This window comes from Triticum urartu, chromosome 7, assembly GCF_003073215.2.
Source record: "Triticum urartu cultivar G1812 chromosome 7, Tu2.1, whole genome shotgun sequence".
In the NCBI taxonomy this organism is placed as follows: domain Eukaryota; kingdom Viridiplantae; phylum Streptophyta; class Magnoliopsida; order Poales; family Poaceae; genus Triticum; species Triticum urartu.
The window spans coordinates 478,141,065-478,213,153 of NC_053028.1; positions in this window are offsets into that span (position 1 = coordinate 478,141,065).

Here is a 72,089-nt window from a genome sequence, read left to right on the forward strand (position 1 = left end):
ATTACCAAGCTTCACAGGAACTTTCAACGCCACTCTGCCTGAAGAGGAGCGCTGGAAGATTCAAGCTCACGTTCCGGGAAGGACATTCGCGCCAATCACGAAACCCATAGATAGTGTTTTCAATGCACCAACCTGGAGTCTGGGAAGGAGCATGGCAGCTCATATCACCATAGGACGCATTGGAGAAGTTTATCAAGAAGACCTCAAGGACACTATCTACCAGATTTGCGGACGCCGAGATGAACAATGGGAGTTAGTCAGCACCAAGAAGGATAGGTCCATTGCATCATTCATCCAGGAGTTAAACCAGCACATTCGACGCCATGAGAACCAGATGTGCAATGATATGATAGAGCTGAAGAATGCGAAGGCAAGGATCATCGAGCTAGAAGGAGAACTGAAGTCTACACGCAAGGACTACATGGACGAGATCGTAGCTCTAGCAAGACACAATGGCGATCTTAAGCAGGAGATTGAAGAACTCAAGAGGAAGTTAGCATCCCAGGAAGAAGACGAGTACGTCACATGTCCAGACAACTACATCATCATCGACGACACCGATTCGGATCCAAGTGAACCCGACTTTGAAGACGAAGCTGGAGCAGATATCATGGAGTCTTCCGCCGGTTCAAATTTCTAGATGACCACCAGATAGTAGTGGTATTCCCCCATGTAAAAACAATATAGTCGAGCACTTTTGCGATAGCTTTAGATCGTTTGTAAACCCTTGTTTCATTGATTGAAGTGATTTTGTGTGCATTTGCCTCATGTGCATATGGGTAGTGTCATCCCTTTAGACCTCACTCTATTCTTAATTCTCGTCTTTTCTAAACCCTCAGATGCCTCCGAGACGTGACAATGGATTTCCATCGGAGCTCACTCAGTTGATCCAACAGCAGAATCAATTGATGCAAATGTTAGTCCAGAACCAGCAGAACAACAACAACAACCCACCACCACCACCACCTGTTGACCACTTAGCCCGTTTTCTTAGGCTGAATCCGCTGGTGTTTTCTAGTAGCACCGAGCCGATAGTAGCAGACGATTGGCTCCGCAAGATAGGAAGGGAGTTGACCACTGCAGGATGCACGGATGGTGAGAAAGTGAAGTTTGCCGCACATCAGCTAGACGGACCCGCGGCAGCATGGTGGGAGAATTTCACAGCCACTTACCTAGTTGACACTGTCACATGGGATCAGTTTCAGCAAGCTTTCCGCACTGCCCATGTTTCAGCAGGAGCTATGGCCATAAAGAAGCGTGAGTTTCACAACTTACGCCAAGGAGGAAGGACAGTTGGCCAGTACGTTGACGACTTCAGCAAGTTAGCACGTTATGCCCCAGATGACGTTGCTACGGATGCAGCTAAGCAGGAGAAGTTTCTGGAAGGGCTAAACGATGAACTAAGCATGCAGTTGATGGTAGCCACCTTCAACAACTACCAGGAGTTGGTAGATCGTGCCATCATGATTGAAGGGAAGCAACGGCAGATTGAGAACCGTAAGAGGAAGTATGGACAAGGGAAGTATAACTCTGGAGCCCAGCAGAAGCCCCGTTTTACCCCTAAACCGGGATTTCAGTTTCAGCATACCCATGGAGGAGGAAGCTCGCACAACCACAATGGCCACAAGAATGGTAATGGGAATGGAGGAAGCAACGGCCAGAACCGTACCACCCCATCGACCCCAACCAAGAGAGATCTGAGTCAAGTCACTTGTTTCAAGTGTTCCAAGACCGGACATTATGCCAATGAATGTCCCGAAGGCCAGAATGGAAATGGCAATGGAAGCTCTGGGAAGAAGCCGAACCCCTTCAATAGGGGACATGTGAACCACATTAATGTGGAGGAGGTTGAAGATCAACCCGATGCAGTAATCGGTAAGTTTTTGGTTAAGTCATTTACCGCACTTGTTCTTTTTGACACTGGTGCATCGCATTCATGCATATCAAGGGGATTTGTGGATAAATATAACCTGCCAACCCAAGCCCTTAGGTCACCCATGTTAGTAAGCTCACCAGGAGCGGAGTTTATGGCTAGACGATGGTGTGATCGGTTACCATTAAGGATTGGTAACTATGTTTTTCCCTCAGACCTAATAATATTGGAATCTCAAGGATTGGATGTGATATTAGGCATGGATTGGTTGTCGATGTATGGAGGAAACATCGACTGTGCTAGTAAGTCAATTTCGCTTACCACACCAGAAGGAAGAAGGATCAAGTATGTATCTCGGCATGTGCCAAACAGGACCCAAGTAAACTGCCTAACAGGAGTTGTCCAAGAAGAAGTACCAGTGGTAAAGGATTTTCCTGATGTATTTCCTGAGGAATTACCAGGCATGCCACCGGATAGAGACATTGAGTTATTGCCAGGTACAGGCCCAATATCGAAGCGACCGTACTGGATGCCAGCAAAGGATTTGGTAGAAATTAAGAATCAGATTAAGGAGTTATTGGATAAAGGTTACATTCGCCCAAGTTCTTCACCTTGGGGATCACCCGTACTTCTAGTGGAAAATAAGGATGGATCATTAAGGATGGTTGTAGATTATCGGGGGTTGAATGAAGTAACCATCAAGAATAAGTACCCACTGCCAATGATCAATGATCTGTTTGATCGTTTGCAAGGAGCTAAAGTGTTTTCCAAGATCGATTTGCGATCAGGGTACCACCAATTGAAGATTCGAGAGCAGGACATACCTAAGACAACATTCACCACGAGATATGGACTGCATGAGTATACCGTTATGTCATTTGGATTGACTAACACACCTGCCTGTTTTATGAACCTGATGAACAAAGTGTTTATGGAGTTTTTGGATAAGTTCATCGTAGTGTTCATTGATGACATTCTGGTTTATTCAAAGAATGAAGAGGAGCATAAGGAACATTTGCGTTTGGTTTTGGAGAAACTAAGGGAACATCAGTTATACGCCAAATTCAGCAAATGTGAGTTTTAGTTGAAGGAAGTTGGATTCCTCGGACACGTTATATCCGGAGAAGGTATAGCAGTTGACCCCATAAAGGTTGAGACCGTAACCGAATGGGAATCACCAACAACAGTTGGAGAGATCCGGAGTTTTCTTGTACTCGCAGGATACTACCGGAGATTCATTGAGAACTTTTCAAAGATTGCAAAGCCTATGACGGAGTTGTTGAAGAAGGATACTAAGTTCAAATGGACTGAGGAGTGTGAGGCTAGTTTCCAGGAGTTGAAGAAACGTTTGGTTACCTCACCAGTATTGATTTTGCCAGATCAGACCAAGGATTATGAGGTGTATTGCGACGCTTCACGTCGAGGACTTGGAGCAGTGCTTATGCAGGAAGAAAGAGTTGTTTCGTATGCTTCACGGCAATTGAAGCCTCATGAGTTGAATTATGCCACGCATGATTTGGAGTTAGCAGCCGTAGTGCACGCATTGAAGACGTGGAGACATTTCCTCATTGGAAATCATTGTGAGGTGTACACGGATCACAAGAGTTTGAAGTACATTTTCACGCAGAAGGAGTTGAACCTCAGACAAAGGAGATGGTTGGAGCTCATCAAGGATTATGACATGAGATTGCATTACCATCACGGAAAAGCTAATGTAGTAGCTGACGCATTGAGCCGTAAGAGCCATGTCAATACCCTAATGACGGGGAAAATACCCAAGGAGTTAGCAGAAAACCTTCGTGAGCTATGTTTGGAAATAGTTCTGAGAGGCTATATAGCAGCATTGGAGATTCAGTCAACATTGATGGATAAGATCAGAGAAGCTCAGAGATCTGACAAAGAGATTGCTGCTATAAAGGAGAAACTTAGCAAAGGAAAAGCTAAGGGAATTCGTGAGGATGAGCACGATACCTTATGGTTTGAGGACCGTGTTTATGTGCCCAATGACCCGGAGATCAGGAAGTTGATTTTGCAAGAGGCACATGATTCACCATATTTGATTCACCCAGGGAATACCAAGATGTATTTGGATTTGAAGGAAACATTCTGGTGGACCGGAATGAAGAAGGATATTGCAGCATATGTAGCAGTTTGTGACGTATGTCAGAGAGTAAAGGCAGAGCATCAAAAGCCAGCAGGATTGTTACAACCATTGCCGATACCCGAATGGAAGTGGGATAAGATAGGCATGGATTTTATCACAGGACTACCCAGGACAAAGGCAGGCTACGATTCGATATGGGTAGTAGTTGATCGTTTGACAAAGGTAGCACATTTTATTCCAGTTAAGACCACTTACACCAGTGCTAAGTTGGCAAAGATATACATGACTAGGATCATTTGTTTGCATGGAGTTCCGAGGAGTATCGTATCAGATAAAGGAACCCAATTTACCTCAAAGTTTTGGAATCAGTTGCATGAAACTTTAGGAACCAGACTAGAGTTCAGCACAGCCTTTCATCCGCAGACAGATGGACAGACCGAGAGAGTCAATCAGATTTTGGAAGATATGCTGAGAGCTTGTGCGCTAGATTATGGATCTAGTTGGGACAATAACTTGCCGTATGCGGAGTTTTCCTACAACAATAGTTACCAAACCAGTTTGAAGATGGCACCTTTCGAAGCTTTATACGGAAGGAGGTGCAAGACACCGTTGTCATGGGACGAAGTTGGAGACCGTCAATTCTTTGGACCAGATTTGATTAAGGAGTCTGAACGGAAATTTAAGTTGATTCGCGATAGGCTCAAGGTAGCCCAGTCCAGGCAGAAGAGCTACGCAGATTCTAAACGCAAGGAGACAGTTTACAAAACCGGAGACAGAGTTTATCTCCGAGTATCCCCACTTCGAGGAGTTAAGCGCTTTGGAGTTAAGGGAAAGTTAGCACCGCGTTTCCTTGGACCATATAAGATTTTGCAACGTATGGGTGAAGTCGCTTATAAGTTGGAATTACCAGAGGGACTGTCAGGAGTTCATGATGTATTCCATGTTTCTCAACTGAAGAAATGTCATGCCGAAATGGCGGAGGTACCGCTAAGAGATACCGTGCCACTCGAAGTGATTCAGTTGAAAGACGACTTAACGTATGAGGAGAAGCCAGTCAAGATTCTTGATTATGCCAGCAGAGTTACTCGCAGCAAGGTTATCAAGTTTTGCAAAGTTCAGTGGAACCACCACTCAGAGGATGAAGCCACCTGGGAGAGAGAAGAAGATTTGCTCAAGGACCACCCTCACCTATTTTCTAGCCAATCCGAATCTCGAGGGCGAGATTCATCTTAAGGGGGGTAGTTTGTAACATCCCAAATTTTGCAATTTGGAATGTTATACACTAGATCATCATGAATATCATATTTTCTTGCATTTTGGTTGATCCTAGAAATTTCATGCAACTCAAGGACCTTCGGAGAGAGTTGGAGATTTCGTTATTTTCATATTTGAGAGTTTTCTCGAATTTGAAAAAGAGGATCATTTGATTTATTTATTTCATCTTCAATAATTTTTCCGATATCAAAAATATAAGAGAGGGAATAATATGACTTTCCCAAAATTGAGGAAAAATGAAGATTTAATAAATAGATCAAATTTTTGTTTGCCGAAGTTCTTTTTGCATTTTATTTGGATAGGGAAAAATGCGCGTTTTCAAAAATTGCATTTTAGGTCCGGAGAAAAGTTCATTTTGTTTGGCTCATTTTTAGGAGTCGGGGAAAATTTACTTTAGAATTTTTGGAGTTCGTTTAGTTTTCTTTTTCTTTGTTTTTTCTGCACGCGGAATTATTTAAAAAAAAAACTTCCCGCAGGCCAGCCGGGCCAAGGCCCAGCCAGCCGGCCACCGCCCCAGCCCCAACGCGCGTGCGCCAGCAGCGCCAGGCGCAGGAGGCCGCCGCCTCGCCTCTAGCCGAGTCCGGCTAGGACTCTGGCCGGTAGCCCCCTCCCTTTTCCTTTGTTCCGTTTTCTTTTTTATCTAGGATTCCTTTTTCCTACTCTATTTCTTGTCCCCTACCCCAAGTAAATCCCCCTCCCCAATATAAATACCCCAACACCCCCCCTCTAAACCCATCAAATCAAGCCCCAAGCCCTCATCCGCACCCCACCCCGTGCCCTACAACGCCGCCGCCCCACCCCACACCCGCGTCGCCGCCGCACCTTGCCCACGCCGCCGCCCTACGCCGGAGCCCCTCGCCGGAGACCTCGCCGGAGGTTGCCCCGCGTCTCTTTTCCTCGGATCATTTTCTTCTAATCATTCCGATTCTTTTCTTCTCTTCTGATTCGTTTTCTAGATCGGTTTTTCGTTTCGGTTTCTTCTCCGAAACCCTAGATCAGATTCGTTTTCTTTTCCGATTTAGTTGCCTTTGGACCGTTCGCCGGACCGTTCATCCTAACAAACGTGATCACTGGATTCTTCTAGGTTAACGAACGTCCGTTCGTATAACCATTCTTCTTTTTCTTCTCGTCGAATTTATTCCGCGATCGCGATCTCAGATCCGATCTTCGTTCTAGTTTATCTTCTCGCTCGTTTATCGGATTCAGGTGATTCAAGCGCCTGGAGTTTTGTTTCGAAACCGCCGTTCCGTCTAATCAACTTAAACAAGTTTTTGCCCCGGTAAAATTTGACCTAGTTTCAACTTTCTAGAACCGAGTTGTTTTCTTCCGCCGTTTGTTTTCCGTTTCTTTGTTCGGTTCGTTCTTTCTTTGCAACCGGAGTTCTTAAATTGAACTTTCTGGTTCGATCTCTTGTTCGAGTTTTACCTGTGCATTAGATGAGTACTTATTGTGTGCTTGTTGTTTGTCTGCGATAGATTACCCAGATTGCGCCGCCTGTTACTTCAAAACCCTAGGACTCGCGGATCATCAGCAAGGCAAGTAACACTTTGATCATACCTTTTCTACAACCCATGTTTTATTGCATTAGATCAATCCTCTCACATTGCATGATTAGGATCTAATTAAATTGTGGGATGGGAAGTAGATGAGGTAGTACCTATTACCTGTATTATTATGAAACCTTTGGGAGTTACTTCTACGTTTGCTTATTATGCCATGCTATGCTAGTAGACGTGGATTGGGTGAGTGATATTCCATGACAGATGTGAGTTGATAATTTTAATGGTTTATCTAAGGTGGCAACTTAAACACACATCTGGGTGGATTGAGGCACTTTATGTCTATCAGGACTTGCCTATTTTTTTTGGACCGCCACCCAGGCTCAAAGGGATCATAAGATCTTTCATGCTAGAAACTTCCGTGTGCAGCCACATGCCATTATGGGCTCTGGCATAGTTTACTAAGTTGTGCGAACTCTTACGGGGTGGACTAGCAGATGTAGGGGTTGTAGGTGGTACGGTCTACCCCACATGTAAGGTGCTAGCGCTTCTGAAAGACTGTGTCTCGGTCATCCGTCTTCTCAAACACCATGTAGTGTGAGAAACCAAACGGAGGCGATCGAGTCTTGTGGGGAAAAGTGCGCAAACCTCTGCAGAGTGTAACAAACTAATCATGATTAGCCGTGTCCCCAGTTATGGACAACTTGAGTATCTAGTACTTGAATATCATGTGAATCTCAACATGTTACTTCTAATTAATGTTGTTGGGTTTTAATTGTTCACTTAATTGGGATTGAGAATGCTGTCAACCATTCTCAATGTTTCACAACCACCATGATAGTTAAATAAATTTATTCCTTTGCAGTAGGGAAAAACTGGCTTTACGCAAAACTGTAACCATAGAGCTTTCCACCAGCCATATATGCATATAGTATAGCTGTTTCATTCCATTATTCTCTATGTGTTACTTTGCCAGCATATTCCATGTGCTGACCCGTTTTCGGGCTGCAACTTTCATGTTGCAGACTTTTCAGACGACGAGTAAGGTGTTTTAGGTCGTGGTTCTATACTCAGTGATGCCGTTGGAGTTGATGGACCCATTTATCTTCCAAGTCTTCCACTGTTATCGACACTAGATGGCCTTAAGCCATGTTTATTGTAATAAGTTCTCTTTGAGACAACAATGTAATAAGTGTGTGATTGCCACTCTGCTATAAATCCTTCGATGTACTGTGTGGTGTCAGCATTACTGATCCAGGGATGACACCTGAGCACAGAGCGCTTGATCCATTCGGGTCGGGTCGCGACAACCTTGGGGTGCCTCAGGCATCCCCAAGATTAGGCTCTTGCCACTCCTTATTTGTTCATTCAAAGTGATCTTACCCAAAAATTGAAAACTTCAATCACAGGAACTTAACAAAACCCTCGTGAGATCCGTTAGTATAATAAAGCAAATCACCACTTCAAGTACTGTTGCAAACCCATTAATATTTTAATTTTGCATTGTATCTACTGTATTATGACTTCTCTATGTCCTATACCACCGATACAATCGGTAGTTTCATCAAAATAAGCAAAACAATGCATCAAAAATAGAATATATCTTAAACAGGACACTCTGTAGCAATGTGAACATCTAACATACTTATGTAACTCTAAAAATTCTGAAAAATTAGGACAAATAATTTTTTTTCATATAAGTACTATGTACAAATTTCAGAAACATTCAACCTTCCAGTAAAAAAAATGAAAAACCACGCACTACAGCCAAAGTTTCTGTTTTTGCACTACACAAACCAAACAATCAATCTAATCATCCTAAAGGAAAATTGGTACATTATCTTTATAATACAATGGATTTGTACAAGGGGATACTTATTTTTATTGAAAAATTTCTATAATCAAGGTTCATAAAGTTTCCAATGGCACGAACAAAGTTCAAGGTTAGCTTCTACTTTAACAATGCTCGTCTTTCTCACTGTCGCTTTATTTTTGAAAAAGTTTTTAAGTTACCCTCTATATTTTTTGTTTTTAAAGTTTTTAAATGCACACAGCAGAATAAAATGACTCTCTAAAACTTCAGGGTTGTCTCCCTGGCAGCGCTTTCTTTAAAGCCATTAAGCTAGGCATATAGTGCCCAAGTAACGGATCCACCCGTATCCCAAGGTATATCAAAGTCATTTTTAATTCACAATGATTTGTGATTTAGTACACTAAAAAAATACACTTCCGTGATGATATGTGTTTGTCACAATAGCTCACATTTTCTGTCGTGCATGTACATCCATGGCGATTTTATGACAGAATCAAGATAGCCATACCTGTGTTGTCGTAGAAGTGTTCCATGACATTACCAAAATTATCATCACGGAAGTGTCCACGTCCATGACGATAAATGCCGCGTCATGGAAGAGCTTTTGTCAAGGGTAAATGACACGTGGCATCCACCGTAACGGGTCGCGTTAAGCTATCGGGTCTAGTTTTGGATCCAATAACCCGCTAACAACCACGACCAATGCCGATTTTCCACATGTAAAATTCTCATTGGCCGACGGAACCACGTGTGAGCTCCCTGTTGGCACAGGTGTCACTCATCCAATGGGCGAGATGCACCTATGATATGTTGACACGTGAACCGGCCCGGAAGTGGCCCATAAAGATTAAATGGGCCAGCCCAACTAAATGCCCACAAGATTTTGCAGACCATAATGGGCCGTGCCAGCTAAAGGCCCACAAGATTTTGCAGACCATAATGGGCCGGCCCAGCTAAAGGCCCAACATTCTCAGTTAAGGACCGTACGACTAGTGTCAAATCAGCCTGTCAACGGCCCATCCTAAACTTGTCATAATCACGGCCCATGGTCACTTCTGGCAAATTGACAGTCCGCTAAGTATTTGGGCTGAATTACGACCTGGTGTGATCCAGCCTGTTAAAGGTCCTGCTTCATTTGGGCCCATTTATAGGCCATTGAAACTTTCGGCCCATAAACGACCATGAAGGATTTGGGTCATATTTGGCCATGTCTGACATTCGGCCTATTAGAGGCCCACTATAGATTTGGGCCACTTTCAGCATGTTGTGATTTTTGGCATGTTAACGTCAGACAAAATCCATGGGCCATATGTGGCCCAACGTCACATCGGGCCTATTAACGACCCATATAAAACTGACACTAATCAAGCCCGACCGAACTTCTGGCCTGTTAAAGGCCTATGTAGTAGGTCGGCACATTTACGGCCTGTCTGAATTTTGGCCTATGAACAATCCGCATTGTAAATGGGCCACCATTTCGGCCTGCTAATGACCAGTGGGTTATTTGGGACAATCAGGGCCCAATCTCACTTTTGGCCTATTAAAGGCCCAAGTTTTTTATGGGCTCAAGATATTTACACCTGTAAACGGCCTATTGTTACTGAGGGCCCAAATTATGTTTAGGCATGTTAAAGGCCCACTACGGGCAGAGGCTTCCCAGAAAAATATGAAAGCTTATGCTGGTTTAGGCCCAAATATTTTTAGTGGGCTACATACAAATTACGGCCCATAATCGTTTTTAGCCCAATTGGAATGGGCTCGACGAATGTTGGCATTGAAGGAAATATGCCCTAGAGGCAATAATAAAGTTTTTATTTATATTTCCTTATATCACGATGAATGTTTATTATTCATGCTAGAATTGTATTAACCGAAAACTTAGTACATGTGTGAATACATAGACAAACAGAGTGTCACTAGTATGCCTCTACTTGACTAGCTCGTTAATCAAAGATGGTTAAGTTTCCTAGCCATAGGCATGAGTTGTCATTTGATGAACGGGATCACATCATTAGAGAATGATGTGATTGACATGACCCATCCGTTAGCTTAGCACTATGACCGTTTAGTTTGTTGCTATTGCTTTGTTCATAACTTATACATGTTCCTATGACTATGATATTATGTAACTCCCGAATACCAGAGGAACACAACATAACTGGGTGATTATAAAGATGCTCTACAGGTGTCTCCGATGGTGCTTGTTGAGTTGGCATATATCGAGATTAGAATTTGTCACTTCGATTGTCGGAGAGGTATCTCTGGGCCTTCTCGGTAATGCGCATCACTATAAACCTTGCAAGCAATGTGACTAATGAGCTAGTTGCGGGATATTGCATTACAGAACGAGTAAAGAGACTTGCCCGTAACGAGATTGAACTAGGTATGATGATACCGACGATTGAATCTCGGGCAAGTAACATACCGATGACAAAGGGAACAACGTATGCTGTTGTGCGGTTTGACCGTTAAAGATGTTCGTAGAATATGTAGGAACCAATATGAGCATCCAGGTTCCATTATTTTTTATTGACCGGAGATGAGTCTTGGTCATGTCTACATAGTTCTTGAACCCGTAGGGTCCGCACGCTTAACGTTCGATGATGATTGGTATTATGAGTTTATGTAATTTGATGTACCGAAGGTTGTTCAGAGCCCGGATGTGATCACGGACATGACGAGGAGTCTTGAAATAGTCGAGACATGAAGATTGATATATTGGAAGGTTATGTTTGGACACCGGAAAGGTTTCGGATTAGTTCAGGCATTTTCCGGAGTACTAGGGGGTTACTAGAACCCCCCGGGGGCTTAATGGGCCTACATGGGCTTTAGAGGAAGAGAGGAGGAGGCGGTCAAGAGGTGGGGCGCGACCCCCCAAGCCCAATCTGAATTGGGAGGGGGGGCCGGCCCCCCTTTCCTTTCTCCCCCTCTTCCCTTTATTCCCCCTCCTAGTTGGACTAGGAAAGGGGCGAACCTACTCCTAGTAGGAGTAGGATTCCCCCTTGGGGCGTGCCATAGGAGGCCGGCCGCCCCCCTCCTCCACTCCTTTATATATGGGGGAGGGGCACCTCATAGACACACAAGTTGATCTCTTAGCAGTGCGTGGTGCCCCCCTCCACAGATTTCCACCTCGGTCATATTGTCGTAGTGCTTAGGCGAAGCCCTTCGTCGGTAACTTCATCATCACCATCAACACGCCGTCGTGCTGATGAAACTCTCCCTCGGCCTCAGCTGGATCTAGAGTTCGAAGGTGTCGTGCATTCGGTACTTGATCGGTTGGATCACGAAGACGTTCGACTACATCAATCGCGTTACTCAACGCTTCCGCTTTCGGTCTACGAGGGTACATAGACACACTCTCCCCTCTCGTTGCTATGCATCCCTAGATAGATCTTGCGTGATCGTAGGATTTTTTTTTGAAATACTGTGTTCCCCAACAGGCATGTTGGGCTCCTACGAAGCTTTTGGCCGAATACATTACTAAGATAAACCTACACTATACAAAAATAGGGTCATAATTACTGCAGCCTTTGGCAACATCATAAATGTTGTATCGCAACAAACTAAATTCCAACCATACAACAAAAAGCCTGTTGGCATAAAGTTTACAGTCTTTGCAGATAAAATCACCATCAGATGTATAGAAGCACATATCATTTGACCTGCGTGCTAATGTTTCAGGGTAGAATCTAATGGAGCAACATGATCTTCCCCTTTTTTCCGCCATTGCTCTTGAACAATGAAGCAAATGTCTGATAGTCTGGTTTCAAAACCATTCACATCTTGACGACATTTGTCAACCACTATTCTTGTTTCCGAAACGACATCCATTAGGGATTGGACTTGTGTCTGGAGCATAGATATATCACTCTGTCTAGCCGAAAGATTTTTTTTCAGTAGGCGATTTGGACGAGGTTACCTTGACTACCAACCCAGAATTACGCAGGAAGGTGCTTTTTGCACTATTAGTGAAGAGATACTGACGCACTCCAGCAAGAGGTGACATTGTGCCTGTAGCAGCCTCATCACCTTTAGGTGGTTGTGGCTGTTGAATCATTTGTTCCATAGCTTGCTGAAAGTTTGAACTTGTAGATTAGTGTACTAGATAAGTTACTAATGAGACAAAAACAAACAAAGTAGGTTTCACGTTTATACATAACTTATTTTGGTGAACTACTGTAATACATTAGCATGTATTGTAGTGCCAACTACATAATAAAACCACTTTCAGAATGTATGTCCATGTAGCATGCCTACTATATTGTCTATTTCCTCACACTCGTTGACATCTAAGGATAAAGAGACATGGTTTAAAGTAGGATGAACATATTATGACATCATTCATATCATGGGCAAACAAATATAAAACAAATAAGCTATTGTATCATTGTGTGCGCACATGAACATCACAACTAGATTACAGATCAAGACCAAAAGAATATCCTTCATCTCTTTTAAACCATGTAAGGTGAAATGATATGTTAAGACAACTGTGTATAAAAGTGAATAGAGTAACTGACATTGGCTACAAACCAAGCAGTTAAATGAACACATCACAGTACCAATCAGTTCAAAGGCAGGAGGAGTAAGGACTTACAACAACGGCTTGAACTGGTGTGCTCATGCCCTTCATCTTGCTGGTATGGCAATCCTTGAAGATTTTCACAGCATTCGGTTCAGGTTCTTTTTGGTCCGCTCGGGCTTTCCTCTGTATTTGGAACAAGCCAATATAGATACGGTAATATGGCACAGAAAAAAGAAGGAACTAGCAGCTATTTACAAGAGCCTCGCAATGTGCAATATAGCTACGAGATCCTGTTCTCTGTTGTAATTTGACTTTAGAATGGTTGATCTTGTTCTTCAAACAGTTAGCCTAGAAGAAGATACACTTGTAAGGCACATACATAAATACAAGTTCAATATGTGGTCTGATCAAATACATATACCCTACCTGATACTTTGGATCAAACCAGTGTTTAACAAGGGATGTCCAGTCTTCATCTGTAATATATTCCACTGGAGATGTTTGGGTGATTTCATTGTTAGCCTTGCCTCCAAAGTGAGATTTCTAAGTGGTACCAATACTGTCGCAGAGCAGACTGAAAAAATGAGTGCATACTTGTTTAGTTGCATCATCTTTCGGATCCAACTTGAACCTCATTTGTTGAAAAAAGAATGTGAGTCTTATTAGGAGGAAGCTAGAAAGTATGGACAGAGCAAGACACTATTTCAAATTGCGATGAATAATATTACTTACAGATAAATGGTTAAGGAAGGTGTTAAACTGGGTATTGTCTTTCTCATTCCTGTACTGGATCCACGTTGGGAGGATATGTGCATGACACCTAAGGGCAACGGCTTCCTCTAATACTAACTTGGCTGACTCTATAGCATCATTTGGCCTTTTTAAACCTGCCTCAAAATGGATCTCCATTCTTCCTCTAGATTTTGTTAATCTGTTAAGCATTATCCCTGATGTCTGTTTCCGCTTGCACCGTGGTTCTAGTTCAACAACGAATATGGAAAGTGTTAGTGCACATCAAACTGTGAGAGTACATATAAAGGAGCATGCAATTGCAACTTGACTCAACCAGGTACCGTCTTGGTGTTGATGCTCATGAGGTTCATCTGATCTTGCCAAGTCATGTTGGGTTAGCAGTGCTTCAGAAATAGTGTTTGGTGTGAAGGTAGCTTGGGAACTAGCCAGTTCCAGGGCAAACGAATGAGTAACTCATTGATATGCTGGTACAGTTGAAGCAGATGCTGCAGCTGGTGGACTTGGACCTTCTACTGCACTATAAGTACGTATCATGGTGTCTAGATGGTGATACTGTGTTTGTAGATTTAGCCGGTGGACTTGGACCTTCTACTGCACTATAAGTACCAGTAGAATCTCGAGGGAAAATCCTTTTTCGTTTCACCCGACGAGTAACACCATTCCCTACTATATTCTTTTCCTTGCTCTTTTTTGACTTTGCCATGTCAAGCCGTACCCACAACACAAAAGAATAAAATCGCTCTTCAGAACACATTGATGCATGATACAAACAAGCAATACTTTGATGTAAGACAACCATATGAGGATGGAATATGTAAGAAAAATAGGACGGCGTGACATATTCACAGCTACGATGTGTAAACTAAGCAGAAGGATTTTCAAGAAAATAGAAGTAATGCAAGCTAGACACCATGATACGTCCATTTTGCATCATTCTTTTATATTGATATTTATTGCATTATGGGCTGTTACTACACATTATATCACAATACTTATGCCTATTCTCTCTTATTTTACAAGGTTTACATGAAGAGGGAGAATGCCGACAGCTGGAATTCTCGGCTGGAAAAGGAGCAAATATTAGAGACCTATTCTGCACAACTCCAAAAGTCCTGAAACTTCACGGAGCACATTTTTAGACTAAATAAAAAATATTGGGCGAAGAAAGTACTAGAGGGGGGCCACCAGCCAGCCACAAGGGTGGAGGGCGCACCCTACCCCCTGGCAGGCCTCCGGTGCCCATATTTTGCTATATGGTGTCTTTCACCATGGAAAAAAAATCAAGAAGAAGCTTTCAGGATGAAGCACCACCGTCTCGAGGCGGAACCTGGGTAGAACCAATCTAGGGCTCCGGCGGATCTGTTCTGCTGGGGAAACATCCCTCTAGGAGGGGGAAATCGTCGCCATCATCATCACCATCGATCCTCTCATCGAGAGGGGGTCAATCTCCATCAACATCTTCACCAGCACCATCTCCTCTCAAAACCTAGTTCATCTCTTGTATTCGATCTTGGTCCCAAAACCTCAGATTGGTACCTATGGGTTGCTAGTAGTGTTGATTACTCCTTGTAGTTGATCCTAGTTGGTTTATACGGTGAAAGATTATATTTTCAGATCCTTAATGATAATTAATACTCCTAATATCTTTATTATGATTATGTTTTGTGAGTAGTTACGTTTGTTCCCGAGGACATAGGAGAAGTCTTGTTATAAGTAATTATGTGAATTTGGTATTCGTTCGATATTTTAATGAGATGTATGCTGTTTTTCCTCTAGTGGTGTTATGTGAACATCGACTACATGACACTTCACCATTATTAGGGCCTAGGGGAAGGCATTGGGAAGTAATAAGTAGATGATGGGTTACTAGAGTGACAGAAGCTTAAACCCTAGTTTATGTGTTGCTTCGTAAGGCGCTGATTTGGATCCATATGTTTCATGCTATGGTTAGGTTTACCTTAATACTTCTTTCGTAGTTGCGGATGATTGCGAGAGGGGTTAATCATAAGTGGGATTCTTGTCGAAGGAAGGGCATCACCCAAGCACGTGTCCACCCACATATCCAATTATCAAAGTAACGAACGCGAGTCATATGAGCATGATGAAAACTAGCTTGACAACAATTCCCATGTGTCCTCGGGAGCGCTTTGCTTTATGTAAGAGTTCATCTAGGCTTGTCCTTTGCTACAAAAAGGATTGGGCCACCTTGCTTCACCTTAGTTACTTTATTTACTTGTTACCTGTTACAAATTATCTTATCACAAAACTATCTGTTACCGATAATTTCAGTGCTTGCAGAGAATACCTTGCTGAAAACTGTTTGTCATTTTCTTCTCCTCCTCATTGGGTTGGACACTCTTACTTATCGAAAGGACTAAGATAGATCCCCTATACTTGTGGGTCATCAAGAATCTTTTCTGGAGCCATTGCCGGGGAGCGAAGCGCCTTTGGTAAGTGGAATTTGGTAAGGAAACATTTATATAGTGTGCTGAAATTTACTGTCACTTGTTACTATGGAAAATAATCCTTTTAGGGGTTTGTTCGGGGTATCTTCACCTAGACCGGAACCACAATTAGCTACCCCACAACCTACTACACCTACTGAAAATATTTGTTATGAAATTCCTTCGGGTACGATAGAGAAACTTCTAGCTAATCCTTATGCAGGAGATGGAACATTACATCCCAATATGCACCTAATCTATGTGGATGAAGTTTGTGGATTATTTAAGCTTGCAGGTATGCTCGAGGATGTTGTCAAGAAGAAGGTATCCCCTTTATCTTTGAAGGGAAAGGCATTGACATGGTATAGGCTATTGGATGATATTGGATCATGGAACTACAACCAATTGAAATTGGAGTTTCATCAGAAGTTTTATCCTATGCATCTGGTTCATCGTGATCGGAATTATTTATATAATTTTTTGGCCTCGTGAAGTAGAAAGTATCGCTCAAGCTTGGGGGAGGCTTAAGTCAATGCTATATTCATGCCCTAATCATGATCTCTCAAGGCAAATTATTATTTAAAACTTTTATGCTCGACTTTCTCATAATGATCGATCCATCACTACTGGAATCAGGATCTTTGCCGTCAGCTAGCTGATGGCAAAGAAGGTCTTTGCTATCAGCATACAGAAAGCTGATGGCAAAGAAAGAGCGGACGGCAAAGAGCGTGTTTGCCGTCAGTTAGCTCTTTGTCGTCAGCTAGCAAACGACATGGAAGCTTTGCTGTCAGCTAGCGGACGGCAAAGAGGAAGGGTGGCCCACTAGTGAGAACCACCTAACGACCACTTTCTTTGCCGTCCGCGAGTAGACGACAAAGAAAGTGGCAACCTATCGGCTGTTTCCCCCCGGCCCCACCCCACTAGCTACGCTCTTTGCCGTCTGCTAGCAGACGGCAAAGAAATTAAACCTAACTAAAAAACGGTCGGTCCGTGCCCCACCCCTCTCTCTCTCCCTCACCTCATCGGCGCCACCCCCGACCCCCCACCGACCCGCGCCCCCGACACCCCGCCGCCCCAATGCCCGCGCCACCCCGACGCCCTCGCCGCCCACGCCACCCCGACACCCCCACCGCCCTCGTCGCCCGGACACCCTCGCCGCCCCGACCCCCCGCCGCCCCAAGGCCCTCGCCGCCCGCGCCACCTGGACGCCCTAGCCGGCCACGCTACCTCGACGACCTCGCCACCCGCGCCACCTTGATGCACCCGCTGCCCCGACGCCCTTGCCGGCCCGGTGCCCCGCTGCCTCGACAACCAGGCGCCCCACCATCCCGCCGCCCTAGCCGCCCGACACCCCGCCGCCCCGGTGCCCCGCCGACCCACTAAAGGGAGCTCCCCCCTATTTTTTTATTTTTTTTCTACTGCTACTAATTAGGTTAGTTAGTACAGTTAGTTAGCTTAGGTTGATTTTCTAGGTTAGTTAGGTTAGTGTCATTCCTCTCATGTCTTCTTTTGTCAGATTTTGTAGACTGAATTTTGTGGCAAAATGTTAATCGGGTTAGAATTATCAAATGGGCTATCCTTTTGGTGAATCTTGAGTTGCTTACTGCTACTTGTTTGATCAAAAGCATAATCCTATTTGCCAAGAAAGCATTGTGTGACGGCTTAACCATTTGTTATGAAACTCTTTAAATATTATTATTTGAACTCGGGAATCTATGTAACGTTTCTGGTTGATTTTTCTTTCCTAATTGGAGATTGTTGTCTATGTGTCCCGATGATGACTTGTGATGTTAAAAAGTAGTGGCCTGATTCATACATTGATGAGATCTATATTATCACTCTGAGTGATCTGTCCGACAACATATCCAACTTTTTTTATGTTTGTGTTTTTTGGTGATATTTCTGTTATCTGGACACAAATGTTCATAAATTGTTTATTTGCTTTGATCTTTGTTGTTAATTTTTGGTTTAAAATCTTTCTCTATGAAGAGAGTACAAGAAGATATTTGTTGTTATCTAGGCACTTTTGCTTTGATCTTTAGACTAGGTTAGTTAGGTTAGTTTCTAGGTTAGTTAGGTTAATTAGTTTGTAGGTTAGTTTGTAGGTTAGTTTTGTTAACCAGTTCTAGTTTTAGTTTTACTAATTAATACTCCTAGAAAAGAACTATGTAAATGATTAGGATTAGGATGCATATGCATCCCTTTTCTTTTGTTTCTTGAAAATCAGAAAAGAAAAAGAAAATGTAGGTTTACTCAGCACAACGAACAAGGAAATCGGACTATAATGCGTTATCACTCTCACTTAGCCATATAATTCTATAATTTTAAATTTTGGCGAAGCCCCTAGTGTTCGGAAGGCCGAACTCGGGGCGCGATACACGCCTTAAGCCGGGCTGGGCCGACTCCTCTCTCTAAGCGGCATAAGTCCTTAAGGACTCGAAAACCTCTCAAACAGCGACCAGTCTCTCGCCTTATCATGACAGTCAGTTTTAGCTTTCTCTACTGAGGTGCTTAGCCCAGCAGAACTAGGGCACAATCGCAGTAGTTCACCCAGTGCTTCCTTAGCCGATATAGCGGAACGTAAGGTACCAAAACATGGGAGCTGGGCAAACCCAACTATTGACCCAAGACATGATTTGGAGCTGATGCATAAAATGCTATAAGTTTGGGGTGCCGCACTGTTGAAAGTGTCCGGACTTCTCATGCCGTATTGTGGGGTATGCTTAAGCCCCTAGCGTATTGGCCGTACCAGAGTGTACGGGTGCTGGATGTCATGAATGAACATATATATAAAAAAAAGAAGAATGCAATAAAAGCCTTAATGCAATGCATTGTTTATTAAAAGACGTGCGTTAGAGCAGAATGATACAGATAGTGCGATAAGCAAAAAGTAGGACTATGTCCCCTCCAAGGGAAAGCTGAGGAATAATATTAAAGCAAGTATTTCACTCGTTATCATAATCCACCTGGGAGTTCCATGGTGTGATGTAGCTTTCTGCCTCCTTGGTTGCTGCATCATGTGTTCGGCAGTCATGCTGCCGGACAGGGTTTCCAGAGATTAAGGTCCTGAAAGAGAAAAATAACAATGCAAGAAGCCCCTAGTGCGGTTTAAGCCGCGTCTTGGAGCGTGCCGTAATCGTGCCCCTCCCTACCTGTGCCCATGGTATTTTTAATGCGTAATTATGTACGCGTGGCATGAGTTTCGCCGTTTGGCTTGGGCTGGGGTGGGGGCCGCATTGCTATGCAAGCTCGGAATGTGCCAGGCGGTCCTGTTGCCGATTACTCTGGGCGCGCTTGAAGGTGTTCGGGTCTTTAAATGCCGAACTAGTGGATTGCCTTAAGAGGCTGCTTTGCGCTTCCGCTGCGAGGGCCGCTGTGTGCTCCTCCATTCGGAGAGAGCGCTCTGTGTTTCCATTAACTGTAATGACCCCCTAAGGTCCTGGCATCTTGAGCTTGAGGTATGCATAATGCGGTACCGCATTGAATCTCGCAAATGCGGTTCGCCCGAGCAGTGCATGATAACCACTGCGGAACGGGACTATATCGAAGAATAACTCTTCGCTTCGGAAGTTATCCGGGGATCCGAAGGCCACTTCCAGTGTGACTGAGCCTGTGCAATGGGCCTCTACACCTGGTATGACGCCTTTAAAGGTCGTTTTTGTGGGTTTGATCTTTGAGGGGTCGATACCCAATTTGTGCACCGTGTCCTGGTAAAGCAGGTTCAGGCTGCTGCCGCCATCCATAAGGACTCGAGTGAGGTGAAATCCGTCAATAATTGGGTCTAAGACCAGTGCGGCGAATCCGCCATGACGGATACTAGTGGGGTGGTCCCTGCGATCGAAGGTGATCGGACAGGAGGACCATGGGTTGAACTTTGGGGCGACTGGCTCCAACGCATATACGTCCCTGAGCGCACGCTTCCGCTCCCTCTTGGGGATGTGGGTTGCGTATATCATGTTCACCGACCGCACTTGTGGGGGGAACCTCTTCTGTCCTCCGGTATTCGGCTGCCGGGGCTCCTCCTCGTCATCGCTATGTGGCCCCTTATCTTTGTTTTCGGCATTTAACTTGCCGGCTTGCTTGAATACCCAACAATCCCTATTGGTGTGGTTGGCTGGCTTGCCGTGGGTGCCGTGTATTTGACACGAGCGATCGAGTATGCTGACCGGGTTTAGAGCCTTTGAATCCGGCATTGACTGTCGTATCCTCGGTATTGTCGCTGTTAATGCGGCGCTTATGTCTGTTGCGACGTGACCTGCCATTACCGTCCTTGGTATCCGAAGTACCACGGTTCTTTGATATGTTATTACTGCGAGCTAGCCAGCTGTCTTCTCCCGCACAAAAGCGGGTCATGAGTGTCATGAGGGCTGCCATAGATTTCGGCTTTTCCTGACCAAGGTGCCGGGCTACCCACTCGTCGCGGATGTTGTGCTTGAAAGCTGCTAGAGCCTATGCATCCGGACAGTCGACGATTTGATTTTTCTTTGTTAGGAACCATGTCCAGAATTGCCTGGCCGATTCCTCTGGCTGCTGAATTATGTGGCTCAAGTCATCGGCATCTGGTGGTCGCACATAAGTTCCCTGAAAGTTGTCGAGGAATGCGGCTTCCAGATCTTCCCAACAACCAATGGACTCTGCTGGCAAGGTGTTGAGCCAATGCCGAGCTGGTCCTTTGAGTTTGAGTAGGAGGTATTTAATGGTGTGTAGATCATCACTGCGTGCCATGTGGATATGTAGGAGGAAATCCTCGATCCATACAGCAGGATCTGTTGTGCCGTCGTATGATTCTATATTTACGGGTTTGAAACCCTCTGGGATTTGATGATCCATTACTTCGTCTGTGAAGCATAAGGGGTGTGCGACGCCTCTGTGCTGGGCTATATCGCGACGCAGCTCAAATGAGTATTGCCCGTTGTGCTCGGCCCGGCCGGATTTACTTTTGTTGTATCCGGCGTGACGATTATCGTCTCACATGGTGGCGCGCCCTCGTGATCCGTAGGTCGATCTTGCATGTTTTGCTTTGTCCTCCAATATGTCTCGCAGGTCTGGCGTATTTCCCCATGCCTTTTTATTTTAATGGTGTCGGGGTGCAGGCTGAGCTTTTGGCTGGAATGCCTCTGTCGCGACCACGGGGTGGCCGATCAGCCGCATCATACGCTTCTTCCTCCAGTCGGGGTAGCAACCTGCATTTTGGGTAACTCTCGGAGGGGCGTTCGAGTTTATATTCCTCGGCCGCCAGGACTTCAGTCCGTCTGTCAGCTAGCAGATCTTGATCAGCTTGAAGCTGCTGCTGCTTTTTCTTAAGGCTACTTGCCGTGGCTATAAGCTGGCGCTTGAAGCGCTCTTTCTCAATGGGGTCCTCAGGCACGACAAATTCATCGTCGCCGAGACTTGCCTCATCTTCGGAGGGAGGTATGTAATTATCATCCTCTTCCTCTCTATCTGCCACTCTCTCATGAGGGCTGGCTTCTCCATCCTCCTGTGCTGAATCTTGCTGGAGGGGGTTGTCTTCGGCACTGTCCGGGGTGTTATTATCTCCTGTGCCGGAATCACCATTTTTGCTTTGGTGGGACTTAGAGCGGCGCCACTGACGCCGGCGCTTAGGTTGCTTCTTGGAGGGGTCATCCTCCGTTGTTCCGTCGCCATTGCCTTCTTTGGGTGTGTCCAGCATATATATGTCATACGACGAGGTGGCTTTCCAGTGCCCTATAGGCGCTGGTTCCTGTTCATCTCCTGCATCATCGTCCATACCGTCGATGTCTTCGGAGTCGAAGTCGAGAATGTCAGTCAAGTCATCAATAGTGGCTATGAAGTGGGTGGTGGGTGGGCGCCGAATTTCTTTGTCGTCTGCATCCCAATCCTGTCGGTCATGATCCGGCTAGGACTCTCCTAACAAAGAGAGAGAGAGCCTAGTGAATTCAGTATGTCGCCGAAGGGCGAGTGCTGAAAGATATCCGCGGCCGTAAACTCCATGATCGGCGCCCAATCGGATTCACTAGGAACGGGCGCAGGCGGTTCGGAGTCCGTGGCCAGAGAAGGATCCGACAGTCTGACAACACGGCTCTCGTGCAGGGTAAGGTCGATGTTCGGCTCGATCGCCGTTGAGGGTAAGGCCTCCATGGCGGGGTCCATCCACCCGTCCATGGACAGCGCAACTGGCTCCGAATTGAGGGTCGGAGCGGCTGCCGGTGCGATCTCCTGAACACTGTCTGATGGTAGAGCTAAATCGTACTCATCATGACCGCGTGACGCACAAGGCAGAGGCTCGAATCCGTCGAAGATCAAGTCTCCGCGGATGTCGGCCATGTGGTTTAAGCTTCCAAACCTGACCTGGTGGCCAGGGGCGTAACTTTCGATCTGCTCCAGATGGCCAAGCGAATTGGCCTGTAGTGCAAAGCCGCCAAATACAAAAATCTGTCCGGGGAGAAAAGTCTCACCCTGGACTGCATCGCTAACGATGATCGAAGGAGCCATCAAGCCTGATGATGACGACACAGAGGAGCTCTCAATGGAAGCACCAATGTCGGTGTCAAAACCGGCGGATCTCGGGTAGGGGGTCCCGAACTGTGTGTCTAAGGTGGATGGTAACATGAGGCAGGGGACACGATGTTTTACCCAGGTTCGGGCCCTCTTGATGGAGGTAAAACCCTATGTCCTGCTTGATTTATTCTTGATGATATGGCTATTACAAGAGTTGATCTACCACGAGATCAGAGAGGCTAAACCCTAGAAGCTAGCCTATGGTATGATTGTTGTTGTTCTACGGACTAAAACCCTCTGGTTTATATAGACACCGGAGAGGGTTAGGGTTACACAAGGTCGGTTACAAAGGAGGAAATATCCATATCCATATCTGTATTGCCTAGCTTGCCTTCCACGCCAAGTAGAGTCCCATCCGGACACGAGACGAAATCTTCAATTTAGTATCTTCATAGTACAATAGTCCGGCCGAAGGATAGAGTCCAGCTGTCCGGAGACCCCCTAATCCCGGACTCCCTCAGCCTTTGTCCCAGGAGACCCGGGTCCCACAGTCTTCGTCCCAAGAGACTCCGGTTCCAGAGTCTTCGTCCCACATGACTCCGGAGACTAGTGGCCATGCTGATGGCGAGGAGACCTAGTCTAACGATAGTTTTAGCGAGGGTGAGCTGGTTGAGCAGGGCAAGAAGGTCTACCATCATGGTGGTACGAAGCTCCCGGCCGTGCCGGCGACCCACGATCAGAGGTGGTTCATTCAGCCTAACGGGGAGAAGTAAGTGCATTTACTCTTTTTTAACCTGTGTCCTTCATGTTTCTTCAAATTAATATCTAACGTGTTGGCCTTGTCATACTACAGGGGTTGGATATACGCCGCTGGTGTCCGCAGGCCCAACTAGGTCCTTGGTATGCTTTGCCAGCACCACTTCCTGGGGTGGGTCATGTTGCCCGGTGAGGGTCGGGTTCCACAGCTAGCAACAAGCTGGGAGCTGTACGTGGCTGCCCCGGCCCCGCCGGAGGAGAGGGTCGGCGGTGTCTTGTGCGAAACGGTGGCCGACATTGTGAGGCGGCGGTTTTGGGTAATTTCTCCTTTACAGAATTAATAATCAACATTACGTAGTGATTGTACTAATCAGTTTTGTCTTGTTTGATTGCAGACCTTCTACAGGTGTTCTGAGGAAGACGAGGCAGAGGCGGCTAGGGTTCTCGAAGCTGAGTGCAAGCGCCTACTTCAGAACTTACGACACGAGGCTAGGGTGCAGGCTGTTTGAGACTACTACGCCTCGACTAACATTAGGAGGGCCAAGATAATGTGCCGCGACAAGTATCTGAGTAAGGAGAAGTACATGAAGGTAATTACCTATTCTTAAGGCCTTGTACTTAGTTTCCTTGATTTCATTCGTAGGTGTAGCGCTGAAATTTCTCTTTGCCAAACTTAGGTGCCCCCGAGATGGTGTGCGCATATGATGGACTGTTGGGAGGCATTGGTGGATGAGTGGTGCTCTACCCAATGGCTATCCAAACACAACAATGCCAGGGATAAGTGTGCCCAAATGCAAGGTGTGTCAAACCATCAAGGGAGCTCCAACCTGTTTGAGTACGGGGATCACTGGGTATATGTGGTTTGCTTCACGATTCATGCAATTTCATTCTTTATGCTAGCTTGAGCCCTTAACTAATATGTTGTTCCTCTCTTTTAGGCGCATCACCAGAAGAAGGAGGTGCCACCGCTATACGACCTCTATGCCATGGCCCATAGTGCCCCGTACAAAAAGGCCAAGGCATTCTCTGAGTCTGACCTCAATCATCCAGAGAGCTTCACCAACATCTCCTCCCACAACAAGCTCATGAGGTACAGAGACTTTGGGAAGGCATTGAAAGGGGATGACTTCAACCCGAGCCAGAGTGCTTTTGATGTAGCGACCCGACCTCAGACGGTCAAGTCTCTATGCCTAAGTGTCATTCCTGGATCGGTATGTGGACACACACAGTACTCGAGGATTTATAACAGAGGTAAATCACATGTATAAAATAACGTAAATACTATTACCTCAATCCAAATAGCGGAAGTAACAACAAGGTTGTGGATTCCCATCAACACCAACGACAAAGTTGAGTGTAGAAATCGTAACCCTAACGTATCACTTACTCGTCGTAAGAATCCTACAACATGAGACATTGCATCCACAAAGGGTCAATACATTGAATGTACTGGCAAATTCACACCAGAGGATAATGATAAATAATGGCTATCGCTACATGCATATTTGGCTGGTGGAAAAGCTCTATGGTTATAATGTTTTTGCGAAAAGCCAATTTTTCCCTACTGCAAAGTAATATAATTTATTTAACTACAAAGTTGGTTGAAAAATATTGAGAAGGTTCCTCCAACTCAATCCCAAATTAACATCAATAACCGAACAAATTATTTAAGTAACGTGATGAGATCAATATGATAATCCAAGTACCAGATACTCAAGATTTGTCCATAACCGGGGACATGGCTAACCATGATTAGTTTATACACTCTCCAGAGGTTTGCGCACTTTTCCCCACAAGACTCGATCTCCTCCGTTGGATTTCTCGCACTACATGATGTTTGAGAAACGGATGACCGAGACACAGTCTTTCAGAAGCATTAACTCTCTACTCCGGATAGACTATACCACCTACAGCCCACTACCTGCTAGTCTATCTCTTCAAGAGCTTCACGCAACTTAATCAACTATGCTAGAGCCCATAATAGCTTGTGGCTGCACACGGAAGTTTCTAGCATGAATAATCTTATGATCCCTTTGAGCCTGGGTGGCATTCCATAGGGTGATCACACGGGTCCTCCGGGATCCCCTTGGGCAAACGCTGGGTTCTCCAGGTGCCCGGGCAAACCACTGGGTGCTCTAGGGTGCCCTAACCAATCCACCCAGATGTGTATTAAAGTAGCCACCTTAAGTTAACCATTAAATAATAACTCTCACATCTGTCATGAATTCTCTCAAACCAATCCACGTCTACGAGCATAGCATAGAAATATGAGCATAACGTAAAAGTAACTCCCAAGGTTTGAATGTAGGGCAATAGGTTCCTACCTCATCAACTACTTCCCAATACCCACATGTTATCAATCCTACTCATGCAATGTTTGAGGGTGAAACTAATGCATAAAAACTGGGTATGAAAGGGATATGATCAAAGTGTGAACTTGCCTCGTACTGTTGATGAAGATGATTCACACTCATAACTCTTGATAGTTCTACTCATCACACTCCGGTCAATCTATCGTAGGCAGGCAATAGTAACCACACATAAGCAATCACTCAAAAAGTCGGAGAGGACGAAGAACAATCCGGAAAACATCAAAACCAAGCAAATAACTCTTGCAACATAAAACAATTTCTAACAGTACCAAAATTATGTGAATTTGGCCTTATCAGAAAGTTTAGGTCAAGAGCTTCGATTTGCAAAAAGAATCAACTCAAACGGAGTTACGAATCTCAAGTTATGATCAAAAGAAGTTTGAATCTAAATCTGTTTGAAACCAAATTTTATATTTTCAAAAACATGTTTAAGTTGTTTTACTGGATAGAGGAGATCATAGTGAAGATGTGGGCGTTTGTTTCGTCGGATTTGGATAAACGGGTAAAAAGATGTGATAGATTGAAGACCAGGGATTAAACTGTGAAGAAACTAATTACATACGGGTCCCTGGCGAAAATTAAAAAGAAAAAGAAAAAGACTAAATAATGAACGTTCGCTACAGAAACCTATGAGGTGAAAAACGTTCGCTACTGAGGCCTAACCAATGAACGCTCGTGAATTAGAGGTTAACAGTTCAAAAAAACAAATGGATCTAATCGGGGCCATCTAAAATGAATCGGACGGCCGAGGGCGCTTCGGGGTGTACCGTGGTGGTGGAGATCACCGGCGACGAAGAAGAAGACGGCAGCGGCATCGGGGTCGTCGGGGTGGCTGCTCCGGCGGTCCTCCGGCGTGTCTGCGCGGTCAGGGAGAAGCGGCGCGCGAGGCTGAAGCCGATGGTGGTGGCGGCGCTCGTCTTCGGCGTCGGAATGACGCGGGGCTTGGCGTCGGAGCTCGTCGGATCTCGCGAACTCCGGCGAGTTCGCCTGAAGCGTGGGGATGGTCTCGGGCCTTCCGGTTAGAGGCAGAACGAGGCCGGGGCCTGGCTATGTATAGGAGGGGGCGAGGGCGATGCGTGGGTGAGGGTGCAAGGCAGGGGCGGAGTTCGAGTTGGACACGGCGACGGCCGGCGACGCGTGGGGAAGACAGACTCCTGGCGCGAGGTCGAGGACGGACCCGACAGGTGGCTGAGCGAGGCGGTGGCCGATCGCAGGTGCGAGCGGGCGAGCAGATCGGAGCGGCTTCGGGTGCGGCTGGGCTTCGGCTGGGCACTAGGCCGTGGCCTGGCCTGGGAGCTGGGCCGACCCAGTTCGGCGGGAGAAAGTCTTTTTTTACAGACAACGAAAAAAATAATCTAAACCAAGTAAAATAAAAATAAACTATAGGCATATAATATATCAAAATTTTCAGAAAAACATTTTCTACAACATGAACATTTTAGTAAAGTCAAATAAAATCCACACAAATTTAAATAATTCAAATAGTGCTACTATTCTAATAAATCCAATGAAAAACATTTTAAAAATACCAAAATGATTTCAAATTTACTTCTCTCCAATTTTCTACTGTAGGGAATCATGTTACCCTATTTTCCATATATTTTTATTTTTGGAGAAAAATAATTTGAATAAAACCCAAATAACTCCAAATTGAAAATAATTTCAAACGGACTTTAAATTTGATCATTTTAAACTTCCAACTCATATTTCATATATTTTGAAGAAGTCATTTTATCTTCTCTCATGAAAATCATTGAGTTGCTTAAAGTTTCTGAATTTGAAAATAATTCCAAATGAAATTGAAATATTTTCAAATACCCTTATCATTTATTTAAATGGAAGAAGTCATGTCATCTTCTGTCTAGGGTTTTGTATTTTTAAAGAATTTGAATCACGGAGATCAAAATGAAAATGGAAGTTTGGGAAAGTCCTTTTATTCCCTCTCATTTAACTTTCAAAAGGTTTCGAATTTCACTCAATTTCAATCAATCAAGCAAGCAATCAATCAAATCTATCTATTTATATAACATTCCCAAATTTAGAATTTTGGGATGTTACATTTGATTCAGAGCTCGTGATGCTATCTGGTGAAGGGAGGAAACATGGCTCGACAGGCATTGGGGATGGACTGATATAGTGTCCTAGAACTCTCCAGGAGTTCAAGAAGCGCCAGACAAGATCTCTTTCTGAGATGAGTCCTCGTCCACGGCCAATAGAGCTCGCCATCGAGGCTAGGGCCCAGGAGCTTCTGGCAGAGGCAAACAGGCAGGCGGCGTAGAGGGAGAAGGAGTTGGAGGATAGGACGGCTAGGATGATGGAGGAGGAGAGGAACCGGAACGACTTGGGTCACCGGGCCCTATACGAGCTCCTTGTGGTAAGTTTCTCCTACATATTAGCCAAATCATGCATGTAATGTTTGTTTCATTACTAACTAATATGACTGACTTGTGAAAACAAAATGTACAGTCCGTGTGCGAGAAAAACGGTCAGACCCCTCCGCCGATGCCCCAGATTGGTATAGCGGACACAGTGAGTTTCATTAGTTACTAGTATTCACATTTCAGTTGCATCATGGTAATGAGACATTGCAAATGATCTTTGGTGCAGCATGCCTCCCGAAAAGCATCGACCGATCCTTCTCCGTCTCGCAACCGCGCAACCCCGAACGGCCCTTATCCGTCTGGCACTAGCGCACACCCGACCAGTCCTTCACCTCCGTGATGATGGTAAGTTTTCCCAAGTGACATAATAACCTTACTTAGCTCCAAACTCACATACTTTACCTAGGATAGCTATAAGATGACCTATACTTAGCATTTTTTTCCTACTACATGACTTAATATTCTTAGTTAGCTAAAAACATGCATAACTACCTAGGATAGCTCAATAATGATCTATACTTAGCTTAGCTAGTTCATTTATGACATAATTAGCTTGTTTGGGTAAAAAATGGCATAATAACCTAGGTTTAGCCCCAAAATGACACAGACTTAGCCTATTTTCCTCAAAAATGACATAATAACCTTACTTAGCTCCAAACTGACATACTTTACCTAGGATAGCTATAAGATGACCTATACTTAGCATTTTTTCCTACTAAATGACTTAATATGCTTAGTTAGCTAAAAACAGGCATAACTACCTAGGATAGCTCAATAATGATCTATACTTAGCTTAGCTAGTTCATTTATGACATAATTAGCTCACTTGGGTAAAAATGGCATAATAACCTAGGTCTAGCCCCAAAATGACACACACTTAGCTTATTTTCCTCGGAAATGACATAATAACCTTACTTAGCTCCAAGCTGACATACTTTACCTAGGATAGCTATAAAATGACCTATACTTAGCATTTTTTTCCTTCAAAATGACAAAAATATGCTTAGTTAGCTAAAAACAGGCATAACTACCTAGGATAGCTCAATAATGATCTATACTTAGCTTAGCTAGTTCATTTTGTAACATAATTAGCTCACTTGGGTAAAAATGGAACAATAACCTAGGTTTAGCTTCGAAATGACATAAACTTAGCTTATTTTCCTCGAAAATGACATAATAACCTTACTTAGCTCCAAACCGACGTACTTTACCTAGGACAGCTATAAGATGACCTATACTTAGCATTTTTTCCCTCCAAAATGACAAAATATGCTTAGTTAGCTAAAAACAGGCATAACTACCTATGATAGCTCAATAATGATCTATACTTAGCTTAGCTAGTTCATTTATGACATAATTAGCTCACTTGGGTAAAAAATGGCATAAGAACCTAGGTTTAGCTCCAAAATGACACGGACTTAGCTTATTTTCCTCGAAAATGACATAATAACCTTACTTAGCTCCAAGCTGACATACTTTACATAGGATAGCTATAAAATGACCTATACTTAGCATTTTTTCCTCCAAAATGACAAAATATGCTTAGCTAGCTAAAAACATGCATAACTACCTAGGATAGCTCAATAATGATCTATACTTAGCTTAGCTAGTTCATTTATAACATAATTAGCTCACTTGGGTAAAAATGGGACAATAACCTAGGTTTAGCTCCGAAATGACATAGACTTAGCTCATTTTCCTCGAAAATGACATAATAACCTTAGTTAGCTCCAAATTGACATACTTTACCTAGGATATCTATAAGATGACCTATACTTAGCATTTTTCCTCCAAAATGACAAAATATGCTTAGTTAGCTAAAAACAGGCATAACTACCTAGGATAGCTCAATAATGATCTATACTTAGCTTAGCTAGTTCATTTATGACATAATTAGCTCACTTGGGTAAAAAATGGCATAATAACCTAGGTTTAGCTCGAAAATGACATATACTTAGATTATTTTCCTCGAAAATGACATAATAACCTTACTTAGCTCCAAACGGACATACTTTACCTAGGATAGCTATAAGATGACCTATACTTAGCATTTTTCCTACTAAATGACTTAATATGTTTAGTTAGCTAAAAACATGCATAACTACCTAGGATAGCTCAATAATGATCTATACTTAGCTTAGCTAGTTCATTTACGACATACTTAGCTCACTTGGGTAAAAATGGCATAATAATCTAGCTTGAGCTCCAAAATGACATAGACTTAGCTTATTTTCCTTCAAAATGACAAAATAACCTTACTAACTCCAAAATGACCTATTTACCTAGCTTAGGTCTACAATGACCTACACTTAGGATTTTTTACCTAGCTTAGCTAAAAATGGCATTTTACCTACCTTAGTTAGAAGAAGAAGATAAAGACGAGGAGAGGAGAAAAAGAAAGAGAAGAAAAAATCTTCTTCTTCTTCTTCTTCTTTTTCTTCTTCTTCTTCTTCTTCTAGCTAGTCTTCTTCTTCTTCAAACTTTCTTATTTCCCAATTTCAGATTTGCTTTAGATGAGGAGCTTGCGTTCATGGAGTCCACTCTTGTCCTTGTGCTTCTTTTATGTTTTTGGAAACTTGTTGCAAAATTGTTGTTGGATATGTATGCATGGATGAAACCATTTTGTGTTGGATATGTTGTTGGATAACTTTTTGTTGGAAACTTGTTATATATATGTTGTTGGAAACTTGTTATATACATGTTGTTGGAAACTTGTTATATACATGCTGTTGGAAACTTGTTATATATATTTGTGAAATTCTATGAAATTCAATGAATTTAACAAAAAAACAGAAAAAAATAGGGGTTGTACAGGCTCTTTGCAGTGTGTTGGCAGACGACAAAGAGCTTTGCCATCCGCCAGCGGACGGCAAACCTACCACGTGGCAGCTACCTATGCAACCTGGGGGCACTGTGGCTGGCCTATTTGGTTAGTTTGCCGTCTGCTGGCACACGGCAGACAACAAATACCTTTGATTCTTTGTCGTCTGTTGGCAGACGACAAAGACCTTTGATTCTTTGCCATCCGCTGGCAGACAACAAAGATGAAAAGGTCTTTGTCGTTAGCTGGCAGATGGCAAAGCACGCCGTTAACCCCCTAACGGAACTAAGCTGGCATGTGCGCCGTCCATGCCCTTTGCCGTCTGCCAGTGGACGGGAAAGGCCTCGACATCTTTGCCGTCAGCCAGTAGACGGCAAAGAGGCCTTTTCCGTGGTTCGTTCAGCTAGACTATTTGCCATCTGCTGGCTGACGGCAAAGGTCTTTGCCATCCGCCAGTCATGTCTTTGCCGTCTGCCATGGTAGACGGCAAAGATCCTGATTCCTATAGTGTATGCTCGATACTTGTTGTATTGGTTCCTATATGAAGAAGGATATTGCATCAAATGGGACTTATTGGAAAGAATTAAATTCAACTCTGAAGATTGGGATCTCAACGAAGGTAAGGAGTCAAGTATAAACCTTAAGTTCGATTGTGTTAAATCGTTTATGGACACCGATGCATTTTGTGATTTTAGCACTAAATATGGAGTTGACTCTGAAATAGTGGCTTCTTTTTGTGAATCTTTTGCTACTCATGTTGATCTCCCTAAGGAGAAGTGGTTTAAACATCATCCTCCCATTGAAGTGAAAGTAGTTTAACCTATTAAAGTTGAAGAAGAAACTATTATTTATAGTGTTGATCCTATTGTTCCTACTGCTTATATTGAGAAACCACCTTTCCCTATTAGAATAAAGGATCATGCTAAAGCTTCAACTGTGGTTCAGAAAAGTAATAATAAAACACATACACCCTTTGAACAAATTAAAGTTGAACCTAGTATTGCTATGGTCGAAGATCTCTTGATTGATAATATTGATGGGCACGTTATTTATTTCTATGATGAAGCTACTAGAATTGCTAAACCCGATATGAAAGGTAAACATAGACCTGTTGTTGGCATGCCTGTTGTTTCTGTTAAAATAGGAGATCATTGTTGTCATGGCTTATGTTATGTGGGTGGTAGTGTGAGTGCAATTCCTTATACCTTATATAATAAATTATGAACGATATTGCAACTGCTGAGATAGAAGATATTGATGTTACTATTAAGCTTGCTAATAGAGATACTATATCACCAACTGGGATTGTTAGAGATGTTGAAGTCTTGTGTGGGAAAATTAAATATCCTATTGATTTTGTTGTTCTTGCTTCCCCACAAGATAATTTTTGTCCCATTATATTTGGTAGACCCTTCTTGAATACTGTTAATGCTAAGATAGACTGCGAGAAAGATATTGTTACTGTTGGTTTAGAGGACATGTCTCATGATTTTAATTTCTCTAAATTTCATAGTCAACTCCATGATAAAGAATTTCCTAGTAAGGATGAAATTATTAGTCTTGCTTCTATTGCCGTGCCTCCTGCTGATCCTTTAGAACAATATTTGCTAGACCATGAAAATGATATGTTTATGAAAGAAAGAAGGGAAATAGATGAAGTATTATTTAATCAAGGACCTATTTGGAAACACAATTTGCCCGTTGAAATCCTTGGAGATCCTCCTCCACCCAAGGGTGATCCCGTATTTGAGCTTAAACCATTACCTAATACTCTGAAATATGCCTATCTTGATGAAAAGAAGATATATACTGTTATTATTAGTGCTAACCTTTTAGAGCACGAAGAAAAGAGATTATTGAAAACTCTGAAGAAGCACCGTGCCGCTATTGGACATACTCTTGACGATCTTAAGGGCATTAGTCCCACTCTATGTCAGCACAAAATTAAATTGGATAAAGATGCTAAACCGGTTGTTGATCATCAACGACGATTAAAATCCTAAGATGAAAGAAGTGGTAAGAAATGAAATACTAAAGCTTATGGAGGTAGGTATAATTTATCCTATTGCTGATAGTCAATGGGTAAGTCCTATTCATTGTGTCCCTAAGAAGGGAGGTATTACTATTGTTCCCAATGATAAGAATGAATTGATTCCACAAAGAATTGTTACATGTTATAGAATGGTAATTGATTTCCGCAAATTAAATAAAGCTACTAGAAAAGATCATTACCCTCTACCTTTTATTGATCAAATGCTAGAAATATTATCCAAGCATACACATTTTTGCTTTCTAGATGGTTATTCTAGTTTCTCTCAAATATACGTGTCAAAATATGATCAAGAGAAAACCAATTTTACTTGCCCTTTCAGTACCTTTGCTCATAGACGTATGCCTTTTGGTTTATGTAATGCACCCGCTACCTTTCAAAGATGTATGACTGCTATATTCTCTGACTTTTGTGAAAAGATTGTTGATGTTTTCATGGATGATTTCTCTGTTTACAAAACTTCTTTTGATGATTGCTTAAGCAACCTTGATTGAGTTTTATAGAGATGTGAAGAAATGTGTTGAATTGGGAGAAGTGCCACTTTATGGTTAATGAAGGTATTTCTTGGGGCATAAAATTTCTGAAAGAGGTATTGAAGTTGATAAAGCTAAATTAGATGCTATTGAAAAGATGCCGTGTCCTAAAGATATCAAAAGTATAAGAAGTTTCCTTGGTCATGCTGGTTTCTATAGGAGGTTTATTAAATACTTCTCTAAATTTTCTAGGCCTCTCACTAATCTCTTACAAAAAGATGTTCCTTTTGTTTTTGATGATGATTGTGTAGAAGAATTTGAAATACTTAAGAAAGCCTTGATTTTTGCACCTATTGTTCAGCCACCTGATTGGAATTTACCCTTTGAAATTATGTGTGATGCTAGTGATTATGGTGTTGGTGATGTTCTAGGACAAATAGTTGATAAGAAACTAAATGTTATTCAATATGCTAGTAAAAATCTAGACAGTGCCCAAAGAAATTATGCTACCACTGAAAAAGAACTTTTAGTAGTGGTATTTGCTTGTGATAAGTTCAGACCTTCTATTGTTGATTCCAAAGTAATTTTTCACACTGATCATGTCGCTATTAAATATCTTATGGAAAATAAAGATGCTAAACCTAGACTTATTAGATGGGTTCTCTTGCTACAAGAATTTGATTTGCATATTATTGATAGAAAGGGAGCTGAGAACCCCGTTGCAGATAACTTGTCTAGATTAGAGAATGTTCTTGATGACCCACTGCCTATTGATGATAGCTTTCGTGATGAACAATTGAATGTCATAAATGCTTCTCATAATACTCCATGGTATGCAGATTATGTTAATTATATTGTTGCTAAATTTATACCACGTAGTTTCACATACCAGCAAAAGAAAAAGTTTTTCTATGATTTAAGACATTACTTTTGGGATGACCCACACCTTTATAAAGAAGGAGTAGATGGTGTTATTAGACGTTCTATACTTGAGCATGAACAGGAACAGATCCTACGCAAGTGCCACTCCGAGTCTTACAGAGGACACCATGCTGGAGATAGAACTGCACATAAGGTATTGCAATCTGGTTTCTATTAGCCCACTCTCTTTAAGGATGCTCATAAGTTTGTCTTGTCTTGTGATCAATGTCAAAGAATTGGTAATATTAGTAGACGTCAGGAAATGCCAATGAACTATTCACTTGTTATTGAACCATTTGATGTTTGGGGCTTTGATTATATGGACCTTTTCCTTCCTCTAATGGGTATACACATATTTTAGTTGCTGTTTATTATGTTACTAAGTGGGTAGAAGCTATTCCAACTAGTAGTGCTGATCATAACACTTCCATTAAGATGCTTAAAGAAGTTATTTTTCCGAGGTTTGGAGTCCCTAGATATTTAATGACTGATGGTGGTTCACTTTTTCTTCATGGTGCTTTCCGTAAAATGCTTGCTAAGTATGATGTTAATCATAGAACTGCATCTCCATATCATCCTCAGTCTAGTGGTCAAGTAGAATTGAGCAGATTAAATTAATTTGCAAAAGACTGTTAATAGATCTAGAAAGAATTGGTCTAAGAAATTTGATGATGCATTGTGGGCTTATAGAACTGCTTATAAAAATGCACTGGGTATGTCTCCATATAAAATGGTTTATGGAAAAGCATGTCACTTACCTCTTGAACTAGAACATAAGGCATATTGGGCTATTAAGGAGCTCAACTATGATTTGAAACTTGCCGGTGAGAAGAGGTTATTTGACATTAGCTCACTTGATGAATGGAGAACCCAAGCCTATGAGAATGCCAAGTTGTTTAAATAAAAAGTTAAAATATGGCATGATAAAAGGATACGAAAGTGTGAGTTTAATGTAGGTGATCATGTTTTGCTATACAACTCTCGTTTAAGATTTTTTGCAGGAAAACTTCTCTCTAAATGGGAAGATCCTTACATCATCGAGGAGGTCTACCGTTCCGGTGCCATAAAAATTAATAATGCTGAAGGCACAAATCTGAAGGTGGTAAACGGTCAAAGAATCAAACATTGTATCTCAGGTACTCCCATAAATGTGGAGACCAATATAATTGATACCGTAACACTGGAGGAGTACATAAGGGACACTTTCCAGAACGTTTCAGACTCCGAAAAGGAATAGGTATGTGGTACCGTAAGTAAACTGACTCCAAAAAGTTTCTAATGACAAATTTTCTCCATTTTGGAACATTCAAAAAATTAGGAAAATTAAAAGTAGTCTGAAAGAGACACGAGGCCACCACCAGGGTGGAGGGCGCGCCCCCGACCTTATGGCCACCTCGTGTGCCTTCCGGACTCCTTTTTCTTGTAGAATACATCTTTTGGTCGGTAAAAATTCATTATATAATCTCCCGAAGGTTTTGACCACCATACCACGCAAATATCTCCTGTTTTTGTTTCGAGCTGTTTTTCTGACAGATCTAGATCATCATGACGTCTCCAAGCGCCCCCAAGGACACGTTTTTTGAGAGGTCATCAACCCTTACCTCACAGAGGTGCTGCAACACCCTCAAACCATTGAGATGCATGAGGGGGTGCTGCACATCCGCGATGTTGAGGGGCCTAAGAATATCGGAAGCGTGGAGACAAGAATCGAAGCAATGGAGCAGCAAGTTTTCACGTGCCAAGGGATGGTGGAGTGTGGACTCAATGCCAATCACATGATGCTCGCGGAGTTCACCAACAATCACAAGCTGGATGCCAGGAATATTGGGGAGGTCATCTTCATGCTTCACGAGAAAATCGAGCACCTCCAAGCCCAGATCTATGACCTGCAAAACCAAAACTGTGAGTATGAATACAGATTTAAGAGGATGAGTTTGGCTGCAGATTTGAGGATCCCATAGACTCGTTCATCTTTCTATGATGGTGAGCCTATGCCTTGGAAGATGGATGACAAGCCTACTTCATCAACAACTCCATCATTGCCACCTTCGAAGAATGAGATCTAATTACATGGGTATGGGCACTCCCCTTGGCAACTGCCAAGCTTGGGGGTGTGCCCCGGTATCGTATCACCATCACATCTTTATCGTTTTTCTTAGTTCAATCCTTTTGGTTATATCTTGATTTAGTAGAATAAAGTTTTAGTATGATCTAGCTTTGAGTTTTTGCTTTATGTTCCCTCTATGTAATCGAGTCCATGAGACATATAATAAAGAGTAGTTTTAAGTTGAGGTCTTTGCTTTCTTGCTATGATCTTGAGGGAATTAAATAAAATAAAGAATAAAAATATCATATATTGATCTTATGGAGAGTAATGAATTCACATATAAAGAGTATGATGAATAAAAATTATTGAGAGTTGACAAACATAGTTTTGGTCATTGTTGCAATTAATAGGAAGTAATAAAGAAAGAGAGGCCTCACATATAAATATACTATCTTGGACATCTTTTGTAATTGTAGGCACTCATTAAAATATGACATGCTTAAATGTTGATGTTGTACAAGGAAGACAACATAATGGGTTATGTTCTCTTATATCCGTATAGAAGTTATATTGTTTTGGATGATCCAACATGTTGAGCTTGCCTTTCCCTCTCATGCTAGCCAAATTACTTGCACCAAGAAGAGATACTACTTGTGCTTCCAAACATCCCTAAACCCAGTTTTGCCATGAGAGTCCACCATACCCATCTATGGATTGAGTAAGATCCTTCAAGTAAGTTGTCATCGGTGCAAGCAATAAAAGTTTCTCTCTAAATATGTACGATCTATTAGTGTGAAGAAAATAAGTTTTATACGAACTTGTGATATGGAGGAAATAAAAGCGACGGACTGCATAATAAAGGCTTTATCACAAGCGGCAATATAAAGTGACGTTCTTTTGCATTAAGATTTTGTGCATCCAACCATAAAAGCGCATGACAACCTCTGTTTCCCTCTGCGAAGGGCATATCTTTTACTTTTATCTTCTACCCTCAGATAAGAGTCATGGTGATCATCACCTTTCACTTTTTATACTTTTTCCTTTGGCAAGCTCTATGTGTTGGAGAGATCCGGACATATATATCCACTCGGATGTAGGTTTTCATAAAGTATTATTGTTGACGTTACCCTTGAGGTAAGAAGTTGGGAGGCGAAACTATAAGCCCCTATCTTTCCCTGTGTCCGATTGAAACTTTGAACCAATAAGTATCGCGTGAGTGTTAGCAACTGTGAAAGATTATATGATAGTTGAGTATGTGGACTTGGTGAAAAGCTCTTTAATTGACTCAAGATAGTCATACCTGTGCTGTCATAGAAGTGTTCCATGACATTACCAAAATTTATCATCACGAAAGTGTCCACTTCCATGACGATAAATGGCGTGTCATGGAAGTGCTTTCGTAAAGGGTGACCGACACATGGCATCCACCGTAACAGGTCACCGTTAAGCTATTGGGTCCGGTTTTGGATCCGATAACCCGCTAACAGCCCGGACCAATGAGGATTTTCCACATGTAAAATTCTCATTGGCCGGAGGAAACACGTGTTGGCTCACCGTTGGGACAGATGTTATCCATTCATTGGACATGAGGCGCCTATGATACGTCGACATGTGGCACAACCCAACAAAGGCCCATTTCGGTGAAGAGTCCGGCCCGTTTGACTTGGTCAAAAGGTAATGGGCCGGCCCACGGAAAGCCTGCTAACGGCCTATTCGTATATAGCCCATTTACAGCCCACTAACTCACGGCCTGTTACAGCTTATCAGAATTAAGCCCAGTAGCTTCATCTGGGCCATCCAATATGATTCCAGCCCATTGTAACTTCCGTTCCATGTATGGCCCATGATGTCTTTCAGCCCATACGAGGCCATTTGTAACTCTTGGCCCATTAACGGCCCGTGGTGAATCTGGCCCACAATGAATAGTGTACCGCTTTATACCCATTAACGGCCCATTATTCCATTGGGCCATTTCTAACCCGTGTTATCTTTCGGCCTTCTCAGGGCCCATTTATTCTTGGGCTCATTTCCAGCATTCGGTTACTTACGGCCCGTTACTGACATTTTCTGCTTGTGGGCCAAATTCAGCCCGTGGTTACAATCGGTGCATTTGCGGCCCGTTAATCTGTTGGGCCGTTTTCATAGCGTCAAAAATACGGCCGATTAACGACGGACCATTATTGTTGGCTGAAAGTGCAACTATCCCTGGCTGGTTTTGGTAATCCCTAACAACATATAGCCCATTGAACTAATGCTATTTCAAGATGATCATTTCAGAAAGTTCAATGATTGGCATGGCATGGCACTACTGTAGGATGCTGCTAACGCGACACTACGATTAGAGACCCTTCGAGAAACTGTGTGCGATGCAATAATCGCAAACGATGGTGTATGAAAACCGTCAAAAAAGGTGCAAATCGTTTGCGATGGAGGATGCATCAAACACGGTTCAGAGTTTAGTTGCATGTGCGATGAAGGGCATATGGTTGATCTGTAAGAACTGTTTGCGATGAGACATAACAACAGAAACAGGCAGCCAAATCAAGGTGTGTGCGATATACGACATACAATTCACTCCGATGAACCATTTGCGATGATTGAGGTGAACACAAACGATTCGGTGTAACAAGATGTGTGTGATACCCGACAAACATGTCGGTAATCAGAATTGTGTGGGATCATTATAGACAGCCCATACGGTCTTCTTTTTGTGAATTGTGTTCTCGTCAGGGCACACAGTTCAACAAACCAACCTGTGGGCGATAATGTATAAGATCTCTATCGAATACATATTACTAACCATCTGCGATGAGATTGATAGGATAAACAAAGATATATACAGTCTGCTAAATTTAGTCCTTCTTGTTGTTGTTGTTGTTGTTGGATGGCCCCGCGACATCATCTTGGCGAGGACGCTTCTTGCCGCTGACTGTTGGCTTTTAATCACCGCCGCCATCGTCGTCGTCGTTGCTGTCATCGTGGTCCTCCTCCTTGTTCGACCATTCCTCCTCATCATTATCATTGTCGTCCTCTTCTTCGTCCTTCGACGGCTCCTCGTCCGTCTGGTTGTCGTCTGACGACTCCGGAGGCAGCGCCCCTTCCATGAACCAGATATAATCGAGGTCTGGGCTCGATGCCAGACTCATGGAAGATGAGCGGGATGATTCTGATGTTGACCTATCATCGGGCGCCAGACTGCTGGTCGAACCATCGTCCTCGCTGTCGCTCGACATGGCTGTAGAGTGTGTGCCAGTGTGTAGCACGGCCTGCCGGGGACGATGAAGATGGTGGACACTTAAGCGGGGTATGCAGAGAAGAGGAACTGCCAATTGAAGCGGGGTTTTTTTGCACAGTGGGGGGGGAATTGAAGCGGGGGTTGACGTATTATCTAACTACTGATATAATCAACCGCAATTATACCCAGTCGCTCCAATTTCCCAGGGTTGCGCAGGAGTCCTATGGGCTATTTGGCTAGTTTCCTTTTTCAGGACAAAAACAAGGACCTAGATGTGCATTACTTAGAGCACATCTAGATGTGCTTTAGCAATATTGTCAAACAAAACACCTAATCATCATTGCAAACAACGCATAGAACATGGCTAATGCGACAACCACAACTACACATGCTAGTTCCTTCTTGTCTCTTGCTTTCATCTGCTTCCTATGATTGATTCTTTCTTGCTTCATCATACTGATTGTACATTCCAGATCAGCCAGTTTCTTCTTCAGCTTTATGTTATCTTCTGCGAGCTTGGTGATGACACTCCGAGCCCTGCCATGCCAATCTTCACCCAACCAGTTAACAAAGGCACAAGCCTCATATCCCTGATAATCCCCAAGTGCAAGGAATCGTCGTAGCAATTTCCAAAGGTGGAAGTGTTAAGTATGGAGTGTCGAACCCACAAGGAGCTAAAGGTAAGATCAATATTCTCTCAAGCCCTATGTGCCACTGATACGACTCTACGTACACCGAACGTTTGCTTCCAACTAGCAATGAGAAATAAAACTATGTTGTGGGTATGAAGAGGATAGCTTTGTATGATATCGGAGAGCTAAAATATAAAAGTAGGTGCTGTTATCATGAAGTTAGAATATATTACTAAATATTATAAGTAGCAAGTGTGGAATAATGGTGTATCGGTGTGCGGAATTGTCCTAGGCAATTGTTAACAAGACCGGTAATCACTATTGCAGTTTCATATGAGGGAGAGGCATAAGCTAACATACTTTCTCTACTTGGATCATATGCACTTATGATTGGAACTCCAGCAAGCATCCACAACTACTAAAGATAATTAAGGTAAAACCCAACCATAGCATTAAAGCATCAAGTCCTCTTTATCCCATACGCAACAACCCCCTTACTCGGGTTTGTGTTTCAGTCACTCACCAACCCACTATAAGCGAATCATGAACGTATTGCAACACCCTACAGCGGGAACCCCTCACGCTTGTGCGACACGGAGGGCACCATACGACAATATTAAAGTAAAACATACAAATCATACCAATCTAGATCATCAATCAACCCAAATACAAAAGATATCTACTCAAAACATCATAGGATGGCAACACATCATTGGATAATAATATGTGGCATAAAGCACCATGTTCAAGTATGGATTACAGTGGGGTGCGGGAGAGTGGACCGCGTAAAAGAGATGAGGATGTTGATGATGATGGTGATGTTGATGAAGACGATCACCGCGGCGATGATTCCCATCCCGGTGGCACTCCGATACCACCGAGAGAGTGGCGAGAGATTCTTCCCCTTGTGCTTCCTCCTCCATGGCCTCACCCATAGACGGGGAGAGGTTCTCCCTCTGGTCCTTGGCCTTCATGGTGATGATGGCCCCTCCGGGATCCTCCTCCATGCCCTCCGGTGATGATCGCCCCCTCCGGCAGGGTGCCAGAGAGGGCCTAGATTGGTTTTCGGTGGCTACGGAGGCTTATGGCGGTAGAACTCCCGATCTAGGTTAATTTTCCAAGGTTTCTGTATTTATAGGAATTTTTGGCGTCGGTCTCACGTCAAGGAGGTTCCCGAGGCGGCCACGAGGTAGGCCCACGCGCTTGGAGGGGGGGCGCCCCCCACCCTCGTGGACGCCCCGGGACTCTCCTGGCCCAACTCTTTTACTCCGGGGTCTTCTTTTGGTCCATAAAAAATCGTCAAAAATTGGCACTTCAATTGGACTCCGTTTGATATTCCTTTTCTGTAAAACTCAAAAACATGGAAAAACAGAAACTGGGACTGGGCACTAGGTTAATAGGATAGTCCCAAAAATCATATAAAATAGCATATAGATGCATATAAAACATCCAAGGTTGATAATATAATAGCGTGAGTACTTCATAAATTATAGATACGTTGGAGACGTATAAGCATCCCCAAGCTTAATTCCTGCTTCATTATATATCATAACGAAGTGTGAATGCTATCAAGTGCATAAGTTTCATCAATGATAGTTCCAATCACTTTTTCTAGCGTCATTATATATCATAACAGTAGCTCATTTTCGTAAAACTTTTCATGATCAAGTAATAAGCTATTCCCATGTTAAAGTATAGATCATAAACTCTCTTGAAACTAACAAACTATATTCTCATTCATCAAAAAATGGCAATTCATCTTATTTTCAGGAAGGGTCTATGTTAGATCTTTGATTTAGCAAACTCCACATACTCAACTATCATTTAATATTTCATAATTGCTAACACTCATGTGATATTTATGGGTTCAAAGTTTTAATCTGACATAGAGAAAGATAGGGGCTTATAGATTCGCCTCCCACCTTTTACCTCAAGGGTAATGTCAACAACAATAGTTCATGATAACTTACATCCAATTGGATATATATATATCAGGATCTTTCCAACACAAGGTGCTTGCCAAAGGATAAAATGTAAAAAGGAAAGGTGAAGATCACCATGACTCTTGCATAAGGTAGGAGATAAAAGTAAAAGATAGGCCCTTCGCAGAGGGAAGCAGAGGTTGCCATGCGCTTTTATGGTTGGATGCACAAAATCTTAATGCAAAAGAACGTCACTTTATACTGCCACTTGTGATATGGACCTTTATTATGCAGTCCATCACTTTTATTTCTTCCACATCACAAGATCGTATAAAGCTTATTTTCTCCACATTAATAGATCATACATATTTAGAGGGCAATTTTTATTGCATGCACCGATGACAACTTACTTGAAGGATCTTACTCAATCCATAGTTGAAGGAATGTTTGAAAGCACAAGTAGTATCTCTACTTGGTGCAAAGAATTTGGCTAGCATGAGGGGGAAAAGCAAGCTGAACATGTTGGATGATCCAAGACAATATACTTTATTTAGGATATAAGAAAACATAACCCATTACATTGTCTTCCTTGTCCGACATCAACCTTTTAGCATGTCATATTTTAATGAGTGTTCACAATTACAAAAGATGTCCAAGATAGTATATTTATATGTGAAATCTCTCTTCCTTCAATATTCTTTCATGAATTGTTCAAGTGACCAATTCTATGTTTGCTAACTTTCAATAAGTACTACCTATACTTATTCTATGTGAAGTCATTACTACCCATGGTATAAGCATATGAACCATATATAAATTCAGATTTATGATATTCAATCATTCAACCATTTACTCATAGGATATACGTGAAGCACGTGAGTAAATGACAAACTACTCCAAAAGATAATAGTGAAGGACACAGAGTAGTTAAATAATTAACTAGCCATGGGAGGATTCTTTTTCATTTAATAATTCAGATCCAATGATTTTATTAAAACAACAATTAAAATTCAAAATACGCTCCAAGCAAAACACATATCATGTGACGAATAACAATATAGCTCCGAGTGAGGTATACCGATAGTTTTGAAGACGAAAGAGGGGATGCCTTCTGAGGCATCCCCAAGCTTAGGCACTTGAGTCTTCCTTGAATATTACCTTGGGGTGCCTCGGGCATCCCCAAGCTTAGGGTCTTTCCACTCCTTATTCTCCTCATATCGATATCTCACCCAAAGCTTGAAAACTTCAATCACACAAAACTTAACGGAACTTCATGAGATAGGTTAGTATGATAAAGAGTAAACCATTCACCTTAGTAATGTCAAAGACAAAGATCATAATTGTTATCACACAATGCCTACCGTACCATATCATTTCTATAATTTATATTGAGGAATATAAGTCATAGAAACTAGAAAACAAGAAAACTATGCAATGAAAACAGAATCTGTCAGAAACAGAACAGTCTGTAATGATCTGAACACTAACCATACTTCTGCTACTCAAAAAATTATGAAATAAATTGGTGGACGTGAGGAATTTGTCTATTATATGCAAAAATAATCAGCACCAAAGCACTCTTCTGTAAAAAATGGCAGCTAATCTCATGAGCGCAAAGTTTCTGTTTTTTACAGCAAGATCACATTAACTTTCACCCAAGTCTTCCCAAAGGTCTTACTTGGCACTTTATTGAAGCAAAAGCTATAATACATGATTAATAAAGTAGCTTAATCATGAGAACACACAAAAACATTAAGGGTAAATATTGGGTTGTCTCCCAACAAGCGCTTTTCTTTAATGCCTTTTAGCTAGGCATGATGATTTCAATGATGCTCACATAAAAGATAAGAATTGAAACATAAAGAGAGCATCATGAAGAATATGACTAGCAAATTTAAACCTAACCCACTTCCTATGCCTAGGGATTTTGTGAGTGCACAAATTATGGGAACAAGAATCAACTAGCATAGGAAGGAAAAACAAGAATCACTTCAAAACTTTAAGCACATAGAGAGGAAACTTGATATTATTGCAACTCCTACAAGCATGTATTCCTCCCTCATAATAATTTTAAGTAGCATCATGAATGAGTTCAATAATATTACCATCACATAAAGCATTCATTTCATGATCTATGAGCATAGAAATTTTTCTGCTCTCCACATCAGCAAAATTCTTCTCATTCGGAATAGCGGGATCACTAATCCCTAAAGTTGACACTCTTCCGAACCCGCTTTAGATGATACTATTATTCGTACTCCAAAAGATATAAGTTAAGTTCATGGAGCATTCTAAAAATCAATGAAGGGTTATATCATACTATCATGGTTCATAAGGGAAGAATAAAAAACACAAAGGACACAAATCATGTGAACGAAACAAAAACCGAGGTATACCGATAATTGTTGAAGAAGAAAGATGGGATGCCAACCGGGGCATCCCCAAGCTTAGATTCTTGAGTATCCTTAGAATATTTACTTGGGGTGCATTGGACATCCCCAAGCTTGAACTCTTGTCTCTCTTTATTCTTCTCACATCGGTAACTCCTCGTTCTTCGAACACTTCATCCACAAAATAAACTTTAACAAAAACTTTGTGAGATCCGTTAGTATAATAAAGAAAATCACTACCTTTAGGTACTTTTGCAAACTCATTCCAATTTCATATTAGAACTATATCTACTGTATTCCAACTTCACCATGGTTCATACCCCCCGATACTACCCATGGATTCATCAAAATAAGCAAACAACACATGAAAAACAAAATCTGTCTAAAACAGGACAGTCCGTAGTAATCTAAAGGTGTAGTAAACTTATGTAACTCCAAAAATTATGAAATAAATTTGAACAATTTGAAAAATTTATACAGAAGTAATGTTCAAAAGGTTTCAGATCCAGTTGACTTTCCAGTAAAAAATGTAAAATCACGCGCTACAGCCAAAGTTTCTGTTTTTGTTCTGCACATAGTAAACAAGCAATCTAATCATCCTAAAACCAAAGCTTGGCACATTATTTTTATAATACAATGGATATATATAAGGGGATAATTATTTATAGAGAAACTTCCATGAAAAATTCTACATTGTTTCTGTGAGCATGAACACAAGTGCTCAAGGTCGACCCACACATCTTCAATGCATAACTTTCCAATCACTTCTCTTTTTGAAAAACTTTTTAGGCATGAGAGGCAAGTAATTTTTTTGGGTATTTTCATTATTTTATTTATTTTTGTCTATTTCATCCACAACTAAACAGAAACAAAAAGAAAAAACAAAATCTACTTAGAGAAGAAAGCAAACAAGCATACACGAGAATATCAACCCCACGCTATTGCTCCCCGGCAACGGCGCCAGAAAAGAGATTGATAATCCCCAAGTGCAAGTAATCATTGTAGAAATTTCCAAAGGTGGAAGTGATAAGTATGGAGTGTCGAACCTACAAGGAGCTAAAGGTAAGATCAATATTCTCTCAAGCCCTATCTGCCACTGATAGGACTCTATGTACACCGAACGTTTGCTTCCAACTAGCAACGAGAAATAAAACTATGTTGTGGGTATGAAGAGGATAGCTTTATATGATATCAGAGATCTAAAATATAAAAGTAGGTGTTTTTATCATGAAGTTAGAATATATTACTAAATATTATAAATAGCGAGTGTGGAATAGTGGTGGATCGGTGTGCGGAATTGTCCTAGGCAATTGTTAACAAGACCGGTAATCACTATTGCAGTTTCATATGAGGGAAAGGCATAAGCTAACGTACTTTCTCTACTTGGATCATATGCACTTATGATTGGAACTCTAGCAAGCATCCACAACTACTAAAGATCATGAAGGTAAAACTCAACCATAGCATTAAAGCATCAAGTCCTCTTTATCCCATACGCAACAACCCCCTTACTCGGGTTTGTGTTTCAGTCACTCACCAACCCACTATAAGCGAATCATGAACGTATTGCAACACCCTATAGCGGGAACCCCTCACGCTTGCGCGACACGGAGAGCACCATAGGACAGCATCAAAGTAAAACATACAACTCATACCAATCTATATCATCAATCAACCCAAAGACAAAAGATATCTACTCAAAACATCATAGGATGGCAACACATCATTGGATCATAATATGTGGCATAAAGCACCATGTTCAAGTAGGGATTACAGCGGGGTGCGGGAGAGTGGACCGCGTAAAATAGATGAGGATGGTGATAATGATGGTGATGTTGATGAAGACGATCATCGAGGCGATGATTCCCCTCCCAGTGGCACTTCGGTACCACCGAGAGAGTGGGGGAGAGGTTCTCCCCCTTGTGCTTCCTCCTCCATGGCCTTCCCCTAGATGGGGAGAGGTTCTCCCTCTGGTCCATGGCCTTCATGGTGATGATGGCCCCTCTGGGATCCTCCTCCATGCCCTCCGGTGATGATGGCCCCCTCCGGCAGGGTGCCAGATAGGGCCTAGATTGGTTTTCGGTGGCTACGTAGGCTTCTGGCGGCGGAACTCCCGATCTAGGTTAATTTTCCGAGGTTTCTGTATTTATAGGAATTTTTGGCATCGGTCTCACGTCAAGGAGGTGCCTGAGGCGTCCACGAGGCAGGCCCACGCGCCTAGGGGGGGGGCGTGGGCGCGCCCCCCACCCTCGTGGACGCCCCGGGACTCTCCTGGCCCAACTCTTTTACTTCGGGGTCTTCTCTTGGTCCATAAAAATCGTCAAAAATTGGCACGTCAATTGGACTCCGTTTGATATTCCTTTTCTGTAAAACTCAAAAACAAGGAAAAAACAAAAACTGGCACTGGGCACTAGGTTAATAGGTTAGTCCCAAAAATCATATAAAATAGCATATAAATGCATATAAAACATCCAAGGTTGATAATATAATAGCGTGAATACTTCATAAATTATAGATATGTTGGAGACGTATCAGTACACTACAAAAAAACACACTTCCATGATGATACGTGTTTGTCACAGTAGGTCACGTTTTTTGTGATGCATGTACATCCATGACAAATTTATGACAGAATCAAGATAGTCATACCTGTGCTATCGTGTAAGTGTTCCATGACATTACCAAAATTATCATCACGGAAGTGTCCCCTTCCATGACGATAAATCACGCGTCACAGAAGTGCTTTCATCAAGGGTGACCGACACGTGGCATCCACCATAACGGAACGTCGTTAAGCTATCGGGTCCGGTTTTGGATCCGGTAACCCGTTAACAACCCCAACCAATGGGGATTTTCCATGTGTAAAATCATCATTGGCTGGAGGGAACACGTGTCGGCTCGCCGCTGGGACAGATGTCATCCACTCATTGGACCCAAAGCGCCTATGATACGTCGACACATGGCACGGCCCAATAGAGGCCCATTCCTGTGAAAAGGCCGGCCCGTTTGACTTGGTCAAAAGGTGGCGGGCTGGCCCATGGCAAGCCTGTTAACGGCATGTTCACATATAGCCCATTTACAACCCGCTAACCCAGGGCCCGTTTACGGCCTATCCGAATTAGGCCCTAGTAGCGTCATCTGGGCCGTCCAATATAATTCCAGCCCATTTTGACTTTCGGCCCATGTATGGCCCATGATGTCTTTTGGCCCATATGAGGCCCTTAGTAACCCTCGGCCCATTAACAGCCCGTGGTAAAACTGGCCCGTAATGAACAGTGTATCACTTTATACCCATTAACGGCCCATTATACCGTTGGGCCGTTTCCAGCCCATGTTATCTTTCGGCCTTCTCAGGGCCCATTTATTCTTGGGCTCATTTCCAGCATTCGTTTACTTTCGGCCTGTTACTGTCATTTTCTACTTGTGGGCCAAATTCAGCCCGTGGTTACAGTCGGCCCGTTAATACGTTGGGCCATTTTCATAGCGTCATCAAATATGGCCGATTAACGACGACCCGTTATGGTCGGCCCATGAACAGACGATTTCAACTCTAGCCCATTTACGGCCATAATTTGGTCTGTTATTGGCCCATGTTTGGCCAACCGATCATACGGCCCGTATAAGGCCCATTGATGATACGGCCCGTAGAAGGCCCATCGTGTCTATGACCCATATAAGGCCCATTGTTTCTATGCCCATAGAAGGCCCATTGTTTCTACGGCCCTTAGAAGGCCCATTGTTTCTACGGCCCGTAGGAGGCCCATGTTAACTACAGTAAATATGTAGCCCATGGTTAATGTGGCCTAGTTTAAAAAAAGGCTATTGCGGCCACTAGCAAACTGCGGAAAAAGAACTACAATGACTACAATAAAACAAATAAACAAGACAATAAGGAAATAAATAGGCAAGCAACTTATGCTAGGCTATCACGGCTATTACACATATTACATTCACTGGGCATAAAAGTTCCCCACCAGTGCAAATATAGGGAACAAAGCAGCATATAAACGCCGCAGCAAAACAAGTCCAGAACTGAAACCACTTCAGAAGAGCTCAAGAAACAATATCCCGGGTACCCATAATGCTGGCAAGATGCTTAGCAAGCTTATTAACTTTCTCTTGTTTGGCGCTTAAATCCTCCAGCACTTGCTGTTGCACCAGAAAGTATGCATCTGAATTCTGTAGGGACTTCCTCAGTCCTTCGGCTTCCTGTCGCATAACATCTGATCGATGTATTTCAACTTGAAACTGAGACTCAAGAAGCCGAACTGATTCATGCAGCGAGTTCGAAGAGCTGGTGCCAACAGTAGTAGCCAGTAACTTGAACACTACATCAAGACATGACTTTGGGGTTGTCTCAGTGTCTTCAATATAGTTTTTATCAGCTTTCTTGGAGACCAACATGGATGTGTCACTATCTTGAACCTTATCTGCATTACTTCCTATACCATTGCATAACGGGGTACTCTTCTCCAATATTCTATCCGCATTCTAAAAGAGAAACAAACAAACACATCACAGGTTTACAATGTAGTATATGAAACTCGTTTTGGTAAACCAGTTCAGTAGTAAGGTGGACATGATAACAACATGAAACAAACATACATCTATGTAGTATGGTCACTGTAAGGTCTATATCATTCTAGTTTATGTTGCCAAATCAAGATAGATATAGTTCGAATCATATCTATTTAAGACAAAGCAGCTTAGACAGAATATAAGTGTGGGAAACTACACAACAATAACAACACTTGTAAGGTGCATGGCATGGAATATAACTGTTTATTCAATTGAAACTGAAATCAACATAGAGCAAGTTACAACAGCAAACACGTTAAAGAAACATGTTTATAACATACCTGTTGCGCCATTTTGCATCCTTCAAATTTGAAATTAGTTGGTATGAGTAAATACAGTGATGCAAGAATAAAGTAGTATGAATCATAGCTACGGAACCTGACCTGAGAACAATTCTTCTTCTACTTTAAGCGTTGACTTGGGGTTTGGAGTGGTGGTCCTCATGCTTTGGGCACTGCAGTTGCCTTACTAACTGCTCGTGTTTGGGTTTTTTGTGGTGGAGACGGTGTTGTGTCAACGGGAACTGGGTTACTATCTGCTGGGGTTGGGGTTAGAAGGGGTGTAGCTGGTTCTCCGTCCAACCGGGTAGGGGTACAATCTGCATGAGTCTAGGTTATGTGTGGTGGGGCTGGTTCTTGAGCAAGTACAACCGTGGTTCTATCTCCATCGACATGTAGCACGATCTTTTCTGAAGACCGTGTTTTTACTCCCACAGATACTGCCATCACCCCCTCCAATTGAAATTGCTGATAAACAAGAAAAGTAATTGAATGTACAGACATTGTAAGATAGATAGGTGCAATGGATTGTAGGGAAGAAAACAGGGCATGAAATAATTCACATTTATGTTGTCTAACCAAACAGAATAGCAGGACATAATTTCACATATATGATGGCTAATTAAACAGGATAGCATGACACAATTTCACATGTATGATGGCTAACTAAACAGGATAGAATGACATACTTCAAAATATGATGACTATGTAAACAGGATGACATGATATAACTATATGATGTGTCTATTAAAGTGGTTGGCATGCCATAAATCACAAACATGCCGTCGATGGAAACATGATGGCATGATATAATTCACGGATAGAATGACATAATTCAAAATATGATGACTATGTGAACAGGATGAGATGATATAACTATATTATGTCTTTAGAAAATGGTTGGCATGCCATAATTTAGATACATGTTGTCTATGTAAACATCATGGCAGGATATAATTCAAATATATGATTTATATAATAAGGAAGTGAGCAGAGGGCAATCACATATATGATGTGTCAACTAAGGAGATGGCATTCAATATCATGTATATGATGTAAAAACTAAGCATTGCAATACAACATATGCATGATATGAGTAATATATCCCTGCCAAGTTTGAGCATACACCTCAAGGGGATAATAGGACTAGTCATCTGCCTCTAAATCCTCCTCGAAGAGCTATCTATAACCAGCAAGATATCTGCTTCACCAGGTAGCATTGTCTACTCTGAAGACCTTGTTTTCACTCCAGATTTCTCCATCACCAATTCAAATGGCCGATGCATAGGAAGAGCAGTTGAATATACAAACATTGTCGACAAAAACAATGAGAAATACAAAAAAGGATGGCATGATATAATTCACATATATGACGCTTGGCTAAACAACATGGCATTGCATAATTCACATATATAATGCCTTGCAACAAGATAGCATTGCATATTTCACATATATAATGTCTTGCAACAAGATGGCATTGCATAATTCACATATATGGTAATTAGACACTAAACAGGTGGCATTCACACAAAGCATGTCTAAACTAAGCAAATGACATAGCAATGCAAGATACCATACGCACGATATGAGCACCATAACCCTGCCAAGTTAGAGCATGCACCTCAGGGGGGGGGGAATAGGACTCATCATCTGTCTCTGAATCCTCCTCTGAGGAGCTATCTGTAACCAGCAAGACATGCACTTCGTCAGATAGCATTGTCTGCTCTGAAGACCTTGTTTCCACTCCAGATTTTTCCATGACCATGTCGAATGGCTGATGCACAGGAAGAGTAATTGAATGTACTAAAATTGTTGACAATTTTAACATGTAATAAAAAATGATGTCATGATATAATTCACATATAAGATGACTGGCTAACCAGGGCGGCATTGCAATATTCACATATATGATGCCTGGCTAAACAAGATGGCATTGCATGATTCACATATACGATAAAGAAACTAAACAGATGGCATTGACACAAAGCATGTCTAAACTAAGCAGATGACATCTTTGATGTATACAGTAAGCAATGCAAGGCACCATATGCATGATATTACCAACATCAGCATGCCAAGTTAGAGTGAAGACCTCATGGGGTAAATAGGAGTGGTCTTCTGCTTCTGAATCCCCCTCAGAACAGTTATCTTCCTCTTGATTACGATCCGAAATGGGTGGAGGGGGGCTGCTTTTGCGCCCACCATGGAGCGATGTCTGCATGAAATTTTATTGCCACGCAAGGCTCGTCTCTTTTGCTCTACATGTTCAGTTCCATTGTGTACAATAACTGACATGCATAGGAATAAAACATAGTGAGATTATGTAAGGAGTGCATGCACAAATCCAGTGTGATGGTAGCAAACTGTGGATAGACCCAAAACAAATGATAGCAGGCAGATAATAGCTTTAGTTAAAAAATACATATAATGGCTTCTTTAATGTTTGTTTGCACCCAACATGAAACTCATAGTAGACACCCGAGATTAACCAGATAGTACTGATTGCTGCCCCAATATGTACCCCACAACCATTTAAAAACTCAAGTTTCAGCATAAGTTTGGACCTGAGTTGGAGTCTAATAGGTGAACTCGACGATAAAGTAGCATGTCATCATATTAAGCAATGCATAACATAAGCAGACACGGAAGAGTGTGACCTCTCTTGTGGACCCGTGTAGTCCTCAAGGTTATCTGCTCAGTTGATGATGGTAATGCAGTTGTCGTGGCTGCCGGTGGCGGGGAAGAAGATCTGAGGCGGCTAAGGACAGTCTGGAGAGCGGATCCCTGCTGTGGTGAACCCTTCCGTCGTTGGAGCAGCTAAGCTGGGGTGGAACACAGCACCGCAGGATCAGGACAAACCACACAAGGTTTTCTTTGGCACATATCTGTAACAGAAGTAATTGTGTAAGGGCTTGTTTGAATTTGAGGATTCTAACAATGCAGGGATAGGAAATAGACAGGAATAGGATAGGAATGCACGTGCAAAACAGAGAATTTAAAAACACAGGATTTCTGCCAATCTAGGTGTTTGGTTCACAAGAATTGGAAGATCACAGGATGCAAAGAAGCATGGTGAGATTAAGTCAAACCACAAGAAGTGTACAACCTCTTTGGCAAAGACATGTCAATCTCCGTGTGATTGGGTTGGCCGGTGAGGATGCTCCGGCTGACTTGGCTATCGGAGGAGGGGAAGAAGATCTTAGGCGTCTGGAGATGGAGCCCGAGGTACTGCTCCACTGTGATGGAGGGTTTTGTCGTTGGAGCAGCTCCGATGAGTTGTACGACTCTGAGGCTAAAGCAGGACAAGAGAGACAACGTTAACCTGAGTGGAATTCTAATAGCATCTCCAATAGATGACGTAAAATACATAACCACAAAGTGCTAGATGTATACATCAGCCGCTCATCTCTGAACTTAACTATAGAAACTGAACTTAATTCTTTGCTGTCGAAACTGAATTTTACTATTGAAACTGAACGCACTAGAGGCGAGGCTACAAGTCAGTCGACTGACTTTTTCATCTCTGGTCAGTCGATTTTGCAGCCGTTGGATACGAAATCAAGGGCTTGCAGTTCATCTTCAACCTCCACCCCCCTGAGTCGCCAGCCACCACCAGCCAAACAGCTGCCCCCGCCGCCCGCGGCCGGCGGTGCGCCGCCCCGAAAACACTCCCCACCATCGGTCCGCCGCCACCTCGGCCATCCCTGTAGGCCCCCTCGTGCCGAGCATTTTCTTTGGCGATCCCCACGCTACTGCCCCACCACCGTCGGCGACCACCGCCCCCACCCTGAACCCTAAGATAGGTAATGGGGTACCTCTCCAGCGAACCCTCCTCCCCGCTGCGGCTGGTTCTGCCTTAACTCCGGTGAGCCCCCCACCCCCTGAAAATCGACTGACCCAAAAGTTGATTCAGTCGACTGAAGTGTAGCTAAATCGGAGCAGCATCACAAGCAAGAGCAAGAGCGAGAGCAGCAAGACGAGCAAGAGCAAGAGCGAGAGCAGCAACGCGAGCAAGAGCAAGAGCAGACCAGGCAGGGGACCGAGAGCAAGAGCACAGCAGCAGCGCGAGCAAGAGCTAAAGCAGCAGCAGCTCCTACTGATGTGGACGTCGCCGCCGAGGGAGCGATGCCGTGGAGGAAGTGGCCGGCGATGCCGGCGTGGATGGAGCCGCGCCATGTCGGCTCAGGACCGAGCGCCGGCAGCACTGTGAGATCGAATCAAGAAGAAAATGCGGCGATTAGTGTACAACCTCTTTGGTGGCGCCGATTAGGCCGCAACTTCATCCGAGGAAACGGTGATGATGATGCTCTTCCGGTGGTGCAGGTGATGACGGCGGTGTGGGAATGGAGGTGGCGCAAAATACGATGGGAACGTCGGAGCAACTCCTTTGAGGTGGAGGACGGGGTGGCTGAACCGGCGGGACAACCAGATTGACGACGGATCCTCATCCGGTATGGTGGATGAGGGACGTCGAGGTGTTGCTATGGACGACATCGTTGGGGAAGAGGCTCCGGCTGGGTGGCGGACGGAGGAGGGTGTGGGGCTTCGCGGGTTTTGCCGGCCTCGGTGTACGAATGGGTGGGCAGATGGGATGGGAGTCGGGAACCATGCCTTAGGGACGCGCTTGTCCGAAATGTGGGGTAAGTTACGGAAGTACCCCCACCGATTTGAGGTAGTTCTTTCGGTTCAGGGGTATCACGGGCATTTCACGTGTCTGGATTTCACATGAGGTGGGAGTTTTCACACGCGTTGTAATTTTGGAATAGCAAGGCGCGGGTTGAGATGGAGGGAGTTGTCGGAGCACAGCGAGACAAAGATATATCTTAAATATTTCGGGCTAACAAGCCGCGGGTTGAAGAGGCGGGAGTTTCGCAGCACGATAGACAGAGATGCTAGCTTGAAATTTCGGCATAACAAGGCGCGGCTTGAAATTTCGGGAGAACAAGCTTAACGTGTACCAAAAAAGACAATTTAGACTACGTACAATGTGTTTCACACACACAACACACACATACACCATTTAGACTAGTAAGGTACGCATGCATTGCACGCATGAGATTTGGCAACCAAATTATGAATAAATACCACATTTTAGCATGTAAGCTTTGAGTCATATATGCATGATGTAGATGTTCGTTTAATTCTTATAGTTCATTTCCTTCAAAATCATCTACTTTCTATAAGAAAGCTAATCTATTTTAAGATTCATGGAATTGTGCGTTGTAAGGCATAAAGTAAAAACAAATCATGTAGAAAAACATTTGGGCAATTATGATATGGAAGATTCTAGAACAAACACGAAGTGCTTGTGTTTTGAGGTTTGTGCATTATGCTTAAGTTCAACCATAGAGTCTTCTAGATTGTACATGTGGCAAAATCTGGTGGAATCTAGATGATATCCAACAGCCAGTAGTGCTCAAATTTGCCAGCTCTGCACCATCGGATTGGCCTCATCCAACGACCATCTTTCAAAGTTAAAGTTATCCACACAATATATAAAAAATATAAAATATAATATATATAGGGGTATAGATATAGATATGTGATGCGAAAGCCACCCATCATCTCCAATTAGAATAGTTTGTCCGTGCACGGATGCAATGTGGCCAAACGATGTCTGCCATCGGTATCTCAAATTCAAACGAATATGACCTTGTTCAATCTGTATACATTGCAACATGCTCGTTTCCAAACCACACCGCGCAGATCTCCGTTATATTCATGCATGCATGTGTTTCAAACATCATGATCTCTTATTCGAATATTTGAATTCAACTTTACATTGATTATGACCTCACCTAGTCTTTTACACCCACACATTGGTCTTCTCTTTATAATTGTACCACTAACTTACTCTCGTGCATGCATGCACACACACTACCAGTCGACATTATCCATCGCACACATGCAATCTTTTTCTTCAGGTCGGTCTCCCATGAAGGCACACACACACATCCCCGTCTCCATCATATCGGGCATTCTTTATCTCTGACGTGCATGCGCAACGATCGATGTTCCTCTATGTGTGTGTGTATAGCTAGGTCTTTCATAGTTTTCCACATAAACCGATCAATCTATATATCTAGTAAGGTCTCACCCTCTTTCCCATGTCCACATCGATCAATCTATACCTCTCTATATAGGATTACATATATAGCTAATACACCCACATTAATTATATATTCAACGCCCCCCTCTCATCATCCATGCCTTACGCTTCATCTCTCAGACGCGCGCACAATGGCCAAGACAGGGGGCAGCAAGGGCCCTGCCCCCCTAACATCACTATATATCGAGGCTAATATGAATGTGATCATTAGACAATTGCTGGTAAAAATGGTTTAAGTTGATGAATTGGCCCTCCTCGTAAAGGATTAGCAATGCTTGCCCCCCTAGCTCATGGGACATTTTTCATGGCTCCGCCACTGTGCGCAATAGCGCACGTTCTCGCCCCCCCTCTCTAAATATCGGTCTCGCAGTTGTGCACTCCTTCATAGTCTCCCTCCACTCGGCCCCTCGCACAATCTTCTAGCCCCCCACCGGATTTTGCCACATGTACAATCTAGAATACTCCATGGTTGAACTTAAGCATAATGCACAAATCTCAAAACAACAGTGGTTCTCCTTTGTTCTAGAATCTTCCGTATCGTAACTGCCCAAACTTTTTTTCTAGTTGAATTGCCATTCTTTGTTTGTACTTTATGCTTTACAATGCACAATTCCATGAATCATAAAATAGATTAAGGGCTTCTTTGATTCAAAGGATTCTCGAAGGAATTTTGGAGGATTCTAATCCTTAGGAATTTTTCCTATCTTGGTTGTTTGATTCGTAGGATTGTAAACCATAGGAATTTTTCCATATGATTCATTTGCACTAGATTTCATAGGAAACATCCCATCCACTCAAACCTCTTTGAAAGAATTCTGCATTTTTTCTATGCACAATCAAACACTCGTACCATCCTGTAGGATTCAAGACGACATTCCACTCTAATCCTATGTTCTTCCTATTCCCGCGTTTTGGAAATCCTACGAATCAAAGAGGCCCTAGGTTTTTTATAAAAACTAATTGATTTTGAATGAGATGAACTATAAGAATTAAACGAAGGTCTACATCAGGCATGTATGACTCAGAGCTTACATGCTACAGTGCGGTATTTATTCGTAATTTGGTTGCAAAATCTGACTCGTGCAATGCACGTTTACCTTACTAGTACTTCGAGTATGTGCAAAACACAATGGCACGCTACACAGTGTCTCTCTTATAGTTCATGAAGCCACATGGGCACGTGGCACATGTGGAGGCGTTGTCGCGACATCCTTGTGTGGATTGATCACAGTGACGTGCTGCTGGTTCCAGAAGAATGTACTCGTCCTCCCTGTGCCGCACTGGCGGTACATGCACGAAGCGAAGATGTGCACACACGCCACACACGCACTCATTCCCTCGCATGCACACGCAGGTACACGGGCGGATGCAATTTTGTACCAAGATCCACCCCATGTGATAATTTGACGCGTGTGAAGTCCTTCACTTCATTGATGGTAAATTAATACAACGCATGCAAATTGACTGGACGTGAGGGCGGAAGAAAGACATTACTACTCCACTGCGCGCATGCGAGTAGTTAAATCATGGGTTGCTAGTAGTACTTCCATTGGTCTCCTTCATATTTTGTGCCAATTTTTGACAGTAACATAATATTTACGCATCTGAGCAGTGTAGGTTACTTGAAATTTATGTTCCGCTAAACTCATAGGGAGCCGTTTCGGGCCTCGAAACCAAAAACCATCAATTAATATTTACCTTGTTCCCATCACATTCGAAAGTACTAGTGCTACAATTAAGTGCAAGCCTGCTCACACCTACTAGTACGTACCAAACCTGAACGTGTTCCCACTATGCAGGCTTTAGTATTAGTGCTAGTACTTAGGTTATAAAAATGGGAACTACCTAACCGAAAATTACTCTACTTCCTCCTCATAAGTCCTGCTTCTTCGTCCGTCCTTGCCATGGCCGGTGTGTAGAGCTCCAAGTCGAGAACTACTCGTAACAAGGGAGCGGCAACCAAGGCTGCGGAAAAAAAGAGAGGGCTCGCCGCCACGCAGAGACCTCGAAAGATCTCTCACGGGCAGGCGATGGCTCCTAGGAGCGCCCTAGACGCGGAGGCGAACATGCCGAGCTGGCGGCGCTGGAGTCGTTATCGCTCGACGGCATGGCCGATCAGCTCAATAAGCACCTCAATAAGCAGAAGGAGTTCATCCACGGCTTGGTGGAGTTGTTGAAGGAGAGCCTCGACGACATGCCCGCTGAGCTCAGTGAGCAGGGGGAGTTGACCGCTGGCTTGGTGATGCTGCTGAAGAAGAGCATTGCCTCAGAGAAGAAGGCGATCGGGGAAATCCTGCAACTTCAGGAGGACAACGCGAAGCTCTGCCACGAGCTTGACCTGGTGAAGGAGGAGAACGCCGGCTGGAAGAAGCTGCATGAGAATAGTAGTTCCTCGATGAAGATGTTGCAGGCCCTCGTCATGGAACAGAAGGTGGAGTTGGCGAAGCTCCGCATCGAGCACCCAGCTGCTGTCAAGGTACATAATGCGGCCATGGAACAGATGATGAAGGCTGGCGTCGAGAAATCCCACGTCATGGACACAATGATGAAGATGGCGGAGGAGACGCACAAGGAGATGGAGGTCGTGGAGGCGATGAAGAAGCAGTTACGACTCCGCAGCCAGCAACCCTTCATCTAGTGAGAGCAGCGCCCCAGACTTGTGTGTGCGTCTTCCTTCTTTTTTTGGGGTGATAATCCTCCTTCTTCTTTTGCTCCTGTGTTTCTTATTTTGCTTCGGGTGTTTCGCCGCACGTGTCACCTTCTCTGCGAGGCATGAATAGAACAATGCTAAAAATGAGATGACTAGCAAATTAGATCATTCTTTATCACCAATAGAACAATGCCTCTTGCTAGTAATATATAATAAGAGTAGAGAGTATAGGATATGGCATTGGGCTGCCGTGTTTCGTGCTCCTCCGTCGTACTCCAGTGGAAAACTTGATTATACCGCATGGTTCTTTGCTCTTCCTCAGGTCGTCGGCACATTTATACGAGCAGTCAAATCACAAGGCCCCACCTTCCAGCAATAATGAGCCGTCAAATCACAAAGGCCCTCACCTCTCATGAAAAGGACAGAGCTAGACTGCCCCGCCCTCTAGCCTTTTAAAAATGTATACATTTGTACAGTAGTAGTATCGATGGATTGTGCCATGGAGCAAAACTAATAAGATGTAATTAAATAAAAAAGGTGGTACATATAGAGAGCGCTCGTTGCCAAATTATGCATATACTATATTGACACTACCCACCATGAAGGTACTAGTAACATAAACTAGTAACTAGTCTATGCTACTCTCCACTATGACCAGCCAAAGTCGAGGCGCGGAGACCAACGAGGGCCTGGTTTTGTCTATACTTGGACAACTCACCCGACTGCATGCGCACCAGGCAGACGAAGCTCATGTTGTGTTGGTGTCGTGTGCGGCCCGCACATCCATCAGTCTTGCTATAAGTCACAGTAGATGCTATATAGGTCCGTTGGATCTTACATCAAGATCCATGCAAAATTTTCTTTTCAGATTTTCTTTTTTCTCTCTTAAATCTCAGTTGAGTGAGACATTGCCACGCCATTAAACAGAGGCTCGAGCGGCATTAATGGAGACCTTGGGAGAGAGGTGGACGACAGATGGAGGTCAAAGGGCTCGCACGCCTCCCATACTCAAATAGCTACCCTACACGGTGCCTCCTAGCTAATAAAAAAAGGGGACGCGTGGCGGCACGTAAATGGTAAATAGAACGCCCATGGTTTCAATAACACTTGTGTTTCCGATTGTAACATGACATCACTTGTTCCAAAATGACTTTGTTGATTGTTAATGTGCGCGCCTTCGCAAATCGGATAGCAAAATTACCACAGCATGTTGGTGCCATGTCATGACACCAAGCCAAGTTTCATGATTTTCATGCGTATTTCAGATTTACAGGAATTTAAAAACCAAGTTTCTCTATGTTTCCAGCCGAGCCATGACGCCCAGATGTTTGAATTTCATTCCCATTTCTGGCATGGGACCTAGAAATTTACCCGAGGACACACATGTGATTTTTCAACCAGCTTTGGTGCACTGGATCATGTGCTTGTATTTAAAATTAGAATTATGCACACAAAGGTGACACGTTCCCTCTCAGAACCACGAGCCTTCTTGAGAGAAGCTCCGGTTTGCAAGAAACTTATACCAAAACTTGTTCCTATTCTACAATTTTTTTTACCACAGCATGGTAGTACCATGACATGACACCATGCCAAGTTTCATGATTTTTAGGCGTGTTTTGGATTTACAACAATTTTAAAACCAAGCTTCTCAATGTTCTCGGCCGAACCACGATGCCCAGATGTTTGAATTTCATTCCCATTTCTTGCATGTGACCTAGAAATTCACCCGAGGACACACATGTGATTTTTCAATCAACTTTGGTGCATGGGAGCATGTGCTTGTAGCTCAAATTTGAATTATGCACATTAAATGACCAGAAACTCAATTAATGTATAAAAAGTCCAAACGAACCCGGAATAATTCCAAAATTTAACAGGGCACTCATATAGTTCTATGTTGCCTCTGTAAAGATCTGGGGGGAGGCAGCGTATATAGTTCTATGTTGCCATTAGACATTGTTATTTTCACGTCAAACCCGTTGACCATGTTACATGACAAAAATAAGCCGATTCCCACAATAAGTTAATGGTCTCCAGCACAACACACCCCTCAAATAAAACTAAGCACCCTGGAATTATTTGACAAAACTAAGCACCCTGAAATTCTTTGACAACTAAACTGCTGGCTATGTGATGTTGACCATATATATTGTACGTATGTAATGTGAAGAAACGAGTGGTAGTACTATACCAACTAAAAGATGAAATGTACAAAATATAACAAGAATAAACATAACATAGTTCTGCTGGGGGGCTCAACACAACACACCCCTCAAATAAAACTGAGCACACCTGAAATTAAACTAAGCAACTAATCTGGTAGACACTGCACTAGAACCACCATGAGCAACGACACTGCCACCTTACTCGGACTCCTCATCCACGTCCTCGACTTCGTCCTTGTCCCTCTTCCTCTTGGCCGATACTTCTTTGCTTGAACCGCACACTTGGCTCTTGCTCTCCATCCAACCCTTGTAGATATTGAAACAAAGGTAGCCATCCATTTCAGCATAGTGGATGTGGTCTATATCTAGTACATTCCACTCCCATGAATGATGAAACCTGAACGGAGGTTTCTTCAGTGTACCGTATGAACGATGAACCATGGCTCCTGCCAGGGTTAGCATTGAAGGCTGATCACGGGAGGGCACCAACTGCTTCTTCTGGAGGTCGAAGGGGTCGCCTACAATGAGGCCTATCCGACCCAGGATTTCCTTGTCGTTCCTAAAGTCTACAGTATCAAATTTGATTCGGCCGTCCTTGAGGAAATTCTTAAAATCCTGGCACTCAACGTCGGCATGGCATATGTGGTAGACCAAGCATAAGTCATGCACGCAAACCTGGATCACGGCAGGCTTCTTCTTCTCTGACTCCTTTAGATTCTTCTTGCTTCCCAGGAATGTGGTGTACTCAACATCTAGCCCAGCGACCCACTCATCATTTGAGTTTTCGAACATGCGTTTGAAGCGAGCAAGGCATTCTTTCACCGTTGCGGGAGAACGAGTGTAGATGATGTCGAACTCATCGCCGGTGATGGTTTTAACCTTGTACTCACCGCCGATCATGGAGATTTGGGACACCATGGATTTGGGAGGAGGGTTAGGATTAGTAGAACTGCCATAATGTGAAAGGACGGGACGACTAGGAGTGGTTTATCGATTTAAAAATGTCGAGTGGGGGGGCGTGCGAATGGCAGGGTAGTGGCTTGCCTGGTGGATAAATGGATTCATGCACAGTACTATGAGGGCCCAATTAGATGTTTGCTACATCTTGGGCTTGCGTTGGTTTTCGTCGAAGAGGAAGGGATGATGCAGCAGAGTAGCGTAAGTATTTCCCTCAGTTTTTGAGAACCAAGGTATCAATCCAGTAGGAGGCCATGCTCAAGTCCCTCGTACTTGCACAAAACGATAGCTACTCGCAACCAACGCGATTAGGGGCTGTCAATCCCTTCACGGTCACTTACGAGAGTGAGATTTGATAGATATAATATTTTTTGGTATTTTTGGTATAAAGATGCAAAGTAAAAAGTAAAGGCAAAGTAAAAAAGCAAAGCAAGATTAAAGTGATGGAGATTGATATGATGAGAATAGACCTGGGGGCCATAGGTTTCACTAGTGGCTTCTCTCAAGAGCATAAGTATTCTACGGTGGGTGAACAAATTACTATTGAGCAATTGACAGAATTGAGCATAGTTATGAGAATATCTAGGCATGATCATGTATATAGGCATCACGTCTGTGACAAGTAGACCGAAACGATTCTGCATCTACTATTATTACTCCACTCATTGACCGCTATCCAGCATGCATCTAGAGTATTAAGTTAAAAACAGAGTAACGCCTTAAGCAAGATGACATGATGTAGAGAGATAAATTCATGAAATATGAAATAAACCCCATCTTGTTATCCTCGATGGCAACAATGCAATACGTGCCTTGCTGCCCCTTCTGTCACTGGGAAAGGACACCGCAAGATCGAACCCAAAGCTAAGCACTTCTCCCATGGCAAGAACTACCAATCTAGTTGGCCAAACCAAACGGATAATTTGAAGAGACTTGCAAAGATAACCAATCATACATAAAAGAATTCATAGAAGATTCAAATATTATTCATAGATAGACTTGATCATAAACCCACAATTCATCGGTCTCAACAAACACACCGCAAAAAGAAGATTACATCGAATAGATCTCCACAAGAGAGGGGGAGAACTTTGTATTGAGATTCAAAGAGAGAGAAGAAGCCATCTAGCTAGTAACTATGGACTAACTATGGACCCGAAGGTCTGAGGTAAACTACTCACACTTCATCGGAGGGGCTAGATGATGTAGAAGCCCTCCGTGATGACGGCCCTCTTCCGGCGGAGCTCGAACAGGCCCCAAGATGGGATCTCGTGGATACAGAAAGTTGCGGCGGTGAATTAGGTTTTTGGCTCCTGTTCTGATCGTTTGGGGGTACGTAGGTATATATAAGGAGGAAGGAGTACGTCGGTGGAGCACCGAGGGGCCCACGAGGCAGGGGGCGCGCCCTAGGGGCGCCCCCCCTCGTGACCTCCTCTTTGACTCCTGGAGGGTCCAAGTCTCCTGGATCACGTTGGTGAGAAAATCACGTTCCCGAAGATTTTATTCCGTTTGGACTCCGTTTGATATTCTGTTTCTCCGAAACACTAAAATAGGCAAAAAACAGCAATTCTGGGCTAGGCCTCCGGTTAATAGGTTAGTCCCAAAAATAATATAAACATGGAAAATAAAGCCCAATATAGTCCAAAACAGTAGATAATATAGCATGGAGCAACCAAAAATTATGGATACGTTGGAGACGTATTGGAGACGTATTAGGTAAATGATAAAAAAGAGAATTTTTGATGCGGAGTGCTACTTGGCATAATTTCAATGCAAATCTTCTTAATTGTGGTATGAATATTCATATTAGAAAGATTCAAGACAAAAGTTTATATTGACATAAAAATAATAATACTTCAAGCATACTAACAAAGTAATTATGTCTTCTCAAAATAACATGGCCAAAGAGAGTTATCCCTACAAAATCATATAGTCTGGCCATGCTCCATGTTCACCACACAAATTATTTAAATCATGCACAACCCTGATGACAAGCCAAGCAATTGTTTCATACTCTAACTTTTTCAAAACTTTTTCAATCTTCACGCAATACATGAGCGTGAGCCATGGATATAGCACTATAGGTGGAATAGAATGGTGGTTGTGGAGAAGACAAAAAGGAGGGGAAGATAGTCTCACATCAACTAGGCGTATCAACGGGCTATGGGGATGCGCATCAATAGATATCAATGTGAGTGAGTAGGGATTGCCATGCAACGGATGCACTAGAGCTATAAATGTATGAAAGCTCAAAAATAAACTAAGTGGGTGTGCATCCAACTTGCTTGCTCATGAAGACCTAGGGCAATTTGAGGAAGCCCATCATTGGAATATACAAGCCAAGTTCTATAATGTAAAATTCCCACTAGTATATGAAAGTGATAACATGAGAGACTCTCTACTATGAAGATCATGGTGCTACTTTGAAGCACAAGTGTGGTAAAAGGATAGTAGAATCGCCCCTTTTTATTTATTTTCTTTTTTTGGGCCTTCTTTTTTCTTTGGCATTTCTGTTTTTTTGGGACAATGCTCTATTAAATAATGATCATCACACTTTCATTTATTTACAACTCAATGGTTACAACTCGATTCTGAAACAAAGTATGACTCTATATGGATGCCTCCGGCGGTGTACCGGGATATGCAATGAACCGAGAGTGACAAGTATGAAGAAATTATGAACGGTGGCTTTTCCACAAATACTATGTCAACTACATGATCATGCTAAGCAATATGACAATGATGAATGTGTCATGATGAACTAGATGGTGGAAAGTTGCATGGCAATATATCTCGGAATGGCTATGGAAATGCCATAATAGGTAGGTATGGTGGCTGTTTTGAGGAAGGTATATGGTAGGTGTATGATACCTGCAAAAGGTGCGCGGTTTTAGAGAGGCTAGCAAAGGTGGATGGGTGATAGTGCGTATGATCCATGGACTCAACATTAGTCATAAAGAACTCATATACTTATTTCAAAAATCTAGAAGTTATCAAAGCAAAGTATTACGCGCATGCTCCTAGGGGGATAGATTTGTAGGAAAAGACCATCGCTCATCCCCGACCACCACTCATAAGGAAGACAATCAATAAATAAATCATGCTCCGACTTCATCACATAACGGTTCACCATACGTGCATGCTATGGGAATCACAAACTTTAACACAAGTATTCTTTAAATTCACAACTACTCAACTAGCATCACTTTAATATTATCACCTCCATATCTCAAAACAATTATCATGCTTCAATCTTTTCTTAGTATTCAACACACTCAAAATAAAGTTTCACAAATCTTGAATACCAAGCATATTATTATTAAGCAAATTACCATGCTATTAAGACTCTCAAAATAATTTAAGTGAAGCATGAGAGATCAATAGTTTCTTTAAAACAAATCCACCACCGTGCTCTAAAAGATCTAAGTGAAGCACATAGAGCAAAATTATAACGCTCAAAAGATATAAGTGAAGCACGTAGAGCAAAATTACTTAGCTCAAAAGATATAAGTGAAGCACATAGAGTATTCTATCAAATTTTAATTCATGTATGGCTCTCTCAAAAGGTGTGTACAGCAAGGATGATTGTGGCATACTAAGACACAAGGACACAAATAATACAAGACGCTCCAAGCAAAACACATATCATGTTGGTGAATAAAAATATAGCTCCAAGTAAATTACCGATGGAAGTGGACGAAAGAGGGGATGCGTTCCGGGGCATCCCCAAGCTTTGAATTTTTGGTGTACTTGGATTATCTTGGGGGTGCCATGGGAATCCCCAAGCTTAGGCTCTTGCCACTCCTTGTTCCATAATCCATCAAAAGAATTCACCCAAAACTTGAAAACTTCACAACACAAAACTTAAAGTAGAAAACTCGTGAGTTCCGTTAGCGAAAGAAAACAAAAGACCACTTCAAGGTACTGTAATGAACTCATTCTTTATTTATATTGGTGTTAAACCTACTGTATTACAACTTCTCTATGGATTATAAACAATTTTACTAACCATAGATTCATCAAAATAAGCAAACAACACACGAAAAACAAAATCTGTCAAAAACAGAACAGTCTGTAGTAATCTATAGCTAGCGCAAGATCTGGAACCCCAAAAATTCTAAAATAAATTGCTGGGCGTGACGAATTTATCTATTAATCATCTTAAAAAATAATTAACTAAATATGACTCTTCAAATAAAAAGGACAACAGTTCTCGTGAGCGCTAAAGTTTCTCTTTTTTACAGCAAGTTCAACAAGACTATCCCCAAGTCTTCCCAACGGTTCTACATGGAACGAACACTAATTAAACACAAAAAACACAACCAAAACAAAGGCTAAATAATTTATTTATTACTAAGCAGGAGCAAAAATCCAGGAATAAAAATAAAATTGGGTTGCCTCCCAACAAGCGCTATCGTTTAACGCCCCTAGCTAGGCATAAAAGCGAGGATAGATCTAGGTATTGACATCTTTGGTAGGCAATCCATAAGTGGCTCTCATGATAGTTTCATATGGAAATTTTATTTTCTTTCTTGGAAATTCTTCCATGCCCTTTTTAATGGAAATTGAAATCTAATATTCCCTTCCTTCATATCAATAATCGCACCAACCGTTCTAAGGAAAGGTCTACCAAGAATAATAGGGCAAGAAGGATTGCAATCTATATCAAGAACAATGAAATCTATGGGCACATAATTCCTATTTGCACCAATAAGAACATCATTAATCCTTCCCATAGGTTTCTTAATAGTGGAATCTGCAAGATGCAAGTTTAGAGAGCAATCATCAAAATTACGGAAATCTAGTAAATCACACAAAGTCTTGGGAATAGTAGAGACACTAGCACCCAAATCGCACAAAGCATAAAAATCATGATATTTAATTTTAATTTTAATAGTTGGTTCCCTCTCATCATAGAGTTTTCTAGGGATAGAAACTTTCAACTCAAGTTTTTCTTCATAAGATTGCATCAAGGCATCAACAATATGTTCGGTGAAGGCTTTATTTTGACTATAAGCATGTGGAGAATTTAGCACGGGTTGCAATAAGGAAATACAATGAATTAAAGAACAATTTCCATAATTAAATTCCTTGAAATCCAATATAGTGGGTTGAGAAACATCTAGATTTTTATTTCTTTCAATCCCACTTTCATCAATTTCATCATGAAGATCTAAATACTCCGAATTTTTAGAACGCCTTCTAGGTAAAGGAAGATCATATTCAGTTTAATCAAGATTTATATTGCAAAATAAAGATTTAATAGGGGACACATCAATAACTTTTACATCTTCATCTTGATTTTCATAGGAATTGGAGGAACACGCTTTAATAAAGGCATCTGTGGAAGCATGCATCCTAGCGGTTCTTTCCTTGCACTCATCAATGGAAATTCTCATGGCTTTGAGAGACTCGTTGATATCATGCTTAGGAGGAATAGATCTAAGCTTTAAAGAATCAATCTCAAGAGAAATTCTATCAACGTTTCTAGCCAAATCATCAACTTTAAGCAATTTCTCTTCAAGCAAAGCATTAAAATTCTTTTGTGAATTCATAAACTCTTTAACACTATTCTCAAATTCAGAGGGCAGCATATTATAATTTCCATAAGAGTTGTTGTAGGAATTCCCATAATTATTAGAAGGATTACTAGGATATGGCCTAGGATTAAAATTCCCTCTATAAGCGTTGTTACCAGAATTATTCCTACCAACAAAATTCACATCCGTAGATTCATTGTTATTCTCAATCAAAGTAGACAAAGGCATATCATTAGGATCAGAAGAAACACTCTTAGTAGCAAATAATTTCATAAGTTCATCCATGTTTCCACTCAACACATTGATTTCTTCTGTCGCATGCACTTTTTTATTAGAAGATCTTTCAGTATGCCATTGAGAATAATTAACCATAATATTATCTAGGAGTTTAGTAGCATCTCCTAAAGTGATTTCCATAAAAGTGCCCCCCCCCCCGCGGCCGAATCTAAAAGATTTCTAGAAGCAAAATTCAATCTGGCATAAAATTTTTGTATGATCATCCACAAATTCAAACCATGAGTAGGGCAATTACGTATCATTAATTTCATTCTCCCCCAAGCTTGTGCAACATGTTCATGATCAAGTTGTATAAAGTTCATAATATCATTTCTAAGAGAGATGATCTTAGCGGGAGGGAAATACTTAGAGATAAAAGCATCTTTGCACTTGTTCCAAGAATCAATACTATTTTTAGGCAAAGACTAAAACCAAGCTTTAGCACGATCTCTAAGTGAAAAAGGAAATAGCTTCAATTTAACGACATCATTATCGACATCTTTTTTCTTTTGCATATCACATAAATCAATGAAGCTATTCAGATGAGTAGCGGCATCTTCACTAGGAAGGCCGGCGAATTGATCTTTCATAACAAGATTCAACAAAGCAGTATTAATTTCACAAGATTCAGCATCGGTAAGAGGAGCAATTGGAGTGCTAAGGAAATCATTATTATTGGTATTGGTGAGGTCACACAATTTAGTATTATCTTGAGCCATCGCGACAAACAAGCAATCTAACACACGAGCACACAAAAAGCAAGCGGGCAAAAGAGCCAAATAGAGAGGGAGGATAGAGAGAAAGAGGGCGAATAAAACGGCAAGGGTGAAGTGGGGGAGAGGAAAACGACAGGAAAATGGCAAATAATGTAATGCGAGAGATAGGGATTGTGATGGGTACTTGGTATGTTGACTTTTTGCGTAGACTCCACGGCAACGGTGCCAGAAATCCTTCTTGCTACGTCTTGAGCTTGCGTTGGTTTTCCCCGAAGAGGAAGGGATGATGCAGCAGAGTAGCGTAAGTATTTCCCTCAGTTTTTGAGAACCAAGGTATCAATCCAGTGGGAGGCCATGCTCAAGTCCCTCGTACCTGCACAAAACAATTGCTACTCGCAACCAACGCGATTAGGGGTTGTCAATCCCTTCACGGTCACTTACGAGAGTGAGATCTGATAGATATAATATTTTTGGTATAAAGATGCAAAGTAAAAAGTAAAGGCAAAGTAAAAAAGCAAAGCAAGATTAAAGTGATGGAGATTGATATGATGAGAATAGACCTGGGGGCCATAGGTTTCACTAGTGGCTTCTCTCAAGAGCATAAGTATTCTATGGTGGGTGAACAAATTACTGTTGAGCAATTGACAGAATTGAGCATAGTTATGAGAATATCTAGGCATGATCATGTATATAGGCATCACGTCCGTGATAAGTATACCGAAACGATTTTGCATCTACTACTATTACTCCACTCATCAACTGCTATCCAGCATGCATCTAGAGTATTAAGTTAAAAATAGAGTAACGACTTAAGCAAGATGACATGATGTAGAGAGATAAATTCATGCAATATGAAATAAACCCCATCTTGTTATCCTCAATGGCAATGATGCAATACGTGCCTTACTGCCCCTTCTGTCACTGGGAAAGGACACCGCAAGATCGAACCCAAAGCTAAGCACTTCTCCCATGGCAAGAACTACCAATCTAGTTGGCCAAACCAAACGGATAATTCGAAGAGACTTGAAAAGATAACCAATCATACATAAAAGAATTCAGAGAAGATTCAAATATTATTCATAGATAGACTTGATCATAAACCCACAATTCATCTGTCTCAACAAACACACCGGAAAAAGAAGATTACATCGAATAGATCTCCACAAGAGAGGGGGAGAACTTTGTATTGAGATTCAAAGAGAGAGAAGAAGCCATCTAGCTACTAACTATGGACCCGAAGGTCTGAGGTAAACTACTCACACTTCATCGGAGGGGATAGGATGATGTAGAAGCCCTCCGTGATGACGACCCTCTTCCGACGGAGCTCCGGAACAGGCCCCAAGATGGGATCTCGTGGATACAGAAAGTTGCGGCGGTGGAATTAGGTTTTTGGCTCCTGTTCTAATGGTTTGGGGGTACGTAGGTATATATAGGAGGAAGGAGTACGTTGGTGGAGCATCGAGGGGCCCACGAGGCAGGGGGCGCGCCCTAGGGGTGGCACCCCCACCCTCGTGACCACCTCTTTGACTCCTTGGAGTAGGGTCCAAGTTTCCTGGATCACGTTCGGTGAGAAAATCACGTTCTCGAAGATTTTATTCCGTTTGGACTCCGTTTGATATTCTGTTTCTCCGAAACACTGAAATAGGCAAAAAACAACAATTCTAGGCTGGGCCTCTGGTTAATAGGTTAGTCCCAAAAATAATATAAACATGGAAAATAAAGCCCAATATAGTCCAAAACAGTAGATAATATAGCATGGAGCAATAAAAAATTATAGATACGTTGGAGACGTATCAATGTCATGTCTACGCGACACCCAATTAACTGGCTTTCGATGTCATGTCAAGCATCGTGAAAATTACAGGTGATACGAAGCTTTCAATTCTCCCATGATACGGGCTTCCGAGAGCCCTTGGATCTGATATCGAACGGTTGCATGGCGTGATTCTAGACCTATGGGTGAATATCCTATCCTGGAGGGTTATTCTACAAATTTTCAGCAACTTAGCATGCGACCGTTCGATCTCAGATCCAAGGGCTGTCAGCAGCCCGTATCATGGTCGCGCCTACCACGACCATCGCCTCGCTCGCGCGCCCGCACCCTTGGAGATTTAACAAGGTGCGTTAGGCTATCTGATGTTGGCATGTCATACATAGTCATCACTTAGTCACTCATACAACAAGGTTAGCTATAAGGTTGGCTATAAGAGTATTTTTTGTTTACTTCTCTCTATCTCTTTCTTCGTAGTATTTATTACATTTGCCAAGGAGTGAGCTCTTCCAATGAAATGGTGCTTAGATGAGGAGCTATGGGCATTAAATGGCTTAGCAACTCAAGTCCCCAATGCATAGGTGCTTAGTTTTTTGTTGCTAAGTTTGCTTCATCTAGGTACACGCGCTTATCACTGTTTCTTCCTGGGGTCACCAAACTAGTCTGTCTCTTCTTACTTAACTTGCCACATCAGACTTTATGCCTATGTGGTAGGCTTAGCACCTGTAGGATCAAGTACAATAGTGGGCAATAAGCCCGCTTTACATGGCATTTTTGCATATGTGGGGGAAAGAGGCAAGGAAAAAGTGGAGGAGTGGGCACTCAAGCAAGAGCCAGCCTCTACATGGTGGAGCATCGGGAAAGGCACCTGTATGGAGGTGGTCAGGAATCGGGAGACTCAAGCCGGTCGTAGCGCCGCAGTTAAAATGATAATGGCAAGTCAAATCACCAGGCCCCACCTGTCTAGCAGTAACTCACACAACCCTACGTTTACATCATCCTACTCCCTCATCTTCTCGCGTCTCTGTCGAACCGACTAAGCGGAACTGCCCCGCCTACCGCGTGGGAAAATCCCCACCCTTGACTTTTAAATAGTACAATATACTAATTTTGTATCCATGGATTGCGCCATGGAGCAAAGCCTCAAGAAAATGGCGGTACACATGTACAGAGTATACAACACACCCGTCGCGTTCGCGTCGCACCCCTGACGGTTGGCCGGTCTGGCATGCCGCTCTCCGAATGGAACATGTGTCATATTGCGTTTGCACACACATGTGGGACCGCAATTGAGAACCGACCATAGGCACACTCCCCGGCCCCGCAAGTTGGGTGAGTTAATACAAGTAGTACATATGTTGGTACCTGGACGATCCCTGCAAGACACGGAAGATCAGTTCGTACATGCATGTGACCAGACTCCAGCAGACATGCATGAAGACTACTCGGCTTCCATCTAGGTCAAGCCGGCTATGTTAATTAGGACATCTATCGACGGACCCCTTTTCTATGAGTTTATCTTTAATTTGAGCTTTGATCCTCGTCTAGTTTGTCCGTCGGGATTCATCTTGTCTCCTTTGGGCAGTGAGGTTATGATTTCTTGTCATGTGGCATTTTTTCGTGTTATATGTTATAATCCAGTGCTTCAGATCAAAATGACGACAACTACGCCTCCGTGGCACGTGCATGAAGTCTTCTCGATAGTCATTGCCGAGGTCAAGCCGGCTCCGGCCGGTAGACAAAATAAAACTAGTACTCCGCTATATAGGCAGGAGCCTCCGCGCTTTCTTGCTAGTGTTGCTCTATTCACACTGTCTCATCCTCTCCAGATCTAAACATGACAGCAGTGGCCACACACTCTCTCTACTCACCGCTGGTCACAGATCCAGCCGGATCCTCTCCGCCGAGGAAGGTGAGAAGGTTCAACGTTCACACGGTCGTCCTCGGCGACGACTCTTACCCACTGTCGGCGCGTCCCGATCAGCGTGCCTTGCCGTTCTCTCCCAAGCATCGCTGGCGAGGGAGGGCCTCACACCCCTTCTTCCTCGCTGCCGTAGTGTGGGAATATCCGGCCTCCGGCCACCCACTTAGCGACATCCCGGTGACCCTCGGGTATAACTTCCTTCGAAACCGGCCTTGCTCTACTTCCCGAGCTCCTGACGTCGCTGCATTTGTATCTTTTACTATTTCTCAGCCCCCTCGTGTAGATATGATCGATCGGCTGTTCGAAAACCACCTAATTTTTTACTGTTAAGAGGTAAAACTAGTTCATGCACTCGAATC